Below are 61,426 nucleotides of genomic sequence, written 5' to 3'. Positions count from 1 at the left end.
TTTTACTTGTGCATAAGGAATATGATTTGTCCATTTACAATATGATTTCATAGGAAGTCAAAAGTCAAAGTCAAAATTCACTTTTTTGGGGGGCCAAATGCCATATGAAATTTGACATGCTCAAAAATGCAAAATTGACTGGCCTGATGAACACAGGATGGCCGAGCAGTGATAGTTGTTCCTTTCCATCACTCGTTGTGTTGATTTCATCATGTCCATTAGGTGATGTTTTTTCACTATACAATCATATTGCAAGTGCATGTGCATTTGCAATATGGTTCAATGGACAATTACCATATGAAATTTGACATGCTCAAAAATGCTAAATTGACTGGCCCGATGAACTCGGGATGGCTGGGCAGTGATTCTGGTTCATCTCAATCGCTCGTTAGGGTTGATTTCAGAATGTCCATTAGGTGATGTTTTTTCACTATAGAATCATATTGCAAATGCACGTACATTGTTGTGCAACTGGTAACCCAAAAATAAAAATAAGGTGATTTCTACATGTCCATTTGTTTATGTTTTCTTACTTTTTTAAAGTCACTGTGCATTTGCAATATGGTTCAATGGGCAGGTACCATCACGAATTTGTCATGCTATAAAAATCCTGCAGGAATGTGAAATTGACTGGCCCGATGAACACAGGATGGCCGAGCAGTGATAGTTGTACATTTCCATCACTCGTTGTGTTGATTTCATCATGTCCATTAGGTGATGTTTTTTCACTATAGAATCATATTGCAAGTGCACGTGCATTTGCAATATGGTTCAATGGACAATTACCATATGAAATTTGACATGCTCAAAAATGTTAAATTGACTGGTCTGATGAACACAGGATGGCCGAGGAGTGATAGTTGTACCTTTCCATCACTCGTTGTGTTGATTTCATCATGTCCATTAGGTGATGTTTTTTCACTATAGAATCATATTGCAAGTGCGCGTGCATTTGCAATATGGTTCAATGGACAATTACCATATGAAATTTGACATGCTCAAAAATGCAAAATTGACTGGCCTGATGAACACAGGGTGGCCGAGCAGTGATAGTTGTACCTTTCCATCACTCGTTGTGTTGATTTCATCATGTCCATTTGTTTATGTTTTCTCACTTTTGCAAAGTCACTGTGCATTTGAAATATGGTTCAATGGGCAGGTACCATCACAAATTTGTCATGCTATAAAAACCATGCAGGAATGTGAAATTGACTGGCCCGATGAACTCGGGATGGCTGGGCAGTGATTCTGGTTCATCTCAATGGCTCGTTAGGGTTGATTTCAGAATGTCACTTTTGGTGATGGTACCTCACTGTTTAAACATATTGCAAATGGACAAGAGTCACCAGCAAGTCACCGTCCATCAGTCAATTAGATATCATTCTGACAACAAACTGATACAAACTGACACTAAACCCACTTTTTCCAACTCGTTTAGTAGCCAACTATCACATACTTCAGAGCTGGCCCAAAATTCACAACGCCTTATGTTCAAACCATAAAAAAACATAAAACACGTAGTTACGTTCTAGCTGCGGGTCCATTTCTTATGTTATGTGTAGGCCTAGCTGAGGCGACCCCGAATCCCAAGTTTCGGCTCGATCGGTCATTTGGTGTCCGAGCAAAACCCTAATTGGTGCTGAAAATCCACTTTTTTCCATGACTTGCTACGGGGTCCTTGAATGAGCTATCGGACAGAAACGTTGGGGTCTGTCTATATGGGCCGAGACGGTCGCAATGCACCTAGTCTTGTGTCTCTGAGACATTTCTAAATGTCGCCATTTTCGTAATGGTCAAAATGAATTGAAGTCATTGCAAATGTACGAAGCTGTTTCTCGGTCCGAGAACCGTCTAGAGCCATGTAAGGAGACAGGGTAAGGGGACAAGGTAAGGAGATAGGGACATGGTAAGGGGACATGGTGGGGGGATAGGGTAAGGAGACAGGGTAAGGGTACAGGGTAAGGGGACAGGGTGGGGGGGACAGGGGACAAGGTGAGGAGACAGGGTGGGGAGACAGGGTAAGGGGGGACAGGGTAATGGGGGACAGGGTAATGGGACCGGGTGGGGGAAAGGGTGAGGGGACAGGGTGGGGGGACAGGGCACAAGGTAAGAGGACAGGGTAAGGAGACAGGGTGGGGGGACAGGGTAAGGGGAAAAGGGTAAGGGTAAGGGGACAAGAGACAGGGTAAGGGGGGACAAGGTAAGAAGACAGGGGCAGGGTAAGGGGACAAGGGACAGGGTAAGGGGGGACTGGGTAAGGAGGACAGGGTGGGGGGACAAGGACAGGGACAGGGTAAGGAGACAAGGTAAGGGGACAGGGTAAGGAGACAGGGTGGGGGGACAAGAGACAGGGTAAGGGGGGAGTGGGTAAGGAGATGTAGACCAATCAGGGTTTAGTCCTGGACATAGTACTATTACAGAACCACTACAGTCAGGGTTTAGTCCTGGACAACAACCACTACAGTCAGGGTTTAGTCCTAGACAACAACCACTACAGTCAGGGTTTAGTCCTGGACAACAACCACTACAGTCAGGGTTTAGTCCTGGACAACAACCACTACAGTCAGGGTTTAGTCCTGGACAACAACCACTACAGTCAGGGTTTAGTCCTGGACAACAACCACTACAGTCAGGGTTTAGTCCTGGACAACAACCACTACACTCAGGGTTTAGTCCTGGACAACAACCACTACACTCGGGGTTTAGTCCTGGACAACAACCACTACAGTCGGGGTTTAGTCCTCGACAACAACCACTACAGTCGGGGTTTAGTCCTCGACAACAACCACTACAGTCGGGGTTTAGTCCTCGACAACAACCACTACATTCGGGGTTTAGTCCTCGACAACAACCACTACATTCGGGGTTTAGTCCTCGACGACAACCACTACATTCAGGGTTTAGTCCTCGACGACAACCACTACATTCGGGGTTTAGTCCTCGACGGCAACCACTACAGTCAAGGTTTAGTCCTGAACAACAACCACTACAGTCAGGGTTTAGTCCTGGACAACAACCACTACAGTCAGGGTTTAGTCCTGGACAACAACCAATACAGTCAGGGTTTAGTCCTGGACAACAACCACTACACTCAGGGTTTAGTACGGGACAACAACCACTACAGTCAGGGTTTAGACATGAACAACAACCACTACAGTCAGGGTTTAGACATGAACAACAACCACTACAGTCAGGGTTTAGACATGAACAACAACCACTACAGTCAGGGTTTAGTCCTGGACAACAACCACTACAGTCAGGCTTTAACACGGGATGCAAGGCCAAGCTCATCCTGCCTTCCATTAACACAGGATGCAAGGCCAAGCTCATCCTGCCTTCCACTGTTTTGTATGTTTAATTTATTTCAGTCCAACAGTGACTATGATGTGGTCTTCTGTTTTATCTTGACATTTCAATTATTTATTGATGTTTTATTATATTAAAGTAACATTTCTGGATTATAAACATGTAGAATGTATTGAATGTTTTTCTTAAAAGTTGATATATGTTTTGCAATTTGTGTCGTAAGTTTTGTTTACCTTAGTGATTATGTGAGAACGATGTGTTCCTGTAGCCTCCCTCCTCTACAGCTGTTTAGGGAGAAAACACTCCCAAGGTCTCAGGGCTAGGACACGAGGATCTAACAATGGAATGATCTTAAACATTACACTCAGATGAGATGTAGAGCAATGTGAGAATTCAAACATTTTTGACTTGGCATTTGGGTTATTCTTCAATTGTGTTTGTAAATGTTGTCTCTTGACATTGGCACCATATAAAAATATGTTAAAAGGACATGATAAATAATACATGTTTTATTTTATTGAACTATTATTTAATAAGAAAACATACGCGAGTTCTTTATACTGCAATGCATCTATATGTAGAAACTGCTGGGGCAAATGGGCTTATCCCACTGGGGATGTGTAGAGGTGAACTGAGGGCGTTTAGAAACATCTATTTTAGAAGTATATATGTACTAGATTGAGAACAAAAGTATTTCATTATTGCATCGGTCAATAAAAACAAGGAAGGTTATTAAAATACAATTTATTTTTAATAGTATAATGTGTGTCCTTCAGTTTGTCTTTGGTGTTTGCCGCCTTGAAAAATCACTGATTACAAAGATATACAAGGACCTTGAGCATTCTCTCCTGTGGCTAACTATCTGTATTAAATAACAATATTAGCTAATAACAACCTTTTAGTAGATCATACATTCAAGGATTTATTGTTAATTTGGTGTTAGTCAATTTAATTGACAGGAAATAACGTTCTGAACACTTTTTCAATGACTGATGACCTTAGATTTGAGAATCTGTGGTCTCCATTTCAAAAACTCCAGCATCACTACTTCTACTGATGGCTCGCTATTATCATAATGGTAAAAATGATTTAAAGTCATTAAGCTACCACATTATTTACAATGGGAAGATATACCCACATCCATTTCAATCAATACAAATCTAGAAAAATGATTGAAATCTTTTCCAAAATGCTATGCCCAAATGCCACCGTAATTGAAGAACAACCAACTTAGTACTTTATGGGTATTTTCTTAGAAAACAAGATTAAACAAGACAATTCAACTAACACACAGTCCCAACAATTAAATCCCCAGCTATAACATCTTATGTTAGGAAGTTGGATATTTCAGCATTCTAAGAAAGTCCCACAGTAAACAGAAGACTAACCCAGAGTGTGTGTCTGGATGAGGGGAGCCTTGACCTGCCATAGGCTGACACCATCACATCAACACAAGCTGTCCCCGAAAGAAACATTCAAGGATACAGGGGAGGAGACACACAGTGGAGAGGGAGACAGAGAGAGCATAGAGCCGGATGAGAAAAAGAAACAGACAGAAGAAGAGTTAGAAGAAGTGAGGTAGGATAGAGACGCTGCTATGATGGTGAGGTGGAGTGTGTGTCGCAGTTCCCTGGCTCTGCCAGCATGTGGACTACCCAGTGCCCGCCACAACTCCAGTATGCCGGTGGTGCGCCAGGCTCTGTCCCCAGATAACAGCAGTACGGTCCAGAACTTCAGTGAGATCCCAGGTCTCTGGAGAAACGGACTTCTCAACCTCTACAGTTTCTGGAAACTAGACGGATTCAGGAACATCCACAGAGTCATGGTGCACAACTTCAACACCTTTGGTCCAATATACAGGTATGATACAGTCAGATCTATAAACAGGTAAGAGACTGTGCAGCTTCAGCACTGTCAGTCACAGTCAGACCCATAGACAGATTAGGAGGTTAGTAATGATATTCTCTACAACTGTATTTGCATTTTGTATTTAACTAGGCAAGTCGGTTAAGAACAAATTAGTATTTACAATGACAGCCTACGAGGGAACAGTGTGTAAACTGCCATGTTAATAAGGGGAAGAACGACACATTTTTACCTTGTCAGCTCGAGGACCTGTCGATTACTGGAACAACGCTCTAACCACAAAGCTACCTGCCTACACATTATTATAGGTGGCCAATCAGTGCATGGTCCTCTGTTGGTCAGTTAGTAGAACATGGTCCTCTGTTGGTCAGTTAGTAGTACATGGTCCTCTGTTGGTCAGTTAGTAGAGCATGGTCCTCTGTAGTTCAGTTAGTAGTGCATGGTCCTCTGTAGTTCAGTTAGTAGTGCATGGTCCTCTGTTGGTCAGTTAGTAGAACATGGTCCTCTGTTGGTCAGTTAGTAGAACATGGTCCTCTGTTGGTCAGTTAGTAGAACATGGTCCTCTGTTGGTCAGTTAGTAGTACATGGTCCTCTGTTGGTCAGTTAGTAGTACATGGTCCTCTGTAGTTCAGTTAGTAGAACATGGTCCTCTGTAGTTCAGTTAGTAGTACATGGTCCTCTGTAGTTCAGTTAGTAGAACATGGTCCTCTGTAGTTCAGTTAGTAGTACATGGTCCTCTGTAGCTCAGTTGGTAGAGCATGGTCCTCTGTAGTTCAGTTAGTAGAACATGGTCCTCTGTAGTTCAGTTAGTAGTACATGGTCCTCTGTAGTTCAGTTAGTAGACATGGTCCTCTGTAGTTCAGTTAGTAGAACATGGTCCTCTGTTGGTCAGTTAGTAGTGCATGGTCCTCTGTTGGTCAGTTAGTAGAACATGGTCCTCTGTTGGTCAGTTAGTAGAACATGGCCCTCTGTAGTTCAGTTAGTAGAACATGGTCCTCTGTAGTTCAGTTAGTAGTACATGGTCCTCTGTTGGTCAGTTAGTAGTGCATGGTCCTCTGTTGGTCAGTTAGTAGAACATGGTCCTCTGTTGGTCAGTTAGTAGAACATGGTCCTCTGTTGGTCAGTTAGTAGTACATGGTCCTCTGTAGTTCAGTTAGTAGTACATGGTCCTCTGTAGTTCAGTTAGTAGAACATGGTCCTCTGTTGGTCAGTTAGTAGTGCATGGTCCTCTGTTGGTCAGTTAGTAGAACATGGTCCTCTGTTGGTCAGTTAGTAGAACATGGCCCTCTGTAGTTCAGTTAGTAGAACATGGTCCTCTGTAGTTCAGTTAGTAGTACATGGTCCTCTGTTGGTCAGTTAGTAGAGCATGGTCCTCTGTAGTTCAGTTAGTAGAACATGGTCCTCTGTTGGTCAGTTAGTAGAACATGGTCCTCTGTTGGTCAGTTAGTAGAACATGGTCCTCTGTTGGTCAGTTAGTAGAACATGGTCCTCTGTTGGTCAGTTAGTAGTACATGGTCCTCTGTAGTTCAGTCAGTAGAACATGGTCCTCTGTTGGTCAGTTAGTAGAACATGGTCCTCTGTAGTTCAGTTAGTAGAACATGGTCCTCTGTAGTTCAGTTAGTAGAACATGGTCCTCTGTAGTTCAGTTAGTAGAACATGGTCCTCTGTAGTTCAGTTAGTAGAACATGGTCCTCTGTAGTTCAGTTAGTAGTACATGGTCCTCTGTAGTTCAGTTAGTAGAACATGGTCCTCTGTAGTTCAGTTAGTAGAACATGGTCCTCTGTTGGTCAGTTAGTAGAACGTGGTCCTCTGTAGTTCAGTTAGTAGAACATGGTCCTTTGTTGGTCAGTTAGTAGTACATGGTCCTCTGTTGGTCAGTTAGTAGAGCATGGTCCTCTGTTGGTCAGTTAGTAGAACATGGTCCTCTGTTGGTCAGTTAGTAGTACATGGTCCTCTGTTGGTCAGTTAGTAGAACATGGTCCTCTGTAGTTCAGTTAGTAGAACATGGTCCTTTGTTGGTCAGTTAGTAGAACATGGTCCTCTGTTGGTCAGTTAGTAGAACATGGTCCTCTGTTGGTCAGTTAGTAGTACATGGTCCTCTGTTGGTCAGTTAGTAGAACATGGTCCTCTGTTGGTCAGTTAGTAGAACATGGTCCTCTGTAGTTCAGTTAGTAGTACATGGTCCTCTGTTGGTTAGTTAGTAGAGCATGGTCCTCTGTTGGTCAGTTAGTAGAACATGGTCCTCTGTTGGTCAGTTAGTAGAGCATGGTCCTCTGTAGTTCAGTTAGTAGAACATGGTCCTCTGTTGGTCAGTTAGTAGAACATGGTCCTCTGTTGGTCAGTTAGTAGTACATGGTCCTCTGTTGGTCAGTTAGTAGAACATGGTCCTCTGTTGGTCAGTTAGTAGAACATGGTCCTCTGTTGGTCAGTTAGTAGAACATGGTCCTCTGTTGGTCAGTTAGTAGAGCATGGTCCTCTGTAGTTCAGTTAGTAGAACATGGTCCTCTGTTGGTCAGTTAGTAGAACATGGTCCTCTGTTGGTCAGTTAGTAGTACATGGTCCTCTGTTGGTCAGTTAGTAGAACATGGTCCTCTGTTGGTCAGTTAGTAGAGCATGGTCCTCTGTTGGTCAGTTAGTAGAACATGGTCCTCTGTAGTTCAGTTAGTAGAACATGGTCCTCTGTTGGTCAGTTAGTAGAACATGATCCTCTGTAGTTAGTAGAACATGGTCCTCTGTTGGTCAGTTAGTAGTACATGGTCCTCTGTTGGTCAGTTAGTAGAACATGGTCCTCTGTAGTTCAGTTAGTAGAACATGGTCCTCTGTTGGTCAGTTAGTAGAACATGGTCCTCTGTTGGTCAGTTAGTAGAACATGGTCCTCTGTTGGTCAGTTAGTAGTACATGGTCCTCTGTAGTTCAGTTAGTAGTACATGGTCCTCTGTAGTTCAGTTAGTAGAACATGGTCCTCTGTTGGTCAGTTAGTAGTGCATGGTCCTCTGTTGGTCAGTTAGTAGAACATGGTCCTCTGTTGGTCAGTTAGTAGAACATGGTCCTCTGTTGGTCAGTTAGTAGTACATGGTCCTCTGTTGGTCAGTTAGTAGAACATGGTCCTCTGTTGGTCAGTTAGTAGAGCATGGTCCTCTGTTGGTCAGTTAGTAGAACATGGTCCTCTGTAGTTCAGTTAGTAGAACATGGTCCTCTGTTGGTCAGTTAGTAGAACATGATCCTCTGTAGTTAGTAGAACATGGTCCTCTGTTGGTCAGTTAGTAGTACATGGTCCTCTGTTGGTCAGTTAGTAGAACATGGTCCTCTGTAGTTCAGTTAGTAGAACATGGTCCTCTGTTGGTCAGTTAGTAGAACATGGTCCTCTGTTGGTCAGTTAGTAGAACATGGTCCTCTGTTGGTCAGTTAGTAGAACATGGTCCTCTGTTGGTCAGTTAGTAGTACATGGTCCTCTGTTGGTCAGTTAGTAGAACATGGTCCTCTGTTGGTCAGTTAGTAGTACATGGTCCTCTGTTGGTCAGTTAGTAGAACATGGTCCTCTGTTGGTCAGTTAGTAGAACATGGTCCTCTGTTGGTCAGTTAGTAGAACATGGTCCTCTGTTGGTCAGTTAGTAGTACATGGTCCTCTGTTGGTCAGTTAGTAGAACATGGTCCTCTGTAGTTCAGTTAGTAGAACATGGTCCTCTGTTGGTCAGTTAGTAGAACATGGTCCTCTGTTGGTCAGTTAGTAGAACATGGTCCTCTGTAGTTAGTAGAACATGGTCCTCTGTAGTTCAGTTAGTAGAACATGGTCCTCTGTTGGTCAGTTAGTAGAACATGGTCCTCTGTAGTTCAGTTAGTAGAGCATGGTCCTCTGTTGGTCAGTTAGTAGAACATGGTCCTCGTTGGTCAGTTAGTAGAACATGGTCCTCTGTTGGTCAGTTAGTAGAACATGGTCCTCTGTTGGTCAGTTAGTAGAACATGGTCCTCTGTAGTTCAGTTAGTAGAACATGGTCCTCTGTAGTTCAGTTAGTAGAGCATGGTCCTCTGTAGTTCAGTTAGTAGAACATGGTCCTCTGTTGGTCAGTTAGTAGAACATGGTCCTCTGTTGGTCAGTTAGTAGTACATGGTCCTCTGTTGGTCAGTTAGTAGAACATGGTCCTCTGTTGGTCAGTTAGTAGAGCATGGTCCTCTGTTGGTCAGTTAGTAGAACATGGTCCTCTGTAGTTCAGTTAGTAGAACATGGTCCTCTGTTGGTCAGTTAGTAGAACATGGTCCTCTGTAGTTAGTAGAACATGGTCCTATGTTGGTCAGTTAGTAGTACATGGTCCTCTGTTGGTCAGTTAGTAGAACATGGTCCTCTGTTGGTCAGTTAGTAGAACATGGTCCTCTGTAGTTCAGTTAGTAGAACATGGTCCTCTGTAGTTCAGTTAGTAGAACATGGTCCTCTGTTGGTCAGTTAGTAGAACATGGTCCTCTGTTGGTCAGTTAGTAGTACATGGTCCTCTGTAGTTCAGTTAGTAGTACATGGTCCTCTGTTGGTCAGTTAGTAGTGCATGGTCCTCTGTTGGTCAGTTAGTAGAACATGGTCCTCTGTTGGTCAGTTAGTAGAACATGGTCCTCTGTTGGTCAGTTAGTAGTACATGGTCCTCTGTAGTTCAGTTAGTAGTACATGGTCCTCTGTAGTTCAGTTAGTAGAACATGGTCCTCTGTTGGTCAGTTAGTAGTGCATGGTCCTCTGTTGGTCAGTTAGTAGAACATGGTCCTCTGTTGGTCAGTTAGTAGAACATGGCCCTCTGTAGTTCAGTTAGTAGAACATGGTCCTCTGTAGTTCAGTTAGTAGTACATGGTCCTCTGTTGGTCAGTTAGTAGAGCATGGTCCTCTGTAGTTCAGTTAGTAGAACATGGTCCTCTGTTGGTCAGTTAGTAGAACATGGTCCTCTGTTGGTCAGTTAGTAGAACGTGGTCCTCTGTAGTTCAGTTAGTAGAACATGGTCCTTTGTTGGTCAGTTAGTAGTACATGGTCCTCTGTTGGTCAGTTAGTAGAGCATGGTCCTCTGTTGGTCAGTTAGTAGAGCATGGTCCTCTGTTGGTCAGTTAGTAGAACATGGTCCTCTGTTGGTCAGTTAGTAGAACATGGTCCTCTGTTGGTCAGTTAGTAGAACATGGTCCTCTGTTGGTCAGTTAGTAGAACATGGTCCTCTGTTGGTCAGTTAGTAGAACATGGTCCTCTGTTGGTCAGTTAGTAGAACATGGTCCTCTGTTGGTCAGTTAGTAGAACATGGTCCTCTGTTGGTCAGTTAGTAGAACATGGTCCTCTGTTGGTCAGTTAGTAGAACATGGTCCTCTGTTGGTCAGTTAGTAGAACATGGTCCTCTGTTGGTCAGTTAGTAGTACATGGTCCTCTGTTGGTCAGTTAGTAGAACATGGTCCTCTGTAGTTCAGTTAGTAGTACATGGTCCTCTGTTGGTTAGTTAGTAGAGCATGGTCCTCTGTTGGTCAGTTAGTAGAACATGGTCCTCTGTTGGTCAGTTAGTAGAACATGGTCCTCTGTTGGTCAGTTAGTAGAACATGGTCCTCTGTTGGTCAGTTAGTAGAACATGGTCCTCTGTTGGTCAGTTAGTAGAACATGGTCCTCTGTTGGTCAGTTAGTAGAACATGGTCCTCTGTTGGTCAGTTAGTAGAACATGGTCCTCTGTTGGTCAGTTAGTAGAACATGGTCCTCTGTTGGTCAGTTAGTAGAACATGGTCCTCTGTTGGTCAGTTAGTAGAACATGGTCCTCTGTTGGTCAGTTAGTAGTACATGGTCCTCTGTTGGTCAGTTAGTAGAACATGGTCCTCTGTTGGTCAGTTAGTAGAACATGGTCCTCTGTAGTTCAGTTAGTAGTACATGGTCCTCTGTTGGTTAGTTAGTAGAGCATGGTCCTCTGTTGGTCAGTTAGTAGAACATGGTCCTCTGTTGGTCAGTTAGTAGAGCATGGTCCTCTGTAGTTCAGTTAGTAGAACATGGTCCTCTGTTGGTCAGTTAGTAGAACATGGTCCTCTGTTGGTCAGTTAGTAGTACATGGTCCTCTGTTGGTCAGTTAGTAGAACATGGTCCTCTGTTGGTCAGTTAGTAGAACATGGTCCTCTGTTGGTCAGTTAGTAGAACATGGTCCTCTGTTGGTCAGTTAGTAGAGCATGGTCCTCTGTAGTTCAGTTAGTAGAACATGGTCCTCTGTTGGTCAGTTAGTAGAACATGGTCCTCTGTTGGTCAGTTAGTAGTACATGGTCCTCTGTTGGTCAGTTAGTAGAACATGGTCCTCTGTTGGTCAGTTAGTAGAGCATGGTCCTCTGTTGGTCAGTTAGTAGAACATGGTCCTCTGTAGTTCAGTTAGTAGAACATGGTCCTCTGTTGGTCAGTTAGTAGAACATGATCCTCTGTAGTTAGTAGAACATGGTCCTCTGTTGGTCAGTTAGTAGTACATGGTCCTCTGTTGGTCAGTTAGTAGAACATGGTCCTCTGTAGTTCAGTTAGTAGAACATGGTCCTCTGTTGGTCAGTTAGTAGAACATGGTCCTCTGTTGGTCAGTTAGTAGAACATGGTCCTCTGTTGGTCAGTTAGTAGAACATGGTCCTCTGTTGGTCAGTTAGTAGAACATGGTCCTCTGTTGGTCAGTTAGTAGTACATGGTCCTCTGTTGGTCAGTTAGTAGAACATGGTCCTCTGTAGTTCAGTTAGTAGAACATGGTCCTCTGTTGGTCAGTTAGTAGAACATGGTCCTCTGTTGGTCAGTTAGTAGAACATGGTCCTCTGTTGGTCAGTTAGTAGAACATGGTCCTCTGTAGTTAGTAGAACATGGTCCTCTGTTGGTCAGTTAGTAGAACATGGTCCTCTGTAGTTCAGTTAGTAGAACATGGTCCTCTGTTGGTCAGTTAGTAGAACATGGTCCTCTGTAGTTCAGTTAGTAGAGCATGGTCCTCTGTTGGTCAGTTAGTAGAACATGGTCCTCGTTGGTCAGTTAGTAGAACATGGTCCTCTGTTGGTCAGTTAGTAGAACATGGTCCTCTGTTGGTCAGTTAGTAGAACATGGTCCTCTGTAGTTCAGTTAGTAGAACATGGTCCTCTGTAGTTCAGTTAGTAGAGCATGGTCCTCTGTAGTTCAGTTAGTAGAACATGGTCCTCTGTTGGTCAGTTAGTAGAACATGGTCCTCTGTTGGTCAGTTAGTAGTACATGGTCCTCTGTTGGTCAGTTAGTAGAACATGGTCCTCTGTTGGTCAGTTAGTAGAGCATGGTCCTCTGTTGGTCAGTTAGTAGAACATGGTCCTCTGTAGTTCAGTTAGTAGAACATGGTCCTCTGTTGGTCAGTTAGTAGAACATGGTCCTCTGTAGTTAGTAGAACATGGTCCTCTGTTGGTCAGTTAGTAGTACATGGTCCTCTGTTGGTCAGTTAGTAGAACATGGTCCTCTGTTGGTCAGTTAGTAGAACATGGTCCTCTGTAGTTCAGTTAGTAGAACATGGTCCTCTGTAGTTCAGTTAGTAGAACATGGTCCTCTGTTGGTCAGTTAGTAGAACATGGTCCTCTGTTGGTCAGTTAGTAGTACATGGTCCTCTGTTGGTCAGTTAGTAGTGCATGGTCCTCTGTTGGTCAGTTAGTAGAACATGGTCCTCTGTTGGTCAGTTAGTAGAACATGGTCCTCTGTTGGTCAGTTAGTAGTACATGGTCCTCTGTAGTTCAGTTAGTAGTACATGGTCCTCTGTAGTTCAGTTAGTAGAACATGGTCCTCTGTTGGTCAGTTAGTAGTGCATGGTCCTCTGTTGGTCAGTTAGTAGAACATGGTCCTCTGTTGGTCAGTTAGTAGAACATGGCCCTCTGTAGTTCAGTTAGTAGAACATGGTCCTCTGTAGTTCAGTTAGTAGTACATGGTCCTCTGTTGGTCAGTTAGTAGAGCATGGTCCTCTGTAGTTCAGTTAGTAGAACATGGTCCTCTGTTGGTCAGTTAGTAGAACATGGTCCTCTGTTGGTCAGTTAGTAGAACATGGTCCTCTGTTGGTCAGTTAGTAGTACATGGTCCTCTGTAGTTCAGTCAGTAGAACATGGTCCTCTGTTGGTCAGTTAGTAGAACATGGTCCTCTGTAGTTCAGTTAGTAGAACATGGTCCTCTGTAGTTCAGTTAGTAGAACATGGTCCTCTGTAGTTCAGTTAGTAGAACATGGTCCTCTGTAGTTCAGTTAGTAGAACATGGTCCTCTGTAGTTCAGTTAGTAGTACATGGTCCTCTGTAGTTCAGTTAGTAGAACATGGTCCTCTGTAGTTCAGTTAGTAGAACATGGTCCTCTGTTGGTCAGTTAGTAGAACGTGGTCCTCTGTAGTTCAGTTAGTAGAACGTGGTCCTCTGTTGGTCAGTTAGTAGTACATGGTCCTCTGTTGGTCAGTTAGTATAACATGGTCCTCTGTTGGTCAGTTAGTAGAACATGGTCCTCTGTTGGTCAGTTAGTAGAACATGGTCCTCTGTTGGTCAGTTAGTAGAACATGGTCCTCTGTTGGTCAGTTAGTAGAACATGGTCCTCTGTTGGTCAGTTAGTAGAACATGGTCCTCTGTTGGTCAGTTAGTAGAACATGGTCCTCTGTTGGTCAGTTAGTAGAACATGGTCCTCTGTTGGTCAGTTAGTATAACATGGTCCTCTGTTGGTCAGTTAGTAGAACATGGTCCTCTGTTGGTCAGTTAGTAGAACATGGTCCTCTGTTGGTCAGTTAGTAGAACATGGTCCTCTGTTGGTCAGTTAGTAGAACATGGTCCTCTGTTGGTCAGTTAGTAGAACATGGTCCTCTGTTGGTCAGTTAGTAGAACATGGTCCTCTGTTGGTCAGTTAGTAGAACATGGTCCTCTGTTGGTCAGTTAGTAGTACATGGTCCTCTGTTGGTCAGTTAGTAGAACATGGTCCTCTGTTGGTCAGTTAGTAGAACATGGTCCTCTGTTGGTCAGTTAGTAGAACATGGTCCTCTGTAGTTCAGTTAGTAGTACATGGTCATCTGCCAAATTGCATAAAGTTGGACAGGCCTACGTTAAGAATCAAGATGTCATTCCGTTATGATGTCAACGGGCACAACGTTATAATAGTATTAACCTGTGTCTACCCCAGGAAGAGTAGCTGCTGCTTTTGCAACAGCTAATGGGGATTCTAATAAAATACCAAACTAGTGATGCAGTGAATACTGTTGTTGCTGCAGGCAAAACACTACATTTTGGAATTAGCTTTGTTGAGGGGAGCAATCTTTTCTATCAGACAAATACAATATGAAACTAGCCATATAGAATCGTTAACATTTAGAATGGGATTTCTACGAGCAAAATATGTTTGATTGTAACAAAGGTACAGTCTGCTATATTTACTGCGGTTCAAACATGCTTCATTGTCCTGCAGGGAGAAGATGGACTACTATGAGTGTGAACCAAACCAAAATAAGTGTATTTTACCAACAAAATCTGCTGTTCTCTGTCATTGTTCCTGGCAGGGAGAAGATAGGCTACTATGATAGTGTAAACATTATAAAGCCGGAGGATGCAGCCATCTTGTTCAAAGCAGAAGGACACTACCCCAAGAGGTTAACGGTGGAGGCATGGACCTCATACAGAGACTACAGGAACAGGAAATATGGAGTCCTGCTCAAGTACGCACACTGTTCTGTTATATCTGTCAAACAGTTGTTTAAATAAGGACTTTCAAATCAATGTCATCATAAGCTTTCCTTTTTGTGATGTTTTGACTATTCTCACTACGGTATTGTAGCCTGGGCAACAGTCTCTTGACCCATCATTCCACTCCTTGCCATGCATTTGGCAATGACAAGAATTGGAATGTTAGCTAAAGAGACCGGTACCCTGGCTAACAGTTTAGGGTTTACCCAAACTCTACTCTGTTATCTCAGATATCTTTTCACATTGCCATATTACAGGCCAGCCCAGTACAGCTTGGCATGGTAGATGGTAACCAGGCCAGGTGTGGCCTTATAGTGTGGTAGATGGTAACCAGGCCAGGTGTGGCCCTATAGTGTGGTAGATGGTAACCAGGCCAGGTGTGGCCTTATAGTGTGGTAGATGGTAACCAGGCCAGGTGTGGCCCTATAGTGTGGTAGATGGTAACCAGGCCAGGTGTGGCCCTATAGTGTGGTAGATGGTAACCAGGCCAGGTGTGGCCTTATAGTGTGAATCAGGCATTATTGACAGATTTTGTTATTGAGATTTAGTTATTGACAGTTAGTTATTGAGATTTAGTTTTGCTGGTTCTGTAACATTCCAAAACAAAACAATTCACAACAAGGTTTGGTCTTTTTCTCCCTGTAGGAATGGGGAGGACTGGCGGTCCAACAGGGTGATTCTGAATAGAGAGGTGATCTCTCCCAAGGTGTTGGGGAACTTTGTTCCTCTGTTGGATGAGGTTGGACAGGACTTTGTGGCCCGAGTACATAAGAAGATAGAAAGGAGTGGACAGGACAAATGGACCACCGATCTTTCTCAAGAACTCTTCAAATACGCTCTGGAATGTAAGTCCGTTTCACCTAATATTTACTTCTGTCTTGAAACCTGTGATGACCATGTTTTATACACCGACTCATACCAGCACTGTGCCTTGCAAAAGTCTTCATCCCGTGTTTCTCCTATTTTGTTGCATTGTAACCTGTAATTTAAATATATTTCTTATTTGGATTTCATGTAATGGACATACACAAAATAATCCAAATTGGTGAAGTGAAAAAAATTACTTGTTTCAAAAGATTCAAAAATATTTACAACGGAAAAGTGGTGCGTGCATATGTATTCACCCCCTTTGCTATGAAGCCCCTAAATAAGATCTGGGGCAACCAATTACCTTCAGAAGTCACACAATTAGTTAAATAAGGTCCACCTGTGTGCAATCTAAGTGTCATATCTGTCATATGATCTCGGTATATACTGTATACACCTGTTCTGAAATGCCCCAGAGTCTGCAACACCACTAAGCAAGGGGCACCACCAAGCAAGCGGCACCTTGAAGAACAAGGAACTCTCCAAACAGGTCAGGGACAAAGTTGTGGAGAATTACAGATCAGGGTTGGGTTATAAAAACTTTGAACATCCCACGGAGCACCATTATTAAAAAATTGAAAGAATATGGCACCACAACAAACCCTCCCAAGAGAGGGCGCCCACCAAAACTCACGGACCAGGCAAGGGGGGCATTAATAATCAGAGAGGCAACAAAGAGACCAAAGACAACCCTGAAGGAGCTGCAAAGCTCCACATCGTAGATTGGAGTATCTGTCCATAGGACCACTTTAAGCAGTACACTCCACAGAGCTGGACTTCACGGAAGAGTGGCCAGAAAGAGCCATTGCTTAAAGAAAAAAATAAGAAAACACATTTGGTGTTTGCCAAAAGGTATGTGGGAGACTCCCCAAACATATGGAAAACGGTACTCTTGTCAGATGACAAGAGTATTTTGGCCATCAAGGAAAATGCTATGTCTGGAGCAAACCCAACACCTCTCATCTCCCCATGAACATCATCCCCACAGTGAAGCATGGTGGTGGCAGCATCATGCTATGGGGATGCTTTTCCATCGGCAGGGACTGAGAAATTTAAGGAAATTGAAGTAATGATGGATGTCACTAAATACGGGGAAATTCTTGAGGGAAACCTGTTTCAGTCTTCCAGACATTTGAGACTGGGACGGAGGTTCACCTTCCAGCAGGACAATGACCCTAAGCATACCGCTAAAGCAACACTCGAGTGGTTTAAGGAGAAACATTTAAATGTCTTAGAATGGCCTAGTCAAAGCCCAGACCTCAATCCAATTGAGAATCTGTGGTGCAACTTAAAGATTGCTGTACATCAACGGAACCCATCCAACTTGAAGGAGCTGGAGCAGTTTTGCCTTGAAGAATGGGCAAAAATCCCAGTGGCTAGATGTGTCAAGCTTATAGAGACATACCCCAAGAGACTTGCAGCTGTAATTACAGTAAAAGGTGGTTCTACAAAGTATTGCCTTTGGGGGGGTGAATAGTCATCCACACTCAAGTTTTCTGTTCTTTTGTCTTATTTCTTGTTTGTTTCACAATATAAAATATTTTGCATTTTCAAAGTGATAGGCATGTTGTGTAAATCAAATGATATACAAACCCCCCACAAAAATCAATGTTAGTTCCAGGTTGGAAGGCAATAAAATAGGAAAAATGTCAAGGGGGTGAATATCTTACTTACTTAATTAGGCCCATCACTCCTTAGGGGTCATAGGACATCGACAACTGGTGTCTTAGGCTGTCGTAATGTACCCTCCTCTACTGTATATTATACTATATTTACCTGATATTATTGCATGTACACTCAGTATTGTACAATGTCTCACATTTGCTGTGCTGTAACGCGGTAGGTTCTGTTCTGTATGGAATGTGTCTAACCTGTGTTCTCTTATCTACAGTGGTGGGTTCGATGCTGTATGTGAGTCTGTGTCTAACCTGTGTTCTCTCCTCTCCAGCTGTGGGTTCGATGCTGTATGTGAGTCTGTGTCTAAGCTGTGTTCTCTCCTCTACAGCGGTGGGTTCAGTTCTGTATGGGGAACGTCTGGGCCTGATGTTGGACTACATCAACCCTGAGGCCCAACACTTCATTGACTGCATCTCTCTGATGTTCAAGACTACCTCTCCCATGCTGTACATCCCCCCAGCCATGCTGAGGAGGGTAGGAGCCAAGATCTGGAGAGATCACGTAGAGGCCTGGGATGGCATCTTCAACCAGGGTAGGACAATACTCATAGCATATCCCTGTGATATCTGAAAACATTGAAGGGTCAGGGCCAAGGGGAAGGGTCAGGGCCAATGGGAAGGGTCAGGGTCAATGGGAAGGGTCAGGGCCAATGGGAAGGGTCAGGGCCAGGGGATGGGATAGGGTCAAGGGGAAGACTTAAGGTCAAGGGTTTGGGCCAGGGGAAGGGTTTGGGCCAGGGGGAAGGGTTTGGGCCAGGGGAAGGATCTGGGCCAGGGGGAAGGATCTGGGCCAGGGGAAGGAGAATGATCTGGGCCAGGGGGAAGGATCTGGGCCAGGGGGAAGGATCTGGGCCAGGGGGAAGGGTTAGGGCCAGGGGGAAGGGTTAGGGCCAGGGGGAAGGGTTAGGGCCAGGGGGAAGGGTTAGGGCCAGGGGGATGTGTTAGGGCCAGGGGGAAGTGTTAGGTCCAGTGGGAAGTGTTAGGGCTGTCATCTATTTAGGGAAACCAAAAAAGTAAAGCCAGGAAGAAGACAGTTGTCTGTGATCCGTATGATGCATTTAAGATCCCAGATAACACTGTGTTGGTGCTGTGTCTGTATCAGTACCTCTGTTGGTTCACTGTTATACTGTCCTGATTACATTACGGCCCCCAGCGGACCGCTGCATCCAGAACATCTACAGGACGATGCGTCAGGACACTAACACCAACGGGAAGTATCCAGGAGTCCTGGCCAGCCTTCTGATGTTAGACAAGCTGTCTATAGAGGACATCAAGGCCAGCGTCACTGAACTGATGGCTGGAGGGGTAGACACGGTAATAACCTGTATATAACCTCTCTATAAAACATCTATAACAAGCTGTCTTTAGAGGATATCAAGGCCAGCGTCACTGAACTGATGGCTGAAGGGGTAGACACGGTAAAAAACTTGATAATGACTTCCAACAGTAATCACCTTATCCTGTTGTTTAGGCCTGGTTCTGTGAGGCTGTATGAGAGATATCCAAGTCAACTGATTAGTTAACTACCAGAAAGGGTAGACAACCAGCCGTATTTCAACCCTCTGGGATCAGTTCATGAACAGTTGCCTCTAGTAGTTATCATTCTGCTCTGTAATGTGTTTCAGACATCTATCACCCTGCTGTGGACTCTATATGAGCTTGCCAGACACCCTGACCTCCAGGAAGAGTTGAGGGCTGAGGTGGCTGTAGCCAGACAGTCTACCCAGGGAGACATGCTACAGATGCTGAAGATGATACCGCTGGTCAAAGGAGCGCTGAAGGAAACGCTGAGGTCGGACAGACAAGATGATTGACAAACGATAGCTGATGTTAACGACAATAACTACAATACCAATTATTATAAACCCACAAAACCAGTATACAGTTTTATACATTTTATTTCACCTTTATTTAACCAGGTAGGCTAGTTGAGAACAAGTACTCTTTTACAACTGCGACCTGGCCAAGATAAAGTAAAGCAGTGCATAACAAACAACATCACAGAGTTACACATGGAATATGGGTGGGTGCTGCTATGGTGACCAGTGAGCTGAGATTAGGCAGGGCTTTACCTAGCAAAGACTTATAGATGACCTGGAGCCAGTGGGTTTGGCGACAAGTATGAAGCGAGGGCCAGCGAAAGAGAGCATACAGATTGCAGTGGTGGATAGTACAAGGGGCCTTGGTGACAAAACGGATGGCACTGTGATAGACTGCATCCAGTTTGCTGAGTAGAGTGTTGGAGGCTATTTTGTAAATTACATTGTCGAAGTCAAGGATCGGTAGGATAGTCAATTTTACGAGGGTACGTTTGGCAGCGTGAGCGAAGGATGCTTTGTTGCGAAATAGGAAGTTGATTCTAGATTTAATTTTGGATTGGAGATGTTTAATGTGACTCTGGAAGGAGAGTTTACAGTCTAACCAGACATCTAGGTATTTGCAGTTGTCCACATATTCTAAGTCAGAACCGTCTAGAGTAGTGATGCTGGACGGGCGGGCAGGTGTGGGCAGTGATCGGTTGAAGAGCATGCATTTTGTTTGAATTGCATTTAAGAGCAGTTGGAGGCCATGGTAGGAGAGTTGTATGGCATTGAAGCCCATCTGGATTGTTATTAACACAGTGTCCAAAGAAGGGCCAGAAGTATACAGAATGGTGTCGTCTGCGTAGAGGTGGATCGGAGAATCACCAGCAGCAAGAGCGACATCATTGATGTATACAGAGAAAAGAGTCGGCCCGAGAATTGAACCCTGTGGCACCCTCATAGAGACTGCCAGAGGTCCACACAACAGGCCCTCCGATTTGACACACTGAACTCTATCAGAGAAGTAGTGGGTGAACCACGCGAGGCAGTCATTTGAGAAGCCAAATAGCTGTTGTCTGGCGACAAGAATGTGGTGATTGACGGAGTTGAAAGCCTTGGCCAGGTCAATGAATTCAGTTGCACAGTATTGTCTCGTATCGATGGTGATTATGATATTGTTTAGGACCTTGAGCGTGGCTGAGGTGCACCCATGACCAGCTCGGAAACAAGATTGCATTGTGAAGATGGTATGGTGGGATTTGAAATGGTCGGTGATCTGTTTGTTAACTTGGCTTTTGAAGACCTTAGAAAGGCAGGGTCGAATAGATATAGGTCTGTAGCAGATTGGGTCTAGAGTTTCTCCCCTTTTGAAGAGGGGGATGACCGCGGCAGCTTTCCAGTCTTTGGAGATCTCAGACGATACGAATGAGAGGTTGAATAGGCTAGTAATAGGGGTTGCAACAATTTCGGTGGATAATTTTAGAAAGAGAGGCAGTGATCGCTGACATCCTGGTTGAAACAGCAGAGGTGTATTTGGACGGCAGGTTGGTTAGGATGATATCTGTGAGGGTGCCCGTGTTTACGAATTTGGGGTTGTACCTGGTAGGTTCATTGATAATTTGTGTGAGATTGATGGCATCAAGCTTAGATTGTAGGATGGCCGGGGTGTTAAGCATGTTCCAGTTTAGGTCACCTAGCAGCACGAGCTCTGAAGATAGATGGGGAGAAATCAGTTCACATATGGATTCCAGAGCACAGCTGGGGGCAGAGGGTGGTCTTTAGCAAGCGGCAACGGTGAGAGACTTGTTTCTGGAAAGGTGGATTTTTAAAAGTAGAAGCTCAAATTGTTTGGGCACAGACCTGGATAGTATGACAGAACTCTGCAGGCTAACTCCGCCCCCTTTGGCAGTTCTATCTTGTCGGGAAATGTTATAGTTAGGGATGGAAATTTCCGGGTTTTTGCTGGTCTGCCAGGATTCAGACGTCGCTAGGACATCCGGGTTGGCAGAGTGTGCTAAAGTAGTGAATAAAACAAACTTAGTGGCTTTTATGGTTAAAGAAGTCAACAAATGAGAGTGCCTGGGGAATGGGATGGAGCTAGGCACTGCAGGGCCTGGATTAACCTCTACATCACCAGAGGAACAGAGGAGGAGTAGGATAAGGGTACAGCTAAAGGCTATAAGAACTGGCCAGCCTGAACTCTTTCTAAAGACTGTTGACATCTAGTGGAAGCTCTAGGAACTGCAATCTGGGAGGACTTCGCCTTATAATAAAAGTGACAGCCATTGAAAATAGTGGTAGGCTGAATTTTGTTTTTGGGGGATGGTTTGTCCTCGGGGTTTCGCCTGCCATATCAGTTCCGTTATCACAGACGTTATTTGAACAGTTTTAGAAACTTTAGTTTTTTCTTTCCAAATCTACCAATTATATGCATATCCTAGCTTATGGGCCTGAGTAACAGGTAGTTTACTTTGGGAACGCTTTTCATCCGGACGTGAAAATACTGCCGCCTACCCAAGAGAGGTTAAACCAGGTGAGGTCACCGCATGTGTGGGAGGTGGAACTAAAGGGTTAGCTAATGCATGTTGAGCAGGGCTAGAGGTTCTACAGTGAAAAAAGGCAAGAATCACTAACCAGAACAGCAATGGACAAGGCATATTGACATTAATCACAGTATATATCATGTCATTACTGATCATGAACATGTTTTTACGTCATTGCAATGGTGCAAACTACTGGTTAGACATTAGAAGTGAAGTCACAATGATCACTTTTAGAGATGAATTTCAGATATCGCTTAAACATCTATACTCTTCATCTGTTGAGATGCCTGGGCCACCTACTGGTTAAGCATTAAGTCAAGTCACCATCTTCTTCTGTCCGTCAGGCTTCATCCAGTTGCAGTCAGTTTACAGAGATACATTACAGAGGAAATCGTCATTCAGAACTATAACATACCTTGTGGGGTAAGAGGAGACAACCAATGACATATGGTTGCTACTGTATTTACATTTCATCAGAGACTTTGGTTGATGGTTTGGGAGGGCAGTATGTTATGTGATGTGTTCTCACACTCTCTAGACTCTGGTCCAGTTGGGTCTCTATGCGATGGGTAGAGACCCAGATGTGTTCCCCAGACCTGAGAAGTACCTCCCGTCCCGCTGGCTGCGGACAGAGAACCAGTACTTCAGGAGCTTGGGCTTCGGGTTTGGACCCAGACAGTGTCTTGGACGGCGCATAGCTGAGACGGAGATGCAGCTCTTCCTTATACATGTGAGGTTCACAGCTCAACGTTTGAATGACTGATTAAAATCCTTAAGAGTCAATCTAAGTAACATATTAAAAATAATTAGATCAAAATCTGTCAGTTTAAGCTAGAGATATCAGTTTTGTTGCATGGGCTTAATCCATGTCGGCCTTCCGCATCTGCGGTGGAAGGTGGCCGAGCTACAGCGGTGTTTGTCAGACCATGAGACTCCCATCTGCAGTGGAAGGTGGCCGAGCTACAGCGGTGTTTGTCAGACCATGAGACTCCCATCTGCAGTGGAAGGTGGCCGAGCTACAGCGGTGTTTGTCAGACCATGAGAACCCCCATCTGCGGTGGAAGGTGGCCGAGCTACAGTTATGTTTGTCAGACCATGAGACACTCCATCTGCTGTGGAAGGTGGCTGAGCTACAGCGGTGTTTGTCAGACCATGAGACACTCCATCTGCTGTGGAAGGTGGCCGAGCTACAGCGATGTTTGTCAGACCATGAGACTCCCATCTGCAGTGGAAGGTGGCTGAGCTACAGCGGTGTTTGTCAGACCATGAGACACCCATCTGCAGTGGAAGGTGGCTGAGCTACAGCGGTGTTTGTCAGACCATGAGACTCCCATCTGCAGTGGAAGGTGGCCGAGCTACAGCGATGTTTGTCAGACCATGAGACACTCCATCTGCTGTGGAAGGTGGCCGAGCTACAGTTATGTTTGTCAGACCATGAGACACCCCATCTGCAGTGGAAGGTGGCCGAGCTACAGCGGTGTTTGTCAGACCATGAGACCACCCATCTGCAGTGGAAGGTGGCTGAGCTACAGCGGTGTTTGTCAGACCATGAGACTCCCATCTGCGTTGGAAGGTGGCCGAGCTACAGTGATGTTTGTCAGACCATGAGACTCCCATCTGCAGTGGAAGGTGGCCGAGCTACAGCGGTGTTTGTCAGACCATGAGACTCCCATCTGCAGTGGAAGGTGGCCGAGCTACAGCGGTGTTTGTCAGACCATGAGACATCCCAAATGTTTTTGTAGTGTCCGAATACTAATATGACTCATCTATGGAAAGGGGAGATTCTCACAAACACAGTTGTGCTCTCTACGACCCCCAGAAGTGTCAGGGGACTCATCTGAAGGTCATACAAACACACGGAAATATGGAGGTTGTTTGAAACAACAGAAGTTAGGGGTTAAATATGTGACTGGCCACCTGGATTTGGTCTTATGTAGCAACATTTGAAATTGTGTTTTTTTCATTGGATAAAAGTAGAAACCTAGAGCTAGAAAATGATACATCATACACTGCAGTTGAAGAACAATGGGAAATTAAATCTGCTTTGAAAGTTGATAAACTTGTAACCCCACTTTTGAGAAAATGGCCCTTACTGGAGAGCTCTTCTTTGTCTACACCCATTCAGCATTGTTCACACCCTCTTAAACCTTAGCCCCACCCATCATTTACACCCTCTTAAACCTTAGCCCCACCCATCATTTACACCCTCTTAAACCTTAGCCCCACCCATCATTTACACCCTCTTAAACCTTAGCCCCACCCATCATTTACACCCTCTTAAACCTTAGCCCCACCCATCATTTACTTCCTCTTAAACCTTAGCCCCACCCATTCAGCATTGTTCACACCCTCTTAAACCTTAGCCCCACCCATCATTTATACCCTCTTAAACCTTAGCCCCACCCATCATTTACACCCTCTTAAACCTTAGCCCCACCCATCATTTACACCCTCTTAAACCTTAGCCCCATCCATCATTTACACCCTCTTAAACCTTAGCCCCACCCATCATTTACACCCTCTTAAACCTTAGCCCCACCTATCATTTACACCCTCTTAAACCTTAGCCCCACCCATTCAGCATTGTTCACACCCTCTTAAACCTTAGCCCCACCCATTCAGCATTGTTCACACCCTCTTAAACCTTAGCCCCACCCATTCAGCATTGTTCACACCCTCTTAAACCTTAGCCTCACCCATTCAGCATTGTTCACACCCTCTTCAACCTTAGCCCCACCCATTCAGCATTGTTCACACCCTCTTAAACCTTAGCCCCACCCATTCAGCATTGTTCACACCCTCTTAAACCTTAGCCCCACCCATTCAGCACCTTCTTAAACCTTAGCCCCACCCATTCAGCACCCTCTTAAACCTTAGCCCCACCCATTCAGCACCCTCTTAAACCTTAGCCCCACCCATTCAGCACCCTCTTAAACCTTAGCCCCACCCATTCAGCACCCTCTTAAACCTTAGCCCCACCCATTCAGCACCCTCTTAAACCTTAGCCCCACCCATTCAGCACCCTCTTAAACCTTAGCCCCACCCATTCGGCACCCTCTTAAACCTTAGCCCCACCCATTCAGCACCCTCTTAAACCTTAGCCCCACCCATTCAGCACCCTCTTAAACCTTAGCCCCACCCATTCAGCACCCTCTTAAACCTTAGCCCCACCCATTCAGCACCCTCTTAAACCTTAGCCCCACCCATTCGGCATTGTTCACCCTCTTAAACCTTAGCCCCACCCATTCAGCACCCTCTTAAACCTTAGCCCCACCCATTCAGCACCCTCTTAAACCTTAGCCCCACCCATTCAGCATTGTTCACACCCTCTTAAACCTTAGCCCCACCCATTCAGCATTGTTCACACCCTCTTAAACCTTAGCCCCACCCATTCAGCACCCTCTTAAACCTTAGCCCCACCCATTCAGCACCCTCTTAAACCTTAGCCCCACCCATTCAGCACCCTCTTAAACCTTAGCCCCACCCATTCAGCACCCTCTTAAACCTTAGCCCCACCCATTCAGCACCCTCTTAAACCTTAGCCCCACCCATTCAGCACCCTCTTAAACCTTAGCCCCACCCATTCAGCATTGTTCACACCCTCTTAAACCTTAGCCCCACCCATTCAGCACCCTCTTAAACCTTAGCCCCACCCATTCAGCATTGTTCACACCCTCTTAAACCTTAGCCACACCCATTCAGCACCCTCTTAAACCTTAGCCCCACCCATTCAGCATTGTTCACACCCTCTTAAACCTTAGCCCCACCCATTCAGCACCCTCTTAAACCTTAGCCCCACCCATTCAGCATTGTTCACAACCTCTTAAACCTTAGCCCCACCCAATCAGCACCCTCTTAAACCTTAGCCCCACCCATTCAGCACCCTCTTAAACCTTAGCCCCACCCAATCAGCACCCTCTTAAACCTTAGCCCCACCCATTCAGCATTGTTCACACCCTCTTAAACCTTAGCCCCACCCAATCAGCACCCTCTTAAACCTTAGCCCCACCCATTCAGCACCCTCTTAAACCTTAGCCCCACCCAATCAGCACCCTCTTAAACCTTAGCCCCACCCAATCAGCACCCTCTTAAACCTTAGCCCCACCCATTCAGCACCCTCTTAAACCTTAGCCCCACCCATTCAGCACCCTCTTAAACCTTAGCCCCACCCAATCAGCACCCTCTTAAACCTTAGCCCCACCCATTCAGCACCCTCTTAAACCTTAGCCCCACCCAATCAGCACCCTCTTAAACCTTAGCCCCACCCATTCAGCACCCTCTTAAACCTTAGCCCCACCCAATCAGCACCCTCTTAAACCTTAGCCCCACCCATCTCTTTAAGATATTTGCTAAACACAGTGATTAGTTCATTAATCAACCAAAGACTAAAAGTAGTAAATGTAGTAGCCTACAATAAGGAAAAACTCCTGGTAAAAATACCCTTCATCTCGTCCTTGGCCTATATACTAATCTGACTTTGGTGCAGGTCATGTTGTTCTTCACATGACCTTCTCTGGTAAACACACACTATATCAAATCAAATAAAAAGTTGATTTGTCACTTGCACCGGATACAGAAGATGTAAACAGTACAGTGAAATGGTTACTATAGTAGCAATATCAAAAGCAGAAAGTGTCCAGATAAACATATCTTAGATGAATATTAGATGACACTTACCTGACACACTTGTCTAAATTGATGAGTCCCGTGAAAGAAATGCTGTAACCCCCAACCACATCTAAGTGGATGGGTCACTGTTGTCTAGACATGTACACATGTTCATGAAATACAATGCATGGCTGTAATCACCCCCAGACACACCTGGCTAACTTGATGGGTCATGTCGTCATCTGGCAAAGTGTTTTGTTTAGACATGTAGCTAGCTAGCTAAATAATGAAAACGGCATAGTCCCAACTCATACCACTACGAACCAATACAAACATTGTCATAGCTGTAGTCTAAATGTCCAGGTAGCTAAAGCTAATCTACCAGGTTCAATGTTAGCTAGATAACATTAGGTTATAATAAAGAACGCAAATTAATATCTGATTTGAATAATAATATTACTACACAGATCAAACACGTAACTTTAGCTAGCGAGCTGGCAAGCTAACGTTCGCTAGCTAGCTAACAGTACAAGTTAACTTGCAATGAAAATGACTTTCTGACAAACTTAGAAACTTATAATATCTGAAAATGTAGCTGGACTCTTACATGGATAAATGCTTCATGGCAGACTGGAACCATTTAACTGCGTTCTGTTTGTAGCTACATCTTGTTCCCGCCAGCGTTGTCTCAAGTCACTCCGGTTCACACTGACCGTGTGTAGAAAGAAGCAAATCACTTTTTTCAACTGATCTGTCGACAGCACCTGCTAAATTCAGGACATAAATGTTGTTTAGAAAAGTATCCAAACTTTTGTAGTTCTCAATGGCTGACGTTATATCTTAACAAAATGGTGCTGTCGAAAGGACTATCAACATTGGTCTGCATGCTACATGGCAGCCCAATCCAAACTCATCTCTCGGCATGTCCAGCCCATCCATTATCTCAGCCAATCATGGCCAGCGGGAAGGTTCCTGCCTTTTTCCAAGGCTAAACAAAATAGGCTCGTAATTGAACAATTTTATTTGTATTTACAGATGGAATACAAGTTTGTTATTAAAACTGTTTTATGAACCACAAACTTGGTTACACACGTGTCCTCACAAAAAAAGTGTTTAAATATTAATAAGCTGAACTATTTACAAATGGCTTTGGTGTTCGTTTTACATCCCAGGTAAAGATGATTAGATTGCACTTTCACCGTAGCTTGTGCATGTCGTGATAGGCTGACCAGGAAACAAAAGGTGAACTGGCATTTCAGACATCCCCTGTGTTTTGTGCAATGCTTGCAGTTCTTCCTTTTGTCTTTTGGTATGTGCTTTGGATAGTGGCGCTCACCTTGAGTGAGGGGTCTCTTGTGATGGTTGTGAGGTTGCTTTGGGCCCACAATTCAACCATTTCCAACACCAGCTGCTCTCAGAAGGCCAACTGGGAGAGAGGGGTTTGACCTTTTGCTTTGGCCATCTGCTTGACAATTTATAAAAAATGAAATGCATATAGTAAATGAGCTATACAAAGTCCTCAAAATAATTTATTTGCAGACCTTAAAGTAGATCCAGTCCTTCTAGAAAGCAATCTTCAAAATTCTCATTGTCCATATCGATCCCCTGATCCGAATTCAACTCAAGTATTTTATTCAAAGCTTCTATGTCGGTATGCTTATTCATAGCTGCTTTCTTTTTAGGTTCCTGTTTGATACTCTTCATTTTTACATGTTCTTCTCCCTTGAGAAGCCATATTTTATGCTAAAGCAATGAAATCTGTTTACAATGTAATGTCTCGTCTCTGCGCCAGGTAGCAATAGTTCACATTACGTATTAAAAGGTTCTAGTCCTTGCTTTGTCCCACCCGGGTCAACTGCATATCCCTGGAAAGCATATCTCATTGGCTACAAGACTGTCAAGGTGCCATAGTAGCCAGTCCTCTGTGTAATGGATGCCTACAGCGCGTAAGCAGGCAACATCATATTTTTGATGGGCACTCGGTGGACATTCGATGTTCCCCTACATCATACGTCATCAGATAGCATTGACTAGATTTGTTCCTTCCAACCTAAAGATTCATCTGATACCCCCACATCATACGTCATCAGATAGCATTGACTAGATTTGTTCCTTCCAACCTAAAGATTCATCTGATACCCCCACATCATACGTCATCAGATAGCATTGACTAGATTTGTTCCTTCCAACCTAAAGATTCATCTGATACCCCCACATCATACGTCATCAGATAGCATTGACTAGATTTGTTCCTTCCAACCTAAAGATTCATCTGATACCCCCACATCATACGTCATCAGATAGCATTGACTAGATTTGTTCCTTCCAACCTAAAGATTCATCTGATACCCCCACATCATACGTCATCAGATAGCATTGACTAGATTTGTTCCTTCCAACCTAAAGATTCATCTGATACCCCCACATCATACGTCATCAGATAGCATTGACTAGATTTGTTCCTTCCAACCTAAAGATTCATCTGATACCCCCACATCATACGTCATCAGATAGCATTGACTAGATTTGTTCCTTCCAACCTAAAGATTCATCTGATACCCCCACATCATACGTCATCAGATAGCATTGACTAGATTTGTTCCTTCCAACCTAAAGATTCATCTGATACCCCCACATCATACGTCATCAGATAGCATTGACTAGATTTGTTCCTTCCAACCTAAAGATTCATCTGATACCCCCACATCATACGTCATCAGATAGCATTGACTAGATTTGTTCCTTCCAACCTAAAGATTCATCTGATACCCCACATCATACGTCATCAGATAGCATTGACTAGATTTGTTCCTTCCAACCTAAAGATTCATCTGATACCCCCACATCATACGTCATCAGATAGCATTGACTAGATTTGTTCCTTCCAACCTAAAGATTCATCTGATACCCCCACATCATACGTCATCAGATAGCATTGACTAGATTTGTTCCTTCCAACCTAAAGATTCATCTGATACCCCCACATCATACGTCATCAGATAGCATTGACTAGATTTGTTCCTTCCAACCTAAAGATTCATCTGATACCCCCACATCATACGTCATCAGATAGCATTGACTAGATTTGTTCCTTCCAACCTAAAGATTCATCTGATACCCCACATCATACGTCATCAGATAGCATTGACTAGATTTGTTCCTTCCAACCTAAAGATTCATCTGATACCCCCACATCATACGTCATCAGATAGCATTGACTAGATTTGTTCCTTCCAACCTAAAGATTCATCTGATACCCCCACATCATACGTCATCAGATAGCATTGACTAGATTTGTTCCTTCCAACCTAAAGATTCATCTGATACCCCCACATCATACGTCATCAGATAGCATTGACTAGATTTGTTCCTTCCAACCTAAAGATTCATCTGATACCCCCACATCATACGTCATCAGATAGCATTGACTAGATTTGTTCCTTCCAACCTAAAGATTCATCTGATACCCCCACATCATACGTCATCAGATAGCATTGACTAGATTTGTTCCTTCCAACCTAAAGATTCATCTGATACCCCCACATCGGTATGTTATATAGCTAGGTATGATATATAGCTATATCTCAAACAGACCAAATTGAAGCTTACTGAAGTTTGAAGTTTGCTGTTTGATTAAAAATAAACATTTTCGGGACTCTCGGGGCTGGTGATCAATAACGGTAGGTCACAGGCAGACAAATAAGATATCCTCATGATCTGTGGAGTCCCGGCTTTCAGTGTGTATCAACGGATTCCATGTTTACATTGTTTATGCTTCACAACGCTAACCAGAATGTAGGTAGCAGCCATCTTGAAATGAAGTCATCAACACGCCCTGCCCTTATAAATTCGTATGCCCATATATGGTAGTAAGTCACACCAAAGAGTTGAAGGCACGGATCAATAGCCAAGATACTCAGCTTTCTGCAGACACCCTGCTTTTGCAGATAGGGGCTACCATTCTCATACAAGACTGAATTAAATAAATGCAAATCTAAAAGGGTCCCTAAATAATGTTAGGGGGTTAAGGCAGATGAAAGTTGACATGTTCCAGAAGTAATTTCTGCCCAAAAATGCATTTTGATAAAAAATGTATGTTTACATTCAAATCCCTCTCCTGTGAAGTGATAGTCCTAGTTTCCTGAAACGAGTCACATAGGACAGACACTTAAAAAATCGTATTCCTTATGACGTATATTTTTACTGTCTTTTTTGCCATTTATGTGTTATTCAATGCGTTTCTATGGGCTATAGTAATAAAAGACAAATTCTATATTTTATCAAATAATTGTTTCCATTTTTTATACTTAAATGGGTCCTAAAATTCCAAATCAAATAGCTAAATGATCCATGGTATGATCATTTTGAAACAATTCAAAATATTTATAAAAAACTTTGTTCAAACAACTTTAGTTTTGATTTAACTTTCATTTAGTTTAAACTACTTTTTTTATTCAGCTATAATTTTTCCTTTCAATAGTACAATGTCACAGGAAGACAGAACAGTCATATGGTTGTAACACTGTGCCTTTTTCTCTGTCACTGCAGATGCTGGAGAACTTCAGAGTAGATAAACAGCGTCAGGTGGAGGTGCACAGTACCTTCGAGTTGATCTTGTTGCCAGAGAAACCCATTCTTCTGACCCTGAAGCCTCTAAAGAGCGGCCAGTGATATCATGAAGCCTCTACACAGTAGCTGGTGACATCATGAAGCCTCTACACAGCAGACGGTGACATCATGAAGCCTCTACACAGCAGACGGTGACATCATGAAGCCTCTACACAGCAGACGGCGACATCATGAAGCCTCTACACAGTAGCTGGTGACATCATGAAGCCTCTACACAGCAGACGGTGACATCATGAAGCCTCTACACAGCAGACGGTGACATCATGAAGCCTCTACACAGCAGACGGTGACATCATGAAGCCTCTACACAGCAGACGGTGACATCATGAAGCCTCTACACAGCAGACGGTGACATCATGAAGCCTCTACACAGCAGACGGTGACATCATGAAGCCTCTACACAGCAGACGGTGACATCATGAAGCCTCTACACAGCAGACGGTGACATCATGAAGCCTTTACTCTGTAAGGTCAAAGCGTAAGAAAAATTCTAACATTGTTTTAATAAAACAATAATATAACTTGATTAGTTTATCTTTATTTTGTGGTTGTCTGGTACTTTCTAACTAGCTAGGGCCATCTACTTTAAGTGCTGCCTGTCTTCCCAGGAGCCTAATTGGTATGTGAACTGCTGACTGCTCATCATTTGCAGATGATCAACCAGGATTAAGGGAAAGGGAAATTTGACTGTTGTTGTTTTCGTAATCAGTGGCTGTCTTGGAGGGGGAGTGGTTTCTCCTCTCCTAGGCAATCATCAATTAGTACCGGAAGGTGTGCTCTTCACCTTTGCAAGGCAATTGGTATTAACAATTCAGTCTCCCCTGTTTTCTCAGGGGCAGCTGTGTCAGTCTCCCCTGTTTTCTCAGGGGCAGCTGTGTCAGTCTCCCCTGTTTTCTCAGGGGCAGCTGTGTCAGTCTCCCCTGTTTTCTCAGGGGCAGCTGTGTCAGTCTCCCCTGTTTTCTCAGGGGCAGCTGTGTCAGTCTCCCCTGTTTTCTCAGGGGCAGCTGTGTCAGTCTCCCCTGTTTTCTCAGGGGCAGCTGCGTCAGTCTCCCCTGTTTTCTCAGGGGCAGCTGTGTCAGTCTCCCCTGTTTTCTCAGGGGCAGCTGCGTCAGTCTCCCCTGTTTTCTCAGGGGCAGCTGTGTCAGTCTCCCCTGTTTTCTCAGGGGCAGCTGTGTCAGTCTCCCCTGTTTTCTCAGGGGCAGCTGTGTCAGTCTCCCCCTGTTTTCTCAGGGGCAGCTGCGTCAGTCTCCCTGTTTTCTCAGGGGCAGCTGTGTCAGTCTCCCCTGTTTTCTCAGGGGCAGCTGCGTCAGTCTCCCCTGTTTTCTCAGGGGCAGCTGTGTCAGTCTCCCTGTTTTCTCAGGGGCAGCTGTGTCAGTCTCCCTGTTTTCTCAGGGGCAGCTGCGTCAGTCTCCCCTGTTTTCTCAGGGGCAGCTGCGTCAGTCTCCCCTGTTTTCTCAGGGGCAGCTGTGTCAGTCTCCCCTGTTTTCTCAGGGGCAGCTGTGTCAGTCTCCCTGTTTTCTCAGGGGCAGCTGTGTCAGTCTCCCCTGTTTTCTCAGGGGCAGCTGCGTCAGTCTCCCTGTTTTCTCAGGGGCAGCTGCGTCAGTCTCCCCTGTTTTCTCAGGGGCAGCTGCGTCAGTCTCCCTGTTTTCTCAGGGGCAGCTGTGTCAGTCTCCCTGTTTTCTCAGGGGCAGCTGTGTCAGTCTCCCCTGTTTTCTCAGGGGCAGCTGTGTCAGTCTCCCCTGTTTTCTCAGGGGCAGCTGTGTCAGTCTCCCTGTTTTCTCAGGGGCAGATGCGTCAGTCTCCCCTGTTTTCTCAGGGGCAGCTGCGTCAGTCTCCCCTGTTTTCTCAGGGGCAGCTGCGTCAGTCTCCCCTGTTTTCTCAGGGGCAGCTGCGTCAGTCTCCCCTGTTTTCTCAGGGGCAGCTGTGTCAGTCTCCCCTGTTTTCTCAGGGGCAGCTGTGTCAGTCTCCCCTGTTTTCTCAGGGGCAGCTGTGTCAGTCTCCCTGTTTTCTCAGGGGCAGCTGTGTCAGTCTCCCTGTTTTCTCAGGGGCAGCTGCGTCAGTCTCCCCTGTTTTCTCAGGGGCAGCTGCGTCAGTCTCCCCTGTTTTCTCAGGGGCAGCTGCGTCAGTCTCCCTGTTTTCTCAGGGGCAGCTGCGTCAGTCTCCCCTGTTTTCTCAGGGGCAGCTGCGTCAGTCTCCCCTGTTTTCTCAGGGGCAGCTGCGTCAGTCTCCCCTGTTTTCTCAGGGGCAGCTGCGTCAGTCTCCCCTGTTTTCTCAGGGGCAGCTGCGTCAGTCTCCCCTGTTTTCTCAGGGGCAGCTGTGTCAGTCTCCCCTGTTTTCTCAGGGGCAGCTGTGTCAGTCTCCCCTGTTTTCTCAGGGGCAGCTGTGTCAGTCTCCCCTGTTTTCTCATGGGCAGCTGTGTCAGTCTCCCCTGTTTTCTCAGGGGCAGCTGTGTCAGTCTCCCCTGTTTTCTCAGGGGCAGCTGTGTCAGTCTCCCCTGTTTTCTCAGGGGCAGCTGTGTCAGTCTCCCCTGTTTTCTCAGGGGCAGCTGCGTCAGTCTCCCCTGTTTTCTCAGGGGCAGCTGTGTCAGTCTCCCCTGTTTTCTCAGGGGCGGCTGTGTCAGTCTCTTAGCAAAAGTCATATTATTTTCATCAAACTGTGCTTTCTCTCAGTCTGAGAGAATCTGGTCATTGCGGTTGTGGCACAGGTCTACTTGATCCATCCTCAGTTAAATCATCATTGTCCTCATGGTGAAATCCCTGAGCTGTTTCCTTCTTCTCCGGCAACTGAGTTAGGAAGGACGCCTGTATCTTTGTAGTGGCTGGGTGTATTGATACACTGAGTTAGGAAGGACGCCTGTATCTTTGTAGTGACTGGGTGTATTGATACACTGAGTTAGGAAGGACGCCTGTATCTCTGTAGTGACTGGGCTTATTGATACACTGAGTTAGGAAGGACGCCTGTATCTTTGTAGTGACTGGGTGTATTGATACACCATCCACAGTGTAATTAATAACTTCACTATGCTCAAAGGGATATTCAATGTCTTTTGTTTACCCATCTACCTTCTATTTAACCCTTTCAAAACCTCCCTGGTCTTTGGGGTTAAATCTGTGCATGAAATTCGATAGAGGAACCTTACAGATAATTGTATGTGTGGGGTACAGAGATGAGGTAGTCATTAGAAAATCATATTAAAAACTATTATTGCACACAAAGTGAGTCCATGCAACTTATTATGTGACTTGCTAAGCACATTTTTACTCCTGAACGTATTTAGGCTTGCCATAAAAAAGGGGTTGAATACTTATTTACTCAAGACATTTCAGCTTTTCATTTTTGTATTCATTTGTTAACATTTGTAGACATTATGGGATAGTGTGTGTGTAGGCCAATGACCCCAAAATATTTATTTAAACAAGTGTCGCTGGTCAAAACCACGTCATTCAATTGATACTCTGGTGGAATGTCTGTAGACTGTTGCTGCGACTGTCAGTTTCCTTGTTGCACAGGACCCGACTTGACTGTAACACTTAACTAGTTGCCTTGAACGCAGCTCCCTAGCAATTCAACAAGCACCAGCTGCTAAATCAAATCCAACTGTATTTGTCACATGTGCCGAATACAAGAAGTGTAGACCTTACCGTGAAATGCTTACTTACAAGCCCTTAACCAATATTGCAGTTCAAGAAGAGCTATGAAAATATTTACCACTTAAGTAACAAAGTAATATTATAAAGTAACATAATGTCAGAGGAAAGGCTTTCCTCCTATTATATAGTTCCTGGATGGCAGGAAGCTTGGCCCCAGTGACGTACTGGGCCATTTGCACTACCTCTGTAGTGGCTTATGACCAGATGCCAAGCATTTGCCATATCAGGCGATGATGCAACCGGTCAGACTCGTGAGGGGGAAAAGGTTTTGTCGTGCCCTCTTCACAACTGTCTTGGTACGTTAGGACCATGATAGTTCGTTGGTGATGTGGATACCAAGGAACTTGAAACTCTCGACACGCTCCACTACAGCCGCGTCGATGTTAATGGGGGACTGTTCGGCCCGTGTTTCCTGTAGTCCACGATCAGCTCCTTTGCCTTGCTCACATTGAGGGAGAGGTTGTTGTCCTGGCACCACACTGCCAGTTCTCTGACCTCCCTGTAGGCCGTCTCATCGTTGTTGGTGATCAGGGCTACCACTGTTGTGTTGTCAGCAAACTTAATGATGGTGTTGGAGGGAATACAAGAGGGGACTAGGTACACACCCCTGAGGGGCCCCAGTGTTAAGGATCAGGGTGGCAGACGTGTTGTTAACTACCCTTACCACCTGGCGGCGGCCCGTCAGGAAGTCCAGGATCCAGTTGCAGAGGGAGGTGTTTAGTCCCAGGGTCCGTAGCTTAGTGATGAGCTTAATGGGAACTATGGTGTTGAACGCTGAGCTGTAGTCAATGAACAGCATTCTACATTTACATTTACATTTAAGTCATTTAGCAGACGCTCTTATCCAGAGCGACTTACAAATTGGTGCATTCACCTTATGACATCCAGTGGAGCAGCCACTTTACAATAGTGCATCTAAATCTTTTAAGGGGGGTGAGAAGGATTACTTTATCCTATCCTAGGTATTCCTTAAAGAGGTGGGGTTTCAGGTGTCTCCGGAAGGTGGTGATTGACTCCGCTGTCCTGGCGTCGTGAGGGAGTTTGTTCCACCATTGGGGGGCCAGAGCAGCGAACAGTTTTGACTGGGCTGAGCGGGAACTGTACTTCCTCAGTGGTAGGGAGGCGAGCAGGCCAGAGGTGGATGAACGCAGTGCCCTTGTTTGGGTGTAGGGCCTGATCAGAGCCTGGAGGTACTGAGGTGCCGTTCCCCTCACAGCTCCATAGGCAAGCACCATGGTCTTGTAGCGGATGCGAGCTTCAACTGGAAGCCAGTGGAGAGAGCGGAGGAGCGGGGTGACGTGAGAGAACTTGGGAAGGTTGAACACCAGACGGGCTGCGGCGTTCTGGATGAGTTGTAGGGGTTTAATGGCACAGGCAGGGAGCCCAGCCAACAGCGAGTTGCAGTAATCCAGACGGGAGATGACAAGTGCCTGGATTAGGACCTGCGCCGCTTCCTGTGTGAGGCAGGGTCGTACTCTGCGGATGTTGTAGAGCATGAACCTACAGGAACGGGCCACCGCCTTGATGTTAGTTGAGAACGACAGGGTGTTTTCCAGGATCACGCCAAGGTTCTTAGCGCTCTGGGAGGAGGACACAGTGGAGTTGTCAACCGTGATGGCGAGATCATGGAACGGGCAGTCCTTCCCCGGGAGGAAGAGCAGCTCCGTCTTGCCGAGGTTCAGCTTGAGGTGGTGATCCGTCATCCACACTGATATGTCTGCCAGACATGCAGAGATGCGATTCGCCACCTGGTCATCAGAAGGGGGAAAGGAGAAGATTAATTGTGTGTCGTCTGCATAGCAATGATAGGAGAGACCATGTGAGGTTATGACAGAGCCAAGTGACTTGGTGTATAGCGAGAATAGGAGAGGGCCTAGAACAGAGCCCTGGGGGACACCAGTGGTGAGAGCGCGTGGTGAGGAGACGGATTCTCGCCACGCCACCTGGTAGGAGCGACCTGTCAGGTAGGACGCAATCCAAACGTGGGCCGCGCCGGAGATGCCCAACTCGGAGAGGGTGGAGAGGAGGATCTGATGGTTCACAGTATCGAAGGCAGCCGATTGTTCTAGAAGGATGAGAGCAGAGGAGAGAGAGTTAGCTTTAGCAGTGCGGAGCGCCTCCGTGATACAGAGAAGAGCAGTCTCAGTTGAATGACTAGTCTTGAATCCTGACTGATTTGGATCAAGAAGGTCATTCTGAGAGAGATAGCGGGAGAGCTGGCATAGGTGTTCCTTTTGTCCAGGTGAGAAAGGACAGTGTGGAGTGTGATTGCATCATCTGTGGATCTGTTTGGGCAGTATGCGAATTGGAGTGGGTCTAGGGTGTCCGTGAGGATGCTGTTAATGTGAGCCATTACCAGCCTTTCAAAGCACTTCATGGCTACCGACGTGAGTACCACGGGGCGGTAATAATTTAGGCAGGTTACCTTCGCTTCCTTGGGCACAGGGACTATGGTGATCTGCTTGAAACATGTAGGTATTAAATACTCGGTCAGGGAGAGGTTGAAAATGTCAGTGAAGACATTTGACAGTTGGTCCGTACATGCCTTGAGTACACGTCCTGGTAATCCGTCTGGCCTTGAGGCTTTGTGAATGTTGACCTGTTTAAAAGGTTTTGTTCACATCGTCTACCGAGAGCGTTATCACACAGTCATCCAGAACAGCTGGGGCTCTCGTGCATGCTTCAGTATTGCTTGCCTCGAAGCGAGCATGAAAGGCATGTAGCTCATCTGGGCAGCTTGTGTCTTGGTTTCCCTTTGTAGTCCATAATAGTAGTCCAGAGCTGGCGTAGTAGGATTCAATTTGAATCCTGTAGCTCGATGCAGATGTTGCCTGTAATCCAAGGCTTCTGGTTGGGATATGTACGTACTGTCACTGTGGGGACGATGTCGTTGATGCAGTTATTGATGAAGTCAATGACTGAGGTGGTGTACTCCTCAATGCCATTGGATGAATCCTGGAACATATTCCTGTCTGTGCTAGCCAAACAGTCCTCTAGTGTAGCATCAGCATCATCTGACCACTTCTGCATTGTGCGAGTCACTGGTACATCCTGCTTTAGTTTTTGCTTGTAAGCAGGAATCAGGAGGATAGAATTATGGTCAGATTTGCCAAATGGAGGGCAGGGAGAGCTTTGTATGCATCTCTGTGTGTGGAGTAAAGGTGGTCTAGGATTGTTTTCCCTCTGTTTGCACATGTGACATGCTGGTAAAAATGTGGTTAAACTGATTTAAGTTTCCCTGCATTAAAGTCACTGGCCACTAGGAGCGCCACTTCTGGCTGAGCATTTTCTTATTTGCTTATGTCCTTATAGAGTTGGTTGAGAGTGGTCTTGGTGCCAGCTTCATTCTGGGGTGGTAAAAAGACTGCTACGAATAATATATATGAGAACTCTCTTGGTAGATAGTGTGGTCTACAGATTATCATGAGGTACTCTACCTCAGGCGAGCAATACCTCAATACTTCTTTAATCACCAGTACCACCCTACTTAACCTGACCAAACAGTCATTCCTCCTCTCTGTTTTGCGTTGCATGCAAGACACTGCATTTGACTAATCAAAAGTAATACTTTAAGTTAGCTTACTTACTTCATGTACAATGGAGATTGATTTCACAGCCTTGGATTCTGAGATGTTTTCAGACCAAATTCCAGACACTCTAACCAGATGGCTGAGGTCTGTTGTCTCGGCATGTAAAACCAGGCCTCTAGTCTTGTCGGATTGGACCATCTCCAACCTACAGAAGAAGCACTGGGAAAAGGGATCCTGTTCATGATGACAAGTCTGAGATGTTCCACCTGTATGTGGGATCCCGGTTTGGGGGGTCGGGGTGGTGAACACAGAGCTTCCGCCCAGTAGCATAAACATATTGGATGCCATGGCTCCGCCCCTGCAGAGGGCCTTCCATTGCACTATGTCCTGCCGCCCACATCTCCTGCCCTCAAACCCACGCTTTTGCTGATCAATGACTGCTGGCAATCCTTGCCCCCCCCAACAATGTCACCGCCGTGGCTGTGGACTTGGACCTTCACCCTGACCCCTCCTTTGTCCGATTTGCTTGACGGCCTGAATTGGGTTTTCTCCGTCTCATCTATAGTCCTTGCACTCCTCACTTCTGCACTTGACGAGCCAGAAGTTGTCTCCTGCCTCCTGGCCAAAGAGGTGAAGCAGGGGTTTCTGATTTGTCTTCCATTCTCCACCTACCACATCAGTCCCCTAGGAATTGCTACCCGAAAGTATTATGTCAAGAATCGTATAATCAATCTCTCCACCCCCCACGAATCTTCAGTCTCCAGCATCAACAGCCTCATACCCAGTCTTGTCTTCCCCTTGCAATATACCACAGTCAACCATGCCATCACTGTCATTAAACTTGCTGGCCATGTAGCTTGGCCTGCCAAAGCCGACATCATCTTCGCCTTCAAGGTGCTGCTCCTCCATCCTGACACCTGGCATCTCTTCGGAGTCTGCTGGGAGGGACGGTACTACTTCTGTCTGCCTGCTGTAAGAGGAGCCCTGGAATATTCAACACCTCTGTTGGGTCTGAATGTCAACAGGCTTCTTTATGTTGTCCATCTCCTCGCCAATTTCCTCACTATTGGCATCCCTTCATCCCCTCCCGCCCTGGGCCTCTCCACCTTCAGCGGCCTTGGTGTAACTCTGAGAAGACAGGAGGCCTCTCCACCTTCAGCGGCCTTGGCGTACCTCTGAGAAGACAGGAGGCCACTATACCTTCAGCTGCCTTGGCGTACCTCTGAAAAGACAGGAGGCCACTATACCTTCAGCTGCCTTGGCGTACCTCTGAGAAGACAGGAGGCCACTATACCTTCAGCTGCCTTGGCGTACCTCTGAAAAAACAGGAGGCCTCTCTACCTGCCTCATACTGGACAGTCTCTTTTCAGGTCTCCCTGCCTCAACAAACTTCATCCCTCAGGCTGCTTGTCCCACCTTATCTCCCAGGCATCCTCCCTGCCTTCCCTTCCCACTCCATCCTATCAGCCATTGCACCTTCCTCCTCCCCTCCTCCACCTTTCTTTTACTTAGATTTTTTCAAGGGTCTTCTGGGGGGATTGCTTTCACCACAGGAGCATAACTACAACAGCCTAACTACCAAGCAGAGTCAACCCCTCATCTGCAACCTATGACTTCATCCAGTTCCATCTCATTTCTCCACTGAATCCTCCCTCTCACATCCATTTCATGTCTGGTCCTTAAACTCATGAAAAAAGTTAATGTATCTGCAATGTCCGTTTCCATGGACAAGATAAAAAATCAAATCTGAATGACTGACTTTGATTTTGTTACACAACTGTAAGCTAGTTTCTGTAAGCTCACCATCATTACCTCAAATTATGTTGTGGGCTTATTTTCCTTTTAGCTACTTTTTCTTCATTCAAGTTCAGACTTTGTCAGCTATTCTCATTATTTGAAATGGCTCGCTAGCAAGGTAGCAACAAACCCAAAACTTTGTTTAGAAAAGTTGCTTTTAGTTGCCTGGCATGCTAGGTTAACATGCACTAAATACAATTTTAAACTGATGGGTTTACTGGTGTTAAAATGGAGAAAATGTTGTTTGGACCACCGGGCTGCTGATGTCACGCAGAGGTTGTCGTTTTCTGATACCTTTTTTATAATGAAAATGACTAGTTTGACGTCGGACGACAACAGAATGTTCATGAGATCACTGAGACAACTCTACAGACATGTTGATAGGCCAACTGTAAACCAGCCATAACACAAATGGTGACAAAAGTCAAGAGGTTTGAGTTTGAGTTTATTTTTTATTTTTACAGGGACAGTGCACATTAATCAACGTTTCAGTAAAAGTGCCGGTTTTAGCCAGCCGGCTAATTTTCAACCGCAGTCCCTGGGCAGGTTATTAAAAACAATTACAATATAGACAATAGTAACATAGAACAAGCAAGACATAGCAACATAGGACAAGCAAGACGTAGCATACAGACAGAGCAACATAGAACAAAAAGCAGCAAGACAAAATTCATAAAAGCAACAAAGTGTTTCCACACCTCACAAGCTACAGACAACATGGAAAGCGGCAACACACAGCTAGGGACCATGTTCACAAATCTGGTGTGAATACTTTCTGATGGATGTCTGTTATCTTACATTCCACATCAACAACTGATGACTAAATATCTTGTTAGCCTACGTTTCACATCAAATAAAATCTAATTATATTGGTCACATACACCTGTTTAGCATATGCTCACGAGTGGTGCATCGGTCTAAGGCACTGTGTCTCAGTGCAAGAGGCGTCACTACAGTCATTGGTTTGAATCCAGGCTGTATCACATCCGGCCGTGATTGGGAGTCCCATTGGCCCAGCGTCATCCGGGTTTGGCCCGGGTAGGCCGTCATTGTAAATAAGAATTTGTTCTTCACTGAAGAAAAGGTTACATTTCATTGAAATGAAATGCGGGTGTATCGAAATGCTTGTGTTTCTAGCTCCGACAGTGTAGTAATATCTAACAAGTAATATCTAACAAATTACACAACATATACACAATACACACAAATCTAAAGTAAAGGTGTGGAATTAAGAATAAATAAATATATGGATGAGCAATGTCTGAGCGGCATAGACTAAGATACAGTAGTATAGTATAGAATACAGTATATACATATGAGATGAGTAATGCAAGATATGTAAACATTATTAAAGTGACTAGTGATCCACAGTCGCAAAAAATGTTTTATAATGTTTTGTCACACACCCCGGAGAGGTAAAATGTGTTGTTTTACAGGGTCAGACATAATAGTATGCTGCCCCCTACTGGCCAGCTTAAACTTCATAGGGGCTGGAGATACACAACACAAACTGTCAACACACACACTGCGCTACAGCAAAACATCCATAACTATGTCATGTTAACATTAAAAACAAGTTTCTGCTGAGTCCCTGTCATGGCCAGATCAGAGCCACATGACATCTACAAAACAGCGGTTTGATCTAAAGTAAAGGCTTCATAAACTTAGTGAGATTTCAACACCTTTCTAGACTGAGAAACACTTTACACTAATGCTTAATACGTGTGTATTATCTAATTATCTATCTACTTCCTGTCTGTCCTCAACAGTACGGTGCCATTTGGGACTCAGACCTTCTTATTAAGAAGGAAACAAATGTGGTGTTTGCTTTTAGATGGCCTCAAACGGGCGTTTGAAGCGTCCTTCCAGTCAGTCGTCCTCTAGTGAGGGTTACAGACTGTCCTTCAGATGATAAGCACAGTGGCTGACCGTCCCTTATCAGGTCCAAGGCCTAGGGTGTGTGTTTTTTATTCAACTTTTATTGAACCCAGGGTTTCATTTACAAGGAACAATAAATCAACATAATCAGTCTCAATACAACACTATACAATGACACATTTCAACAAATCAAATTGAAAAGCCGCAGATAAAATTACACATCAATCAAAACAAGTGCAGTTCTCCGTTCCTCATCAAAGACCCTTCGAGACCAGAGAGCCTCAAAGTGGCCTGTCGGTAATTCCATGAGGATCCAATAACTCAATAAGAGAGGTGAGGTAAAAAGGGAGTTTCTGAAGAACTGCTTTATATACAAATAGCAGCCAATGTTGTTAACAAACCATAGTTTTGGCAGGTCGGTTAGGACATCTACTTTGTGTACGACACAAGTAATGTTTCCAACAATTGTTTACTGACAGATTTGTTCACTTATAATTCACTGTATCGCAATTCCAGTGGGTCAGAAGTTTACATACACTAAGTTGACTGAGCCTTTAAACAGTTTGGAAAATTCCAGAAAATGATGTCATGGCTTTAGAAGCTTCTGATAGGCTAATTGACATAATTTGAGTCAATTGGAGGTGTACCTGTAGATGTAGATTTCAAGGCCTACCTTCCATCTCAGTGCCTCTTTGCTTGACATCATGGGGAAGTCAGCAAAGACCCCCACAAAATGTGTAGACCTCCACAAGTCTGGTGCATCCTTGGGAGCAATTTCCAAACGCTTGAAGGTACCACGTTCATCTGTACAAACAATAGTACGCAGCCGTCATACCGCTCAGGAAGGAAACATGTTCTGTCTCCTAGAGATTAACGTACTTTGGTGCGAAAGTGCAAATCAATCCCAGAACAACAGCAAAGAACCTTGTGAAGATGCCGGAGGAAACTGGTGCAAAGTATCTATATCCACACTCACGTCAGTAGCCATGAAGTGCTTTGAAAGGCTGGTCATGGCTCACATCAACAGCATCCTCCTGGACACCCTAGACCCACTCCAATTCACATACCGCCCCAACAGATCCACAGATGACACAATCTCACTCGCACTCCACACTGCCCTTTCTCACCTGGACAAAAGGAACACCTTTCATTGACTACAGCTCAGCGTTCAACACCATAGTGCCCACCAAGCTCATCACTAAGCTACGGACTCTGGAACTAAACATCTCCCTTGTGAAGATGCTGGATAAAACAGGTACAAAAGTATCTATATCCACAGTAAAATGAGTCCTATATCGACATAACCTGAAAGGCCGCTCAGCAAGGAAGAAGCCACTGCTCCAAAATCGCAATAAAAAAGCCCGGCTACGGTTTGCAACTGCACATGGGGACTGAGATTGTAATTTTTGGAGAAATATCCTCTGATCTGATGAAACAAAAATAGAACTGTTTGGCCATAATGACCATCGTTATGTTTGGAGGAAAAAGAGGGAGGCTTGCAAGCCGAAGAACACCATCCCAACCGTGAAGCACGGGGGTGGCAACATCATGTTTTGGGGGTGTGCACTTCACAAAATAGATGGCTCCATGAGGAAGGAAAATTATGTCAATATATTGAAGCAACATCTTGAGACATCAGTCAGGAAGTTAACGCTTGTTTGCAAATTGGTGTTCCAAATGGACAATGACCCCAAGCATACTTCCAAAGTTGTGGCAAAATTGCTTAAGGGGCAAAGTCAAGGTATTGGAGTGGCCAACACAAAGCCCTGACCTCAATCCTATAGAACATTTGTGGGCAGAACTGAAAAAGCATGTGCGAGCAAGGAGGCCAACAAACCTGACTCAGTTACTCCATTCAGGAGGAATGGGCCAAAATTCACCCAACTTATTGTGGGAAGCTTGTGGAAAGCTACTCAAAACGTTTGACCCAAGTTAAACAATTTAAAGGCAATGCTACCAAATACTAAATGAGTATGTAAACTTCTGACCCACTGGGTATGTGATGAAAGAAATATAAGCTGAAATAAATAATTCTCTCTACTATTATTCTGACATTTCACACTCTTAAAATATCTTAAAGCATCTGGTCCCTCATCCAGGATCAACCCTGCTTTGCTTCAGAAGCAAGCCAGCAGTGGGATGCAGGGTGGTATGCTGCTGGCTGATGTTATTAACCAGTTCCCATGGTTCTTTTCCCGGAATAGCATAGATCACTTTTGTTTCAGGTTCTGTTCTGTTCCTCAGGTCATTTCGTTATGTTCTGGTTTTCGGTTCTGTTCCCTGAACTGGTTCCAACCCCTTGCCATTACCACTCCAGCCAGCTGTCTACACATGCTCTGAATGTCATCATAATTTATATGTGTAATGCCATTCACCACCACTAGATGTCTTCAGAGTATCATGTTGCTGTGTGCAATACCATTCACCACCACTAGAGTAGTATGCCATGTTGCTGTGTGTAATCCCATTCACCACCACTAGATGTCTTCAGAGTACCATGTTACTATGTGTAATGCCATTCACCACCACTAGATGTCTTCAGAGTACCATGTTACTATGTGTAATGCCATTCACCACCACTAGAGTAGAGTACCATGTTACTATGTGTAATGCCATTCACCACCACTAGAGTAGAGTACCATGTTGCTATTATGTGTAATGCAATTCACCACCACTAGATGTCTTCAGAGTACCATTTTACTATGTGTAATGCCATTCACCACCACTAGAGTAGAGTACCATGTTACTATGTGTAATGCCATTCACCACCACTAGAGAAGAGTACCATGTTACTATGTGTAATGCCATTCACCACCACTAGAGTAGAGTACCATGTTACTATGTGTAATGCCATTCACATTTACATTTACATTTACATTTAAGTCATTTAGCAGACGCTCTTATCCAGAGCGACTTACAAATTGGTGCATTCACCTTATGACCTCCAGTGGAACAGTAGTGCATCTAAATCTTTTCAGGGGGAGGGGGGGTGAGAGGGATTACTTTATCCTATCCTAGGTATTCCTTAAAGAGGTGGGGTTTCAGGTGTCTCCGGAAGGTGGTGATTGACTCCGCTGTCCTGGCGTCGTGAGGGAGTTTGTTCCACCATTGGGGGGCCAGAGCAGCGAACAGTTTTGACTGGGCTGAGCGGGAACTGTACTTCCTCAGTGGTAGGGAGGCGAGCAGGCCAGAGGTGGATGAACGCAGTGCCCTTGTTTGGGTGTAGGGCCTGATCAGAGCCTGGAGGTACTGAGGTGCCGTTCCCCTCACAGCTCCGTAGGCAAGCACCATGGTCTTGTAGCGGATGCGAGCTTCAACTGGAAGCCAGTGGAGGGGAGCGGAGGAGCGGGGTGACGTGAGAGAACTTGGGAAGGTTGAACACCAGACGGGCTGCGGCGTTCTGGATGAGTTGTAGGGTTTAATGGCACAGGCAGGGAGCCCAGCCAACAGCGAGTTGCAGTAATCCAGACGGGAGATGACAAGTGCCTGGATTAGGACCTGCGCCGCTTCCTGTGTGAGGCAGGGTCGTACTCTGCGGATGTTGTAGAGCATGAACCTACAGGAACGGGCCACCGCCTTGATGTTAGTTGAGAACGACAGGGTGTTGTCCAGGATCACGCCAAGGTTCTTAGCGCTCTGGGAGGAGGACACAATGGAGTTGTCAACCGTGATGGCGAGATCATGGAACGGGCAGTCCTTCCCGGGAGGAAGAGCAGCTCCGTCTTGCCGAGGTTCAGCTTGAGGTGGTGATCCGTCATCCACACGGATATGTCTGCCAGACATGCAGAGATGCGATTCGCCACCTGGTCATCAGAAGGGGAAAGGAGAAGATTAATTGTGTGTCGTCTGCATAGCAATGATAGGAGAGACCATGTGAGGTTATGACAGAGCCAAGTGACTTGGTGTATAGCGAGAATAGGAGAGGGCCTAGAACAGAGCCCTGGGGGACACCAGTGGTGAGAGCACGTGGTGTGGAGACGGATTCTCGCCACGCCACCTGGTAGGAGCGACCTGTCAGGTAGGACGCGATCAAGCGTGGGCCGCGCCGGAGATGCCCAACTCGGAGAGGGTGGAGAGGAGGATCTGATGGTTCACAGTATCGAAGGCAGCCGATAGGTCTAGAAGGATGAGAGCAGAGGAGAGAGAGTTCGCTTTAGCAGTGCGGAGCGCCTCCGTGATACAGAGAAGAGCAGTCTCAGTTGAATGACTAGTCTTGAAACCTGACTGATTTGGATCAAGAAGGTCATTCTGAGAGAGATAGCGGGAGAGCTGGCCAAGGACGGCACGTTCAAGAGTTTTGGAGAGAAAAGAAAGAAGGGATACTGGTCTGTAGTTGTTGACATCGGAGGGATCGAGTGTAGGTTTTTCAGAAGGGGTGCAACTCTCGCTCTCTTGAAGACGGAAGGGACGTAGCCAGCGGTCAGGGATGAGTTGATGAGCGAGGTGAGGTAAGGGAGGAGGTCTCCGGAAATGGTCTGGAGAAGAGAGGAGGGGATAGGGTCAAGCGGGCAGGTTGTAGGGCGGCCGGCCGTCACAAGACGCGAGATTTCATCTGGAGAGGGAGGGGAGAAAGAGGTCAGAGCACAGGGTAGGGCAGTGTGAGCAGAACCAGCGGTGTCGTTTGACTTAGCAAACGAGGATCGGATGTCGTCGACCTTCTTTTCAAAATGGTTGACGAAGTCATCTGCAGAGAGGGAGGAGGGGGAGGGGAGGAGGATTCAGGAGGGAGGAGAAGGTTGCAAAGAGCTTCCTAGGGTTAGAGGCAGATGCTTGGAATTTAGAGTGGTAGAAAGTGGCTTTAGCAGCAGAGAGAGAAGAGGAAAATGTAGAGAGGAGGGAGTGAAAGGATGTCAGGTCCGCAGGGAGGCGAGTTTTCCTCCATTTCCGCTCGGCTGCCCGGAGCCCTGTTCTGTGAGCTCGCAATGAGTCGTCGAGCCACGGAGCGGGAGGGGAGGACCGAGCCGGCCTGGAGGATAGGGGACATAGAGAGTCAAAGGATGCAGAAAGGGAGGAGAGGAGGGTTGAGGAGGCAGAATCAGGAGATAGGTTGGAGAAGGTTTGAGCAGAGGGAAGAGATGATAGGATGGAAGAGGAGAGAGTAGCGGGGGAGAGAGAGCGAAGGTTGGGACGGCGCGATACCATTCACCACAAGTAGATGTCACCAGAGTACCGGTTTCTGCTGTCAGACTGCAACAGCCTACAGTATGAAGTCACAGCAAGTCTCTCTGTGTTCTCTGGTCTCACTGCACCAAACAAACCAACCAGACCAGCTACAGACAGAAAAACAATTTGTCACAAGGCTTAAATTCTGCATAATTAATATAACTTTTCTCAGGGTCCTTGATGTCTTTACACATGGAGAATTGTGTTAAATGCCAGGCTGGCTGAGGTACAATGTAACCCTCCCCGTTACACCTCTGGTGTAGGGGGATTGTTAAACCCCATCCTGTACCTTTTGGGAGATAAACCCTCATGTTGCATCATGCAATGGAGCCTCTCAAAACCCGAGAGAGAGACACGGCTCACATGTCAGACACAAAATAATCCCCCTTCTCCACCTCAGTTCAGTCACACACACGCGTGTCTTTCCTCAACGAGCCTCATTCAGAACACTGGAAAGGTCATTTAGTCTGAGCATGTCAAAGAGCTGAAAAGAAAATGAAGATGTCATTGAATGTAAGGCTCCTTCCTTTTCTGTCAGAGCTACATTTCTCCAATCTAGGTATGAATACAATACAAACAGATTGACTGTACCAGATTATCTTCACCGTTTCTAATATTATTATATTATTCTGTCTTTCCTCTGTTAGTGTGACTGCAGCATCTTTCCTCTGTTAGTGTGAATGCAGCATCTTTCTTTTGTTAGTGTGACTGCAGCATCTTTCCTCTGTTAGTGTGAATGCAGCATCTTTCTTTTGTTAGTGTGACTGCAGCATCTTTCTTTTGTTAGTGTGACTGCAGCATCTTTCCTCTGTTAGTGTGAATGCAGCATCTTTCCTCTGTTAGTGTGAATGCAGCATATTTCCTCTGTTAGTGTGAATGCAGCATCTTTCCTCTATTAGTGTGAATGCAGCATCTTTCCTCTGTTAGTGTGAATGCAGCATCTTTCTTCTGTTAGTGCGAATGCAGCATCTTTCCTCTGTTAGTGTGAATGCAGCATATTTCTTCTGTTAGTGTGAATGCAGCATCTTTCCTCTGTTAGTGTGAATGCAGCATCTTTCCTCTGTTAGTGTGACTGCAGCATCTTTCCTCTGTTAGTGTGAATGCAGCATATTTCCTCTGTTAGTGTGAATGCAGCATCTTTCCTCTGTTAGTGTGAATGCAGCATCTTTCCTCTGTTAGTGTGAATGCAGCATCTTTCCTCTGTTAGTGTGAATGCAGCATCTTTCCTCTGTTAGTGTGACTGCAGCATCTTTCCTCTGTTAGTGTGAATGCAGCATCTTTCCTCTGATAGTGTGAATGCAGCATCCTTCCTCTGTTAGTGTGAATGCAGCATCTTTCCTCTGTTAGTGTGACTGCAGCATCTTTCCTCTGATAGTGTGAATGCAGCATCTTTCCTCTGATAGTGTGAATGCAGCATCTTTCTTCTGTTAGTGTGACTGCAGCATCTTTCCTCTGTTAGTGTGAATGCAGCATCTTTCCTCTGATAGTGTGAATGCAGCATCTTTCCTCTGTTAGTGTGAATGCAGCATCTTTCTTCTGTTAGTGTGACTGCAGCATCTTTCCTCTGTTAGTGTGAATGCAGCATCTTTCCTCTGTTAGTGTGAATGCAGCATATTTCCTCTGTTAGTGTGAATGCAGCATCTTTCCTCTGATAGTGTGAATGCAGCATCTTAAAAATGAAAAGAAATGTCTAGGACCAACAACGGATCAGCCACTAAGTGGTAGGCCACAGAGGCTCACAGAGAGGGACCACCGAGTACTGAGGCATGCAGCGCGTAAAAATCATCTGTCCTCATTGCAAGACTGACTAACGAGGTCCAAACTGCCTCTGGAAGCAACGTCAGCACAATAAGTGTTCGTCAGGAGCATCATGAAATGGGTTTCCATGGCAGCCGCACACAACCCTAAGAGGAGGGGGTGTGATGATTTACATTAAAGAACATATCCGATGTAAACAAATTGAGTGGTCATGTGATAATGAACTAGAATGTATCGGCCTGAACGTTACACTGTCTCCCCAAATGTCTTTTACCCTCATTGGAATGTATAGGCCACCTTCCACCAAAAGTGTGTTTTTTGATCAGTTTAATACCATGCTTAGGGAATGTGATTTTGGGAAAGAGGTCATCTTAATGGGAGATTTTAACATTAATTATGAAGACAAGTGTTGTAGGAAAACCCTCAAACGGATCACTAATACCTTTGACCTTACACAGCTAGTTAAAGGGCCAACCAGGGTGACTTGTTGCTCTAAAACACAGATTGATTTGGTGTTCAGTAATAAACCAGAGAGAGTGACTAAATCATTCAATATGGTTACTGGGCTGTCTGATCATAATCTGACACTTATAGCCAGAAAGCTGTCTAAGAGCAGGTTTAACCTCTCTACTGTTAGAAAGCCGGATCAACTCAGAATACCTAAGAGTGAATTAAACTATTTTGAAAAAGCAATTAAGGGAATAAACTGGAATGATCTCTTGTCCTATACAGACGTGGAAGCTGATAGTCAGGTTTTTCTATCCACAATCCAGACTACAATAAATGGCTTCCTAAAGAAAATCAAATCCAAACCTGGCCAAAAGAGCACTCTTCCTTGGCTAAATGGAGAAATCTGGAAATTGATGAAAGAACGAGATTATGCTCTAAAAATAGCCCTAAAATCTAAATTAGAGCATGACAGACGTAGGTTTACCATGTTGAGAAATAAGGTGATAAAAGAAATCAGACAGGCCAAGGCAAACTTTTTTATTAACATAATTGGTGAAGCAAAGGGAAATTCTAAATTGATCTGGGAGAATCTAAAAAAGGGAAAGACCATGTCACAGACCAGCTAGATCTACTGTCTCTATTATATTATGACAGACCAGCTAGATCTACTGTCTCTATTATATTAAGACAGACCAGCTAGATCTACTGTCTCTATTATATTATGACAGACCAGCTAGATCTACTGTCTCTATTATAATATGACAGACCAGGTAGATCTACTGTCTCTATTATATTAAGACAGACCAGCTAGATCTACTGTCTCTATTATATTAAGACAGACCAGCTAGATCTACTGGCTCTATTATATTATAACAGACCAGCTAGATCTACTGTCTCTATTTTATTAAGACAGACCAGCTAGATCTACTGGCTCTATTATATTATAACAGACCAGCTAGATCTACTGTCACTATTATATTATGACAGACCAGCTAGATCTACTGTCACTATTATATTATGACAGACCAGCTAGATCTACTGTCTCTATTATAATATGACAGACCAGGTAGATCTACTGTCACTATTATATTATGACAGACCAGCTAGATATACTGTCTCTATTATATTATGACAGATCAGCTAGATCTACTGTCACTATTATATTATGACAGACCAGCTAGATCTACTGTCTCTAGTGTATTATGACAGACCAGCTAAATCTACTGTCTCTATTATAAAATGACAGACCAACTAGATCTACTGTCTCTATTGTATTATGACAGACCAGCTAAATCTACTGTCTCTATGTCTCAATTATAAGGGGGTGCTATCTGCATATAGTATCTGTAGCTTGTGAGGTGTGGAAACACTTTGTTGCTTTTATGAATTTTGTCTTGCTGCTTTTTGTTCTATGTTGCTCTGTCTGTATGCTATGTCTTGCTTGTCCTATGTTGCTATGTCTTGCTTGTTCTATGGTGCTATTGTCTATATTGTAATTGTTTTTAATAACCTGCCCAGGGACTGCGGTTGAAAATTAGCCGGGTGGCTAAAACCGACACTTTTACTGAAACGTTGATTAATGTGCACTGTCCCTGTAAAAATAAAAAATAAACTCAAACTCAAGATCACAATGCGCAATGCCAAGCATCGGCTGGAGAGGTGTAAAGCTCACCGCCATTGGACTCTGGAGCAGTGGAAACACGTTCTCTGGAGTGATGAATCACGCTTCACCATCTGGCAGTATGACGGAAAAATCTGGGTTTGGTGGATGACTGGAGAACCCTACCTGCCCCAGTGCATAGTGACAACTGTAAAGTTTGGTGGAGGAGGAATAATGGTCTGGGGCTGTTTTTCATGGTTTGGACCCCTTAGTTCCAGTTAAGGGAAATCTTAACACTACAGCATACAAGGCATTCTGTGCTTCCAACTTTGTGGCAAAAGTTTGGCAAATGTCGTTTCCTGTTTCAGCATTTCAATGCCCCAGTGCACAAAGCGAGACAGAAATGGTTTGTCGACATCAGTGTGCAAGGTCTGCACAGAGTCTTGACCTCAACCCCATCGAACTCGTTTGGGATGAATTGAAAAGCTGAACACGAGCCAGGCCTACTCGCCCAACATTAGTACCCGACCTCACTAATGCTCTTGTGGCTGAATGGAAGCAAGTCCCCACTGCAATAATCCAACATCTAGTGGAAAGCCTTCCCAGAAGAGTGGATGCTGTTATAGCAGCAAAGGGAGGATCCCTTGTGTAATTATACCAGGAAAAAATACACAATGAGTAACGAGGAGAAGGCAGAAGGAGGTGGGATATGGGGGAGGGGAGATGTGAGGAGGTAGTGGCCTCCTGGGACCTGGGGATGAAATTGAGCGTCTAATTGAAAGGACACGCACGAGGTGACAATCATATTGTAGATGAGACAGGGGACAATGGGAGGATGGGTGTGGAGGCAGGGAGGTAGGGGGAAGGGAGATAGTGAGGGGGTGTAGAGGCAGGGAGGCAGGGGAAGGGAGATATGGAGGGGTGGGGAGGCAGGGGGAAGGGAGATAGGGAGGGGTGTAGAGGCAGGGAGGCAGGGGGAAGGGAGATAGGGAGGGGTGGGGAGGCAGGGAGGCAGGGGGAAGGGAGATAGGGAGGGGGTGTAGAGGCAGGGAGACAGGGGAAGGGAGATAGGGAGGGGGTGGGGAGGCAGGGGAAGGGAGATAGGCAGGGGTGCAGAGGCAGGGGGAAGGGAGATAGGGAGGGGGTGTAGAGGGATGGAGGCAGGGGAAGGGAGATAGTGAGGGGGTGTAGAGGGAGGGAGGCAGGGGAAGGGGTCCTGTACACTGGAAAGCCCATCTGGGTCAAATAGAGGCCCTCCCTCCCTTGCTCTTTTTGACGCTTTCTCTCGCTCCCATCTCCCCCTATATCTCTCCCATCACCCCCTATATTTCTCCCTCCCCCTATTGGGGATTTTCTCTTCTCCCTCCCCCTATTGGGGATCTTCTCTTCTCCCTCCCCCTATTGGGGATCTTCTCTTCTCCCTCCCCCTATTGGGGATCTTCTCTTCTCCCTCCCCTATTGGGGATCTTCTCTTCTCCCTCCCCTATTGGGGACCTTCTCTTCTCCCTCCCCCTATTGGGGATCTTCTCTTCTCCCTCCCCCTATTGGGGATCTTCTCTTCTCCCTCCCCCTATTGGGGACCTTCTCTTCTCCCTCCCCCTATTGGGGATCTTCTCTTCTCCCTCCCCCTATTGGGGATCTTCTCTTCTCCCTCCCCCTATTGGGTATCTTCTCTTCTCCCTCCCCCTATTGGGGATCTTCTCTTCTCCCTCCATCTTTGAAGACATGATGGAGCCTGTCTGCGACACACCGCTCTGTGGCTCCAGGACAATCACATCACAAACAGATGGCTGTCACCCTGTGCCTTGGGAGGCTTTATGATGAAAGGGTGTGTGGGTATTTGTATCTGTATATATTATGGATCCCATCTTTCTGGGGTCCAGCAAAATTAAGGCAGTTTATACCATTTTAAAAACATTACAATACATGAACAGATTTCACAACACACTGTGCCCTCAGGCCCCTACTCCACCACTACCACATATCTACAACACACTGTGTGCCTTCAGGCCCCTACTCCACCACTACCACATATCTACAACACACTGTGTGTCCTCAGGCCCCTACTCCTCCACTACCACATATCTACAACACACTGTGTTCCCCTCAGGCCCCTACTCCACCACTACCACATATCTACAACACACTGTGTGCCCTCAGGCCCCTACTCCACCACATATCTACAACACACTGTGCCCTCAGGCCCCTACTCCACCACCACCACATATCTACAACACACTGTGTGCCCTCAGGCCCCTACTCCAACACATATCTACAACACACTGTGTGCCCTCAGGCCCCTACTCCACCACTACCACATATCTACAACACACTGTGTGCCCTCAGGCCCCTACTCCACTACTACCACATATCTACAACACACTGTGTGTCCTCAGGCCCCTACTCCTCCACTACCACATATCTACAACACACTGTGTTCCCCTCAGGCCCCTACTCCACCACATATCTACAACACACTGTGTCCCCTCAGGCCCCTACTCCACCAATACCACATATCTACAACACACTGTGTGCCCTCAGGCCCCTACTCCACCACTACCATATATCTACAACACACTGTGTGCCCTCAGGCCCCTACTCCACCACATATCTACAACACACTGTGTGCCCTCAGGCCCCTACTCCACCACTACCACATATCTACAACACACTGTGTGCCCTCAGGCCCCTACTCCACCAATACCACATATCTACAACACACTGTGTGCCCTCAGGCCCCTACTCCACCACTACCACATATCTACAACACACTGTGTGCCCTCAGGCCCCTACTCCACCACTACCACATATCTACAACACACTGTGTGCCCTCAGGCCCCTACTCCACCACTACCACATATCTACAACACACTGTGTGCCCTCAGGCCCCTACTCCTCCACTACCACATATCTACAACACACTGTGTGTCCTCAGGCCCCTACTCCTCCACTACCACATATCTACAACACACTGTGTTCCCCTCAGGCCCCTACTCCACCACTACCACATATCTACAACACACTGTGTGCCCTCAGGCCCCTACTCCACCAATACCACATATCTACAACACACTGTGTGCCCTCAGGCCCCTACTCCACCACTACCACATATCTACAACACACTGTGTGCCCTCAGGCCCCTACTCCACCACTACCACATATCTACAACACACTGTGTGCCCTCAGGCCCCTACTCCACCACTACCACATATCTACAACACACTGTGTGCCCTCAGGCCCCTACTCCTCCACTACCACATATCTACAACACACTGTGCCCTCAGGCCCCTACTCCACCACTACCACATATCTACAACACACTGTGTGCCCTCAGGCCCCTACTCCACCACATATCTACAACACACTGTGTGCCCTCAGGCCCCTACTCCACCACTAACACATATCTACAACACACTGTGTGCCCTCAGGCCCCTACTCCACCACATATCTACAACACACTGTGTGCCCTCAGGCCCCTACTCCACCACTACCACATATCTACAACACACTGTGTGCCCTCAGGCCCCTACTCCACCAATACCACATATCTACAACACACTGTGTGCCCTCAGGCCCCTACTCCACCACTACCACATATCTACAACACACTGTGTGCCCTCAGGCCCCTACTCCACCACTACCACATATCTACAACACACTGTGTGCCCTCAGGCCCCTACTCCTCCACTACCACATATCTACAACACACTGTGTGTCCTCAAGCCCCTACTCCTCCACTACCACATATCTACAACACACTGTGTTCCCCTCAGGCCCCTACTCCACCACTACCACATATCTACAACACACTGTGTGCCCTCAGGCCCCTACTCCACGCATACCACATATCTACAACACACTGTGTGCCCTCAGGCCCCTACTCCACCACTACCACATATCTACAACACACTGTGTGCCCTCAGGCCCCTACTCCACCACATATCTACAACACACTGTGTGCCCTCAGGCCCCTACTCCACCACTACCACATATCTACAACACACTGTGTGCCCTCAGGCCCCTACTCCACCAATACCACATATCTACAACACACTGTGTGCCCTCAGGCCCCTACTCCACCACTACCACATATCTACAACACACTGTGTGCCCTCAGGCCCCTACTCCACCACTACCACATATCTACAACACACTGTGTGCCCTCAGGCCCCTACTCCTCCACTACCACATATCTACAACACACTGTGTGTCCTCAAGCCCCTACTCCTCCACTACCACATATCTACAACACACTGTGTTCCCCTCAGGCCCCTACTCCACCACTACCACATATCTACAACACACTGTGTGCCCTCAGGCCCCTACTCCACCAATACCACATATCTACAACACACTGTGTGCCCTCAGGCCCCTACTCCACCACTACCACATATCTACAACACACTGTGTGCCCTCAGGCCCCTACTCCACCACTACCACATATCTACAACACACTGTGTGCCCTCAGGCCCCTACTCCTCCACTACCACATATCTACAACACACTGTGTGCCCTCAGGCCCCTACTCCACCACTACCACATATCTACAACACACTGTGTGCCCTCAGGCCCCTACTCCACCACTACCACATATCTACAACACACTGTGTTCCCCTCAGGCCCCTACTCCACCACTACCACATATCTACAACACACTGTGTGCCCTCAGGCCCCTACTCCACCACATATCTACAACACACTGTGTGCCCTCAGGCCCCTACTCCACCACTAACACATATCTACAACACACTGTGTGCCCTCAGGCCCCTACTCCACCACTACCACATATCTACAACACACTGTGTGCCCTCAGGCCCCTACTCCACCACTACCACATATCTACAACACACTGTGCCCTCAGGCCCCTACTCCACCACATATCTACAACACACTGTGCCCTCAGGCCCCTACTCCACCACTACCACATATCTACAACACACTGTGCCCTCAGGCCCCTACTCCACCACTACCACATATCTACAACACACTGTGCCCTCAGGCCCCTACTCCACCACATATCTACAACACACTGTGTGCCCTCAGGCCCCTACTCCACCACTACCACATATCTACAACACACTGTGCCCTCAGGCCCCTACTCCACCACTACCACATATCTACAACACACTGTGTGCCCTCAGGCCCCTACTCCACCACTACCACATATCTACAACACACTGTGCCCTCAGGCCCCTACTCCTCCACTACCACATATCTACAACACACTGTGTGTCCTCAGGCCCCTACTCCTCCACTACCACATATCTACAACACACTGTGTCCCCTCAGGCCCCTACTGCACCACTACCACATATCTACAACACACTGTGCCCTCAGGCCCCTACTCCTCCACTACCACATATCTACAACACACTGTGTGCCCTCAGGCCCCTACTCCACCACTACCACATATCTACAACACACTGTGTTCCCCTCAGGCCCCTACTCCACCACTACCACATATCTACAACACACTGTGTGCCCTCAGGCCCCTACTCCACCACATATCTACAACACACTGTGTGCCCTCAGGCCCCTACTCCACCACTAACACATATCTACAACACACTGTGTGCCCTCAGGCCCCTACTCCACCACTACCACATATCTACAACACACTGTGTGCCCTCAGGCCCCTACTCCACCACTACCACATATCTACAACACACTGTGCCCTCAGGCCCCTACTCCACCACATATCTACAACACACTGTGTGCCCTCAGGCCCCTACTCCACCACTACCACATATCTACAACACACTGTGCCCTCAGGCCCCTACTCCACCACTACCACATATCTACAAAACACTGTGTGCCCTCAGGCCCCTACTCCACCACTACCACATATCTACAACACACTGTGCCCTCAGGCCCCTACTCCTCCACTACCACATATCTACAACACACTGTGTGTCCTCAGGCCCCTACTCCTCCACTACCACATATCTACAACACACTGTGTCCCCTCAGGCCCCTACTCCACCACTACCACATATCTACAACACACTGTGCCCTCAGGCCCCTACTCCTCCACTACCACATATCTACAACACACTGTGTGTCCTCAGGCCCCTACTCCTCCACTACCACACATCTACAACACACTGTGTCCCCTCAGGCCCCTACTCCACCACATATCTACAACACACTGTGTCCCCTCAGGCCCCTACTCCACCACATATCTACAACACACTGTGTGCCCTCAGGCCCCTACTCCACCACTACCACATATCTACAACACACTGTGTGCCCTCAGGCCCCTACTCCACCACTACCACATATCTACAACACACTGTGCCCTCAGGCCCCTACTCCACCACTACCACATATCTACAACACACTGTGTCCCCTCAGGCCCCTACTCCACCACTACCACATATCTACAACACACTGTGTTCCCCTCAGGCCCCTACTCCACCACATATCTACAACACACTGTGTCCCCTCAGGCCCCTACTCCACCACATATCTACAACACACTGTGTGCCCTCAGGCCCCTACTCCACCACTACCATATATCTACAACACACTGTGTGCCCTCAGGCCCCTACTCCACCACTACCACATATCTACAACACACTGTGCCCTCAGGCCCCTACTCCACCACTACCACATATCTACAACACACTGTGTTCCCCTCAGGCCCCTACTCCAACACTACCACATATCGACAACACACTGTGTGCCCTCAGGCCCCTACTCCACCACTAACACATATCTACAACACACTGTGTGCCCTCAGGCCCCTCCTCCACCACTACCACATATCTACAACACACTGTGCCCTCAGGCCCCTACTCCACCACTACCACATATCTACAACACACTGTGTGGCCTCAGGCCCCTACTCCACCACTACCACATATCTACAACACACTGTGTGTCCTCAGGCCCCTACTCCTCCACTACCACATATCTACAACACACTGTGTCCCCTCAGGCCCCTACTCCACCACTACCACATATCTACAACACACTGTGTGCCCTCAGGCCCCTACTCCTCCACTACCACATATCTACAACACACTGTGTTCCCCTCAGGCCCCTACTCCACCACATATCTACAACACACTGTGTGCCCTCAGGCCCCTACTCCACCACTACCACATATCTACAACACACTGTGTCCCCTCAGGCCCCTACTCCACCACTACCACATATCTACAACACACTGTGTGCCCTCAGGCCCCTACTCCTCCACTACCACATATCTACAACACACTGTGCCCTCAGGCCCCTACTCCACCACTACCACATATCTACAACACACTGTGTTCCCCTCAGGCCCCTACTCCTCCACTACCACATATCTACAACACACTGTGTGCCCTCAGGCCCCTACTCCACTACTACCACATATCTACAACACACTGTGTATCCTCAGGCCCCTACTCCACCACTACCACATATCTACAACACACTGTGTGCCCTCAGGCCCCTACTCCACCACATATCTACAACACACTGTGTCCCTCAGGCCCCTACTCCACCAATACCACATATCTACAACACACTGTGTGCCCTCAGGCCCCTACTCCACCACTACCATATATCTACAACACACTGTGTGCCCTCAGGCCCCTACTCCACCACATATCTACAACACACTGTGTGCCCTCAGGCCCCTACTCCACCACTACCACATATCTACAACACACTGTGTGCCCTCAGGCCCCTACTCCACCAATACCACATAATTACAACACACTGTGTGCCCTCAGGCCCCTACTCCACCACTACCACATATCTACAACACACTGTGTGCCCTCAGGCCCCTACTCCACCACTACCACATATCTACAACACACTGTGTGCCCTCAGGCCCCTACTCCACCACTACCACATATCTACAACACACTGTGTGCCCTCAGGCCCCTACTCCTCCACTACCACATATCTACAACACACTGTGTGTCCTCAGGCCCCTACTCCTCCACTACCACATATCTACAACACACTGTTTTCCCCTCAGGCCCCTACTCCACCACTACCACATATCTACAACACACTGTGTGCCCTCAGGCCCCTACTCCACCAATACCACATATCTACAACACACTGTGTGCCCTCAGGCCCCTACTCCACCACTACCACATATCTACAACACACGGTGTGCCCTCAGGCCCCTACTCCACCACTACCACATATCTACAACACACTGTGTGCCCTCAGGCCCCTACTCCACCACTACCACATATCTACAACACACTGTGTTCCCCTCAGGCCCCTACTCCACCACTACCACATATCTACAACACACTGTGTGTCCTCAGGTCCCTACTCCTCCACTACCACACATCTACAACACACTGTGTCCCCTCAGGCCCCTACTCCACCACATATCTACAACACACTGTGTCCCCTCAGGCCCCTACTCCACCACATATCTACAACACACTGTGTGCCCTCAGGCCCCTACTCCACCACTACCACATATCTACAACACACTGTGTTCCCCTCAGGCCCCTACTCCTCCACTACCACATATCTACAACACACTGTGTGCCCTCAGGCCCCTACTCCACCACTACCACATATCTACAACACACTGTGTGCCCTCAGGCCCCTACTCCACCACTACCACATATCTACAACACACTGTGTGCCCTCAGGCCCCTACTCCACCACTACCACATATCTACAACACACTGTGTGCCCTCAGGCCCCTACTCCACCACTACCACATATCTACAACACACTGTGTGTCCTCAGGCCCCTACTCCACCACTACCACATATCTACAACACACTGTGTGCCCTCAGGCCCCTACTCCACCACTACCACATATCTACAACACACTGTGTGCCCTCAGGCCCCTACTCCACCACTACCATATATCTACAACACACTGTGTGCCCTCAGGCCCCTACTCCACCACTACCACATATCTACAACACACTGTGTGCCCTCAGGCCCCTACTCCACCACTACCATATATCTACAACACACTGTGTGCCCTCAGGCCCCTACTCCACCACTACCACATATCTACAACACACTGTGTGCCCTCAGGCCCCTACTCCACCACTACCACAAATCTACAACACACTGTGCCCTCAGGCCCCTACTCCACCACTACCACATATCTACAACACACTGTGTGGCCTCAGGCCCCTACTCCACCACTACCACACATCTACAACACACTGTGTGGCCTCAGGCCCCTACTCCACTACTACCACACATCTACAACACACTGTGCCCTCAGGCCCCTACTCCACCACTACCACATATCTACAACACACTGTGTGCCCTCAGGCCCCTACTCCTCCACTACCACATATCTACAACACACTGTGTGCCCTCAGGCCCCTACTCCACCACTACCACATATCTACAACACACTGTGTGCCCTCAGGCCCCTACTCCACCACTACCACATATCTACAACACACTGTGTGCCCTCAGGCCCCTACTCCTCCACTACCACATATCTACAACACACTGTGTGCCCTCAGGCCCCTACTCCACCACTACCACATATCTACAACACACTGTGTGCCCTCAGGCCCCTACTCCACCACTACCACATATCTACAACACACTGTGTTCCCCTCAGGCCCCTACTCCACCACTACCACATATCTACAACACACTGTGTGCCCTCAGGCCCCTACTCCACCACTACCACATATCTACAACACACTGTGTGCCCTCAGGCCCCTACTCCACCACTACCACATATCTACAACACACTGTGTGCCCTCAGGCCCCTACAACTACCACATATCTACAACACACTGTGTGCCCTCAGGCCCCTACTCCTCCACTACCACATATCTACAACACACTGTGCCCTCAGGCCCCTACTCCTCCACTACCACATATCTACAACACACTGTGTGTCCTCAGGCCCCTACTCCTCCACTACCACATATCTACAACACACTGTGTCCCCTCAGGCCCCTACTCCACCACTACCACATATCTACAACACACTGTGTGCCCTCAGGCCCCTACCACTACCACATATCTACAACACACTGTGTTCCCCTCAGGCCCCTACTCCACCACACAACACACTGTGTGCCCTCAGGCCCCTACTCCACCACTACCACATATCTACAACACACTGTGTCCCCTCAGGCCCCTACTCCACCACTACCACATATCTACAACACACTGTGTGCCCTCAGGCCCCTACCCTCCACTACCACATATCTACAACACACTGTGCCCTCAGGCCCCTACTCCACCACTACCACATATCTACAACACACTGTGTTCCCCTCAGGCCCCTACTCCACCACTACCACATATCTACAACACACTGTGTGCCCTCAGGCCCCTACTCCACTACTACCACATATCTACAACACACTGTGTATCCTCAGGCCCCCCTACTCCACCACTACCACATATCTACAACACACTGTGTGCCCTCAGGCCCCTACTCCACCACATATCTACAACACACTGTGTCCCCTCAGGCCCCTACTCCACCACTACCACATATCTACAACACACTGTGTGCCCTCAGGCCCCTACTCCACCACTACCACATATCTACAACACACTGTGTGCCCTCAGGCCCCTACTCCACCACATATCTACAACACACTGTGTGCCCTCAGGCCCCTACTCCACCACTACCACATATCTACAACACACTGTGTGCCCTCAGGCCCCTACTCCACCACTAC

The 61,426-nt window shown here is 46.4% G+C and overlaps 1 protein-coding gene across 1 annotated transcript; it reads left to right on the top strand.

Annotated features, from left to right (window-relative positions):
- The first annotated feature begins 4,832 nt into the window (after nt 1–4,832).
- Nucleotides 4,833–31,483, top strand: LOC115125603 (cholesterol side-chain cleavage enzyme, mitochondrial). Its single transcript, XM_065022176.1, has 9 exons — nt 4,833–5,166; nt 14,649–14,804; nt 15,478–15,677; nt 17,705–17,908; nt 18,529–18,689; nt 19,001–19,167; nt 22,065–22,143; nt 22,259–22,450; nt 30,877–31,483. The coding sequence occupies exons 1-9, from the start codon at nt 4,904–4,906 to the stop codon at nt 30,997–30,999; spliced, it is 1,545 nt and encodes a 514-aa protein (XP_064878248.1). The 5' UTR covers nt 4,833–4,903; the 3' UTR covers nt 31,000–31,483.
- Nucleotides 31,484–61,426: the final 29,943 nt, after the last annotated feature.

This window comes from Oncorhynchus nerka, linkage group LG9a (assembly GCF_034236695.1).
Source record: "Oncorhynchus nerka isolate Pitt River linkage group LG9a, Oner_Uvic_2.0, whole genome shotgun sequence".
NCBI classification, from domain to species: Eukaryota; Metazoa; Chordata; class Actinopteri; order Salmoniformes; family Salmonidae; genus Oncorhynchus; species Oncorhynchus nerka.
Note: the sequence above shows the minus strand (reverse complement) of the source record. Positions and strands in the feature narration are given on the sequence as shown.

Excerpts from the sequence above, each read along its gene's own strand:
- LOC115125603 (XM_065022176.1), top strand. The coding sequence starts at position 4,904 with ATGATGGTGAGGTGGAGTGTGTGTCGCAGTTCCCTGGCTCTGCCAGCA. Across the intron at positions 5,167-14,648 it reads ACCTTTGGTCCAATATACAG|GGAGAAGATAGGCTACTATG; the intron begins GTATGATACAGT and ends TGTTCCTGGCAG. Across the intron at positions 15,678-17,704 it reads CTTCAAATACGCTCTGGAAT|CGGTGGGTTCAGTTCTGTAT; the intron begins GTAAGTCCGTTT and ends TCTCCTCTACAG.